At 34.7% G+C, this 72,089-nt stretch overlaps 2 protein-coding genes and 1 long non-coding RNA gene across 6 annotated transcripts; 2 read left to right on the forward strand and 1 right to left on the reverse strand.

Annotated features, from left to right (window-relative positions):
• Nucleotides 1–23,505: 23,505 nt before the first annotated feature.
• Nucleotides 23,506–28,089, forward strand: LOC127856514 (nuclear apoptosis-inducing factor 1-like). The gene is made up of 8 exons (XM_052392789.1): nucleotides 23,506–23,882; nucleotides 24,682–24,748; nucleotides 25,228–25,323; nucleotides 25,650–25,713; nucleotides 26,428–26,472; nucleotides 26,834–26,884; nucleotides 27,079–27,135; nucleotides 27,640–28,089. Exons 1-8 carry the CDS (start codon nucleotides 23,725–23,727, stop codon nucleotides 27,822–27,824), a joined length of 723 nt encoding a protein of 240 aa, XP_052248749.1. The 5' UTR covers nucleotides 23,506–23,724; the 3' UTR covers nucleotides 27,825–28,089.
• A 28-nt stretch (nucleotides 28,090–28,117) lies between these two features.
• On the reverse strand, nucleotides 28,118–31,979 carry LOC127856515 (putative nuclease HARBI1). 4 transcript variants are annotated; one of them, XM_052392791.1, is made up of 5 exons: nucleotides 31,832–31,973; nucleotides 31,495–31,689; nucleotides 31,065–31,137; nucleotides 29,806–29,987; nucleotides 28,118–29,174 (listed from the first exon to the last, which is right to left on the reverse strand). In XM_052392791.1, exons 2-5 carry the CDS (start codon nucleotides 31,665–31,667, stop codon nucleotides 28,958–28,960), a joined length of 645 nt encoding a protein of 214 aa, XP_052248751.1. In that variant the 5' UTR covers nucleotides 31,668–31,689; nucleotides 31,832–31,973; the 3' UTR covers nucleotides 28,118–28,957. The 4 variants fall into 4 exon arrangements, with proteins under 4 accessions (XP_052248751.1, XP_052248753.1, XP_052248752.1 ...); XM_052392793.1 differs by having other exon boundaries at nucleotides 31,947–31,965; XM_052392792.1 differs by having other exon boundaries at nucleotides 31,838–31,965.
• A 5,885-nt stretch (nucleotides 31,980–37,864) lies between these two features.
• On the forward strand, nucleotides 37,865–41,607 carry LOC127856524 (uncharacterized). The gene is made up of 3 exons (XR_008038091.1): nucleotides 37,865–37,999; nucleotides 40,971–41,061; nucleotides 41,330–41,607. It is a non-coding gene; the product is annotated as an uncharacterized LOC127856524 (long non-coding RNA).
• Nucleotides 41,608–72,089: the final 30,482 nt, after the last annotated feature.

Below are 72,089 nucleotides of genomic sequence, written 5' to 3' on the forward strand. Positions count from 1 at the left end.
AGCCAATCGATAAAGCTTGTTGATGCCAAAACAGGTAATAATAATAATTTATTATCAGGTACATGTACACAAGCAAATAAGTATATTTAACCCTTTCAGTGCGGGAACCGAATTTTAAAGGCCTTTGAAAACAGTTTGGATCCAGATGAGACGCCACAGAACGTGGCGTCTCATCAGGATCCAAACTGTTTGCTATTCTGATAGTATTCTTTGAAAAAAAAAATGAAGAAAATGCTGATTTTAGAAATTCAGCAGACGACATTTGAGCAGACGACAAATTTCCCAGCATGCAAAGGGTTATTAAGATGCTTAAGGTGTGGAAGACTCATAATCAGGTTTGGTGTCCCTCAAACCCTAAGCGTCTTGTAATTCCTTATGCAGTTTGTATAGATAGTGCCGCATCCTGACACGTAAAGCTTGTGCTTTGTTGGCAGCGTTAGTTGGCTGTTAACAGGTTCATTGTGGTTATCTCCAACATCAGTCTGTCCGTCTGTCCTAGCCACTATCTCCTACACCATAAGCACTAGAACCTTGAAACTTAAACACATGGTAGCTATGAGCATTATGTGCGACCCTGCACTATTTGGAATTTTGATCTGACCCCTGGGTAAAAAGTTAAAGGGGATGGGGTGAAGACGGGTCAGAGATTTTCACTTATTTTTAGCTCGACTAATATATATGAAATATATATAATGGAGCTATCCTGATCACGTCGGCGTTATTGTTAGCGTGCACATGTTAAAGTTTGTGTACTACCCCAAATATTTTCTTTGTCCTTTAACAAATTACTTTTATATTTTGCATACATGTACTTCTTTACCAACATGACCCTTATCTATAAACAAGAGCAGACAACTGTATCAAGCATTTTGACAGGATTATTGCCCCTTTTATACTAAGAATATGCATACACTGTCACTCCAATATAACGCGGATGACGGGGTCCAAGCCACTCAACAGCGTTATAAACGGAAAGCGTTATAAGTTTTGAGCTAATTTATTTAAGGGGCTATAAAAACAGGTAAAGTATAGCCTATAATATAGGTCTTGTGTATCTTCATGCTGTGTTGTCAACCGCAAATACATGCATGTAAACCGAATCAAGCGATAACAGTATAACTACCGCTTTTCTAATGTGCACATTTATCCGATAATCCAATATAATTACATCACTTACGAAAAAATAATGTTTAACATTTATGACAAGAAATATGTTTACGAACTTCGTAAACAAATTCATATGCCTACGCCATTTTTCAGAAAAATTAGTACAGTGCATTATGGGACACAGCTTTCATTGGACGAGCGAATTTAAATTTAGATTGAATGCAATACGAGGCAATACGATACATGTACAAAGAAATGTTTTATTGCGTCATACGCAGCATGTAAAAAACGTGCTTTCCGTGGGCTTTCTGATAACTGGCAAAAATTTAAGTGCATCTCTGTCAACTATTACACTGCGTTAGCATGTAAATAAATCGTCAGGATTTTTAACCAGGTTTTCCAAAGGAAAAAAATGGTTATTAGATTGGCGAATGCGGGCGGGCTGGTGGAACAAGCTTGTCCGGGCCATAACTATGTCGTTCATTGTCAGATTTTATAATCATTTGGCACATTTGTTCACCATCATTGGACGGTATGTCGCGCGAAATAATTACGTCGATATCTCCAAGGTCAAGGTCACACTTTGAGTTCAAAGGTCAAAAATGGCCATAAATGAGCTTGTCCTGGCCATAACTATGTCATTCATTGTGAGATTTTAAAATCATTTGGCACATTTGTTCACCATCATGGGACGGTGTGTCGCACGAAAGAATCACGTCAATATCTCCAATGTCAAGGTCGCCACGACTAAAAATAGATTAAAAAAAAAAAACTTATAAAGGGGGTTAATTTTGTTTGTTCATTTCAAAAGTTCAGTTTGACTTTTCTCCCTTTATCAGATTTTTTTTTTCACAATGAAAACCTGGTTTTGTGACAATTTTGTCCCTTGTTAAATGTATTTTTCGTATACGTACTGAAACATTAAACACACACAAAGATAACTTTATTTATCAAGCATGTGTAGCATATAATAAACAATAACAAACTTACACAGCCATATTTTATACCAACGAAATACAGTACACGATAAATACGGAACATAAACAGGTAATAGTTTTAAATAACTTTAATTTGATAATTATTCCGCTTGCACTTGCCTTATTGAAATTAGCGCATCGAACCGCTCTGATAGGGAATACATGTAATAAACACCGACTCGCTTGTTTTCACACCTTTATTGACATTACACAACAGATTAACACCAATTAGCTGTCGAGTGTCGTTTAACCTCTAATCGATTAAAATCAGTTAAACGGGCGGATAAAGCAATCAAGCTGTGATCGCCAGCTTCTTTGAATTTATGAAAATACATGAAGATGCATAACATGGATTTGAATCAGAAATGGAAGGTTGGAGAAAAAAAGGGATCCAAGGATCCCCCGCGTTATATTGGACACAGCGTTATAACGGACCGCACTATATTGGAGTTAAAGTGTATTATTGATAAATCTATGTTAAAGTTTGCATACCACCTCAAATATTTTCTATGTCCTTTGACATATTGCTTTCATATTTAGCATACTTCATAACCAACATGATCCCAATCTATAAACAAGAGCAGACAACTGTATCAAGCATTTTGACAGAATTATTGCTCTTTTATACTTAGAATATGCATATTTTTGATAAATCTATGTTAAAGTTTGCATACCACCTCCAATATTTTCTATGTCCTTTGACATATTGCTTTCATATTTTGCATTCTTCTTTACCAACATATTCCCAATCTATAAACAAGAGCAGAAAACTGTATCAAGCATTTGACAGAATTATTGCCCCTTTTATACTTAGATAATTGAACATTTTGCTTAAATTGCCATAACTTCTTTATATATGATCACATTTGAATTATACTTTGACAAAACAACACCTACCTGACATACCACAATGCACTGCACACCCAAACTATCCCCCATGCCCCACCCAAGAATTCCCCCCCCCCCAAATTTTATTTTTATAATTATTTTTAAAACTTCATCTTTTAAATTACCACCAACCCACATAAACCACCCCTCTCCATGATGGCTTACATTAACCTGTCAAGCACTCGAAATCTCTTAAGACAATAGTTACGGTCAATCTCAACCATGCATGGCCGCATTACCAAACCTGGGGCGCCCCCTGGGTCAAACATGCGGCGTGGGAATACGCGACGGCCTCTGCCGCACCATTCTTCACCAATTGACTTCAAATTAATACTAAAGATTTCTTATGACAACACAGTGTCTCGACCATCCATGTTCACATTACCCACCCCAGGGCCCCGCCCACTTTGGTGGTAAAGATCCCAAGCTATTTCAGCATAATTAAAATCCAAGCCATTTTTGTGGTCAAGACCCGAGCTTTCTCAACATAATTAAAATCCAAGCCAGTTTGGTGGCAGAGACCCCGAGCTATTTCAGCATAATTAAAATCCAAGTCAGGTTAGTGGTCAAAATCCTGAACTATTTCGGTATAATTAAAATCCAAGCCAGTTTGGTGGTCAATTTTTGTGGTAAAGACCCCGAGCTTTCTAACCATAATTAAAATCCAAGCCAGTTTGGTGGCGGATACCCCGAGCTATTTCAGCATAATAAAAATCCAAGTCAGTTTGGTGGTCAAGATCCTGAACTATTTCGGTATAATTAAAATCCAGGCCAGTTTGGTGGTCAAGACCCCAAGCTCTTTCAGCATAATTAAAATCCTAGCCAGTTTCGTGGGGGAGACCTTGAGCTATTTCAGCATATTTAAAATCCAAGTCAGTTTAGTGGTCAAGATCCGGAACTATTTCAGTATAATTAAAATCAAGGCCAGTTTGGTGGTCAAGAACCCGAGCTTTTTCACCATAATTAAAATCCTAGCCAGTTTCATGGCCGAGACCTCGAGCTATTTCCGCATATTTAAAATCCAAGCCAGTTTGGTGGTGAAGATCCTGAACTATTTTGGCATAATTAAAATCAAAGCCAGTTTGATGGTCAAGATCCTTAGCTATTTCAGCATAATTAAAATGCAAGCCAGTTTGGTGGTCAAGAACCCGAACTATGAGCATAATTCAAATCCAAGCCAGTTTGGTGGTAAAGATCCCGAGCTTTTTCAGCATAATAAAAATCCCAGCCAGTTTGGTGGTCAAGATCAGTGTTCTCCATAAAATCTAAAGTAGCCAAAAATATTTTTAAAGTAGCCAGTGAATAAGCACGCGGCATGTCGCGTGCACGAGCCGCGAAGTGGCGAGTGGGGTAGGTGCGGGAGGGGTATCCCCTCCTGCCAGGGGGGTATGGGGGGTCTCCCCCAGGATTTTTTTAAAAGTACATGAATGAAATGGTGCAATCTGGTGCAGTCTAGGGAGTTTTTCTTAGATTGAAGTAACCTAGCATTTTTCAGAGAAAATAAAATATTTATTTGAAATTTATTGAATAACTTTCTCACAAACTTTGAAAAAAGAAACATGAAATTGCAACAACTGTTTTTTAATAATCTGAATCTGAATCTGAAGATCCATAGTCAGAATCTAGCCCAGATCCTTGGTCATCCATGCCAACGGCGTGGAGGGCATCTTGGTATTCTGCTTCTCCAAACTGTAGGGCTGGCTCAGGTGGCATCTCTGTGAACAAAAGAAGTCAATTATACTATAAATTATGAAATATTGACATTGGTTGGTTTAACCCTTTACCTGTTCAGTTTACATTATAATTGCCACTAGATATTGTTCATAAAATTATGTAAATTTAGCAGTGATCTTTCAGATAGTAGTAGGCTGTTTAATGCAGTGAAAAAGTTATGCAGAAAGCTCTTGTATGAGCTTTATGCATCTGTTTTGAGCTGCATCAAGAATAAGCTTCCACTGCTTTAAATATTCTTTGATAAAAAACTTATTGTTCAAAGATGTTACATTTTGCATTGAATAATTAGAATTGACAGTAATAAAAAAACACTAGAGACATTGGAATCACATTTTTTACTTTTGAACAGTTTACCAACTTCTTATAAAGAAGAAATAGGAACCAGTTATAAATACAAACTGCTTATGATGACTTCCAAACTTGCTGATAATATAGCAATCTTAAAGGTTATGTAGGTACTGCAGTACATGTGGAATCAAATAATAGATCAGGTAATTGTTTTTATCAAATTGGCAAAGCAAACAAGGCTCAATAGCAAAATCATATAGAATTTAATTATTTGGGGACAGGTGTATGATGAGGTAAATCATCTCGGATTTAAGATGGAAAAAATCATACTTTCTAAATCTGTCTGACTTCCACACTCCACTGTAACTGTTGGGTAAAAGTTGTCCGTGTGAGCTGATCCACCAACACTTGGCAGTTGTTTCATAGGAGAAAGGTTCCTTACATGTGTCTTTCTCCAGATCAGAGCTGCACCAGAAAGCAGTTGGCTGCACTCCTCAGATCTGATGGCGGGTCCCTCCGCGGGTTTTTTTTCTGCTAGCGAGTGTTCACGCGGCGTTGGAAAGCGAGGTGAACTCGATAAAACGCTCGGCGTTACGCCGCGTTCGCTAATTCCCGCGGCGTGTATTACTTTAGCCAAGTCGGTAAATGCAGACGATTTCCGTTCTTATCAGTGACCGCCGCGCAACACCGCGTTAGCAGTGTGCTACTGGGCATACCAAAAAATAAAATAAAAAAATAAAATCCAGTAATTATCCAACAAGACATCGTTATTTAAGATGAATGTGTTTCGAATTTCGTAAACACGCGGACGCCATTATTAGTAACTGTACAAAAAGTTGGGAAAATGGCCTTTGTCGGAAAATCCGAGATAGATTTATTTGTTGTGTCAAAGCTTAGACCAAGTAATTACGGCCATTCAGGACTCAACTTTTCGTAAAACACGTGTTCAATTAACTGTTAAACTCCACCCTTTGTTCCCTGTAAAAGATTCGAAAGGCGGAGCTAAGCACGTGCAGTAACATATTTCGACAGTTGCTATTGAGTTATAAACACCCCATTGGTTTAGCGTGTTGATTGCCAAACAAAGGAAGCCAATTTTGTAGGCGAGAACAGTGTGTTTTTCATGCCTTCAGACAGGAAGCGTTTTTTTTTCCATGACGTCAAACTGTCAATTCACACATATTGCGAATTTTTGCGAGACTTTTAATAGGGTCCTCGGTCATTTGTCTACATGTTCAGTATAGAAAAAACACCTGCTAACATGAAAACTTTGGATTAAATTATCAAAATAAAAACAATGTTGCAAACTGTGATTATATTAATTGGTAAGTATTAGTTAAAAGACGACGCTTTGTTTGTCGTAAATCAACGAGTTTTCTATACAACAACAACTACTTCTACAACCACGTCGGGATAGATCTATCTTGGTTGTTTTTTTTAATTGTATATATTATACTACATGTATGTACTTGTAATAAATGTAATTTTATTTGAAAATCAGGAAGTCAAACAACGTTAAATTGATCGTTATCTCGTTAAACGCGGAGTTTCCCCCGCGTTGCCAACGCCGAGGGCCGCCGCGTCGGCTTATCAATTTTGCCGATCGTTAACCGCCGCGTCCAAAATCATGCAAACGCCGCGTATCGCGGGATTTTCTTAATCTCCCTCCAGGTCACTGCCCGCGGAGAAGCGAGAGAAATTGGGGAAAACGCGTGGAGTGTACTGTATCGATCGGTTTATCCGTGCTTCTTCCTGTTCGGCGCAAAATTAACGCGCATTAGAATAGAAACATCCGGTTAGTTAATAGAAAGACGAAATTGAAAAATCGCGTCACAACTGGAATTAAAACGGGCGTTTTTTGCGCCGTTTCCAATTGATATTTTTTGGGAAAGTAGCCGGCGCCTAGACTGTCAGTAGCCGGCGAAATCGCCGGCCGCCGGTGCTTCCGGAGAACACTGCAAGATCCTGAGCTTTTTCAGCATAATTGAATTCTAAGCCAGTTTGGTGGTCATGACCCCGAGTTATTTCAGCATAATTAAAATCCAAGCCGTTTTGGTGGTCAAGACCCCAAGCTATTTTAGCATATATTTTTTCGGCATAATTTTTTCTTACCCAATTGTTTTCGTACACACATTTTTTTGTACCCATTTTTTTCTGTTTTTTGACTGAATAATGCCCCCTTTTATAGTTAGAAAATTGAAAATTTGGTTTAGTTTTGTGTTCAGGTCTACTCTTATCCTATTTGTGTTAAGGTCTACTCTTATCCTAAAGTATCAAAGCTATATCGTCTACTTAATGTTATAAGTCATGTAACTGACATTTTTAAACATTTTATTTCTTTCCCATTTTTGTTTCTTTAGGCGACATACATCAACTGTTTAATAATAATTATTAAGTCTACCTTTTTGGTAAAAATAATGTTTTTTTAACCAAATTTTCAAAATGGACATTACGGACACATGTCATTTGCTGAATGTAAAAAGTAGCATAACTGATATTTAGTTAAATTTTCAGAAGAAGGAAAAAAACTGCTTATTGAAATAAAATAGGGATACTAACAGAGTAAAACAAACACATGGGATATTTTCAGATTTGAATACTGGTATTTTACGCATCTTTAGGCAGTTCTGTGTACCAAGGATAAATACAATACTTAAACATTCATGTACAATGCACAATACTAAAAACCTGAATTGTAACTGTAATGTATTTCAGATTCGGAGATGTCTGTGTTGTTTCTAAGGTCATGTGAAAAATTAAGTTTATATGTTTATAGGTTTAAAATTGCAAATTGTCCTCTTACTTGCCCTTGTATTTCAAGATAGAATACTTTCCTTCCCAGAGGAAAGAGATCTGGGTTTGAATCCCAGTGGGGGCTTCAGAGGATGATTCATTTTAAGAAAAATAAATATATTTGCTTTACTTTGTCTCTAACTTAACCAAATAACTCTGACAATGCCTTTACAAGTATGCAGTTTTTGATAATTCAATTATGCAAGAAACATGTATATATTTAGGGTAGACTAAGACAGCAAAATAAGAATGGGCATCCATTTTAGTTTTTTAAGTCAAAACAACAATAAATGCATATAGGAACACATATTTAAATTAAAAATGCAACAATCAGAGGACATAATCAATTAAATAGTAAATGACTACTTTAAATATTTTTGAGCACCGTTTGTTTTTCAGAGATGTGAATATGCCGTTTAATGTTCTTCCCATTGAACTAATGCAATATGTGATATGGAACTGGAATCATATAGTGTTGGAAAGCTGATGTTTCACGTCCAGAGGGTCCTTGCTACCTGAAAGCTGAAAATTGTATATGATCTCCCCACTCATTCCATGCCGCGAAACCCTTAAGGTGTCGCAAGTCTAGTAACTAAAGCATTGGCACTTTTTTTAAAACTCTGGATCAGTTTTGAAGAAAACATGTCAAGGAATCGGGTCATTTTCAAGAATGACCCGAAAGGCATATACAATTTCTCCGACGACTATTAGTTTGGATCTATGATGTTCAAAGTCTTATTTATGGAATGAGTGATGTATTGGACGTCATCATTGATGACGTTCATTCGAACGAATGATAAAGGGGGCTAAGTTTCATTAAGTTGGTGCATATAGTCGCGATTTGGGAGTCTTGAAAACTGGTCCAGCACGTTTGCTGAAATTTGACATGCATATGGACAAGAATGCGATCTACCTGTTGGCGTAGGCGTTATACCTGGGAAAAATCTAGTTTTTGATGAAATCACGAAAAAATTTCGCAAGTTTTACATAACCGGAATTACAAAATGCGTTATGTGGATATACCGATACCCTACCGAAATATCCGAAATCAAACTTTCATAAAAACAATGTTTCATTAGTTATTTCAGTGTATTTCGCAACAATCTATATTAAAATACGCAGTTTTTCGATAAATAATCAATATTAATGGGTATTTCGTGGGATCTCGGGGATTCCTGGGGATTTTGGTAATTAGGGGAACTTCGGTATTTCTTCACAGCCGTCAAAATGGTCGACTTCGTCAGAATGAACGCTTAGAAAGTATTTACAAAAAAACATCTTCTCAAACGATGTAAAGTGAACGCTACTTATCTGTTTTGTAGATAAGCATACGATCCATTGGAAAACACTAACATTTGACATAAAAAAACGCCAGTGGATATGGAAATCTTCATCGTTTGAAATAGCAGACGGCGTCGACCAAAGGCGAAAAGAACGCAAGAAAGTATTAACAAAATAACATAATTAAAAATGATGTCAAGTGAACGCTAATTCGCTGTTTTGTAGATAAGTATACGATCTATTGAAAAACCATAACATTTGACATAAAACACCCGTGGATATGCAAATCTTCTGCGTACCAAATAGCAGACATCATGCGGCGTCTAATCTGAGTCTACGCTGTTTGCCAAGGCCGATAGTATAATGAATGGAAATGCACAAACTCAGCAACTGGCAAGCATATATGCATTAGAAGATTGTTTCGTGATTATTTAGAAACGACTACATAATTCTTTTGGTTCAGCCAGTGCAACTTAACAGAAATAAGTATAATAGTTTCTACACCTGACAACAATGTGCCAACTTTATACAAGGTAAGTTGTTTACATTATTTAAAATATTTCAAGCTTACAGTATACAACAATAAACAGCTGGTACAATGTAATGTCATCGTTTTAATTTTAATAAGCCCGTGGTTAATTACCCTTTTTAATCTTATGGTTAAATGCATCTCTAACACCTTCAATTGACATTCTCGGCTCGGGTACTACTTACCGGTACATGTACCCCGGGTACTCTTAACTTTACTTACATGTAGCCCGGGTACGGTAAAGAAACTTAAACATACCCGCAAATATTAGATTGTATCCGAGTTGTATATCTGCCAAAAATCCGATGTCGTTAAACATGCTAGCGATTAAAGTAAAACAATATTGTTTACCTTAAAGAAACTTCTCTTTAAAAAAAATCTGCATCAACATGCTTTTTAGTATGAGTGTTGAGAGGACGCCGTAGGAATAATCAAGTAATCAAGAATACATCTCTGTTTCTGCTTTTATTTCCTTCATGTATAATGACGATAAGGATTGACGACTAACATTGACGGCAATGATAACAAGCATTGAAAACTAACACTAACGACAAGGATTGGCGACTAGATGTAACATTGACGATTTTCTACAATGAATGAAATTAACAATAAAGAATGAATAATACGATTATAGTACAACAGATCTGCTATTCGAAGTATAATATGATAGCATACACTCATTAGAATAAAAGGTTTCATAAATAACAATTTGAAACATTTTCAATAAATATCGAAATATCTTATACAATATTTATTACACAGCATGAATTATTTGTTAAAACATAATATAAATACCAAATATGGTGTTCCCCATTTAACGGACCTCGCAAACCAAAAAATGTTTCTTTAAAAAAATCTATGACGGTAAAAAGTGAACGTGCGACATCGCGGAAAATATACTTGACAACGTCATACAATGACGCGACTTTAAACAATTTAAGATTTTAAATTGAATCACATTAATGATTGTAAAAATGAGTTTTGATAATACATTGTATAAATGCCATTTAACAGAAAATTGACATAAATGTAAACATAATTAATTTTTACAAAATAGCCGACAACAACCGATTTAGTGTTAAAATTCCTGGGTATGTTTTAGTATATTTACCGTACCCAGGGTACGAGCCTTACTAACTGTATTATTATTATATCTCACCGACTACCTTTACCTTGTTGTGTTTCAACCTGAAATTTATGTAAAATCCGGCTTTCTTTACTTTTATTTTTCATTCATTTGATTACGCAATTGTTGACGTATCTCGTGGAAAATTATTTGAATCTTTGGATTTTAGTGACGACAAGCTGGAAGTGTCAATTTATTTTTTACAATGAATCTAAGATGTATTTAATTTTTGTGTGTTTGTCATGCATAGTTCAGTGTTTTCCAGAAAAATTTGAGTAGCCAGTTATATGGCCGGCAACTATGCAGTAAAACCAAAGCATTTGTGACATTTACTTGATATATTTGGGAAAAGTAGCCGGCATCAAGAGTTAATGTAACCGGCAAGATCGCTAGCAGCCGGTATTTAAAGAGAACACTGATAATAGTAAACTAAATCTCTACGACGGGATTACAGCTTTGTAAAATTGTTTTTTGGGTGATAATGGTTAGTAATTCATACTAATGTTATTAAAAAATATCGGCTTTAAATTTAATTTTGAGAATGGGATGGAAGAACAGAAAATGAAGAGCATACAGGGATGGAAATAAGTGGTTTACCGTGAACCCGGGGCAAGTAGATTTTGGCCTGGGCAACTCAATTTCAAAAGTTGGTAAACTTCTTTTTTTTAAAGCTTAAAACAATTCACTGCAATAAAAATTGAAAAACAATTGATCACCATGGATCAATACTAGTTAAATAACATTCATTATTAAGGAATAGGACATGATTCAATTCAGGCTCATAATAAAACATCATGCATTGAACATGTGTTGTCAGCAAATGTATTTAATTATCTATTATTTTATTAAAAGAATGTATAATATTCACATGTTCATATTTCTGGGCTCGTTATTCTTTATCTGGGCAACCAAAATACTAAAGATGGTTGCCCACAATAGTAAACAGTTAGTTTCAATCCCTGGCATATCATTGTATCTCTATTGTTATAAGCATTGCATTAAAGTTGTGATTGAGGTTAGCCTGTTGTTTATGGTATATTTACATTTTAGCTTGACTGTTATATATGAAATATATATAGTCGAGCTATCCTACTCAACCCGGCGTCGGCGTGCGCATTGGAATGTTTGCGTACCACCTCAAATATATTTCCTATGTCCATTGACATATTGCTTTTATATTTTGCATACTTCATTACCGACATAACCCCAATCTATAAACAAGAGCAGACAACTCATTTACTGTATCAAGCATTTTAACAGAATTAGGCCCTTTTTCACTTAGAATAATATGCATATTATTGATAAATCTATGTTAAAGTTTGCATATGACCTCAAATATTTTTTATGTCACTTGACATATTGCGTTCATACACCATGTATTTTGCTTATTAACCAACATGACCCCAATGTATAAACAAGAGCAGATAACTGTATCAAGCATTTTGTAACAATTATGGCCTTTTTTTCACTTAGAATAAGCATATAATTGATAAATCTATTATTAAAATTGCGTACCACCTTTAAATTGCCATAACTTGTTTATTATGCTCCCCCCCAAATTTTTTAGGGGGAGCATATAGTCGCCGCTTCGTCTGTCCGTCGGTGCACAAATTTGTTTCGTACCCAATTTTTTTTGTACCCAAATTTATATATGTACCCTTTTTTTTCGTACCCAAATAGTTTTTTGTACCCTAATTTTTTCGTTCCCTATAGGTTTTCATAACCAAATTTTTTTTCGTACCCAATTTTTTTTTTACACAAATTTGTTCGAACCCAAATTTCTTTGAACCCATTTGTTCGTACTCAAATTTTTTTCGTACCCAAATTCGTTTTGTTCCCAATTTTTTTTGTACCCAAATTTTTATTTGAACCTTTTTTTTCGTACCCAAATAGTTTTTCGTACCCTAATTTTTTTTCATAACCAATTTTTTTTTCGAACCCACATTTTTTTGTACCCAATTTTTTCGTACACAAATTTGTTCGTACCCAAATTTCTTCGTACCCATTTGTTCGTACTTTTTTTTTTTACACAAATTTTTTCGTACCTTATTTTTTATTTGTACCCATTTTTTTCGTACCAAAATAGTTTTTTCGTTCCCTTATTTTGTTTGTACCCTTTTTATCGTACTCAAATTTGTTTTCGTACCCAAATTATATTTTTTTTTCCTACCCACATATTTTTTCGTACCATTTTTTTTTAGAAATAATCGATTTTCAATTTGATTTGATCTCTCCACTCATTCCATCACGCGAAACCCTTAAGGTGTCGCAACTCTAGTATGGAATGAGTGATGTATTGGACGTCATCATTGATGACGTTCATTCGAACGAATGATAAAGGGGGCTAAGTTTCGTTAAGCTGAGGCAAATCACTGCGATTTGAGCGCCTTGAAAACTGGTCAGTTACTTTTGCTGAAATTTTGCATGTATATGGAGAAGAATGCGATATACCTGTTGGCGTAGGCGTTATACCTGGGAAAAATCTAGTTTTTTGATTAAATCACGAAAAAGTTTCGCAAGTTTGACAAAACCGGATTTACAAAATGCGGTATGTGGATATACCGAAGTCCTACCGAAATCCCCGAAATCAAACTTTGATAAAACAATGTTTCATTAGTGATTTCAGTGTATTTCGCAACGATCTATATTAAAATACGCAGTTTTTCAATACACAATCAATATTAATGGGGATTTCGTCGGATCTCGTGGTTTTCTGCGGATTTTGGTAATTACGGGAAATTCGGTATTTCTTCACACCCGTCAAAATGGTCGACTTCGTCAGAATGAACGCTTAGAAAGTATTTACAAAAAAAAATCATCTCAAACGATGTAAAGTGAACGCTACTTATCTGTTTTGTAGATAAGTATACGATCCATTGGAAAACACTAACATTTGACATAAAAAAAAGCCAGTGGATATGGAAATCTTCATCGTTTGAAATAGCAGACGGCGTCGACCAAAGGCGAAAAGAACGCGAGAAAGTATTAACAAAATAACATAATTAAAAATGATGTCAAGTGAACGCTAATTCGCTGTTTTGTAGATAAGTATACGATCTATTGAAAAACCATAACATTTGACATAAAACACCCGTGGATATGCAAATCTTCTGCGTACCAAATAGCAGACATCATGCGGCGTCTAATCTGAGTCTACGCTGTTTGCCAAGGCCGATAGTATAATGAATGGAAATGCACAAACTCAGCAACTGGCAAGCATATATGCATTAGTAGGTTGTTTCGTGATTATTTAGAAACGACTACATAATTCTTTTGTTTCAGCCAGTGCAACTAAACAGAAATAAGTATAAACAGTTTCTACAACTGACAACATTTTCTTGATCCATTGGAAAACACTAACATTTGACATAAAAAAACGCCAGTGGATATGGAAATCTTCAGCGTTGGAAATAGCAGACGGCGTCGAATGGCTGCCAATACAGGTTTGAAAAAAAAACAACCGAGAAAGTATTAACAAAAAAGCATAATTAAAAATGATGTAAAGTGAACGATAATTCGCTGTTTTGTAGATAAGTATACGATCTATTGAAACACGATAACATTTGACATAAAAACACCCGTGGATATGGAAATCTTTAGCGTAACGAAATAGCAGACATCACACAGCGTCTCATCTGAGTCTACGCTGTTTGCCAAGGCCGATAATATAATGAATGGAAGTGCACAAACTCAGTAACTGGCAAACATATGCATTAGTAGGTTGTTTCGTGATTATTTAGAAACAACTACATAATTCTTTTGGTTCAGCCAGTGCAACTCAACAGAAATCAGTATTAAAAGTTTCTCCACCAGACCACAAATTGCCAACTTAATACAAGGTAAGTGGTTAATATTATTTAACATAATGCAAGCTAAGGGTTCTGCATATTATGCAGATTGAGCTGTCTTTGCGTGTATATTGAAATCTCTTTACTAGTGATAAGGAGAGATAACATTCTAGCATTCTATGTTAAATAAATCTGTATATGAATGTATTTTACGCAAGTATTACCCTTTTTTTGTTTGCTGGTTTTCATGATGGCGTCTCGTACACTTAAGTAACGAATAAACGTACGATCTTAATAGCCGAGTTTCCATTTGCGGGTACTCTTTAAATACGTTAATTGTGTAGTAGTGAAATTGCAACATATCTTTTATTTATAGTTATTAGACACTGTATCATTATGAATAAACTGGCTACTATATATACACTAGCTCCTGTTTATCCATTTTTTTTAAAGACAAGTATGTTAAAATATTCTATTGAAGCAACTGTTACGTATTTTGGCTTTACAATTTGGCTTAGATGATTGCTCAATATGCCAAGAGATGACATGAATCGAGGTATCATAAATCGTGTTTATTGACTAGACACTGGTATGCCACATGTGCTTTATGCAGGCACCCCAGAATGGGTCCTTTGATTTATGACACCATGTTTTCTTTGTTATTGTTTGGACAGTATCCAATCATAAAGAGATAATCTTTTTGTGATGAACAAAGGTGCAAAAATATGGTATAATTTAAGATAAAACATATAAAACTATATATTAAAGAATTAAATTGAATTAAGTAGGGTTGGTGTCGTAATCGAATCGACGCATTCAATTCTAGTTATAACTCGTATTAGCTGCTCAGTGGCAGGGGTATTAACGCAGGGCCCTCAATCTTTCAAATCTGTGGCCGAATTTCAGCCCCAGTCCCCCAACTGAAAAGTATACTTTTTTCCCCTTTTGGGGGAAAAATTCCCCCTAAAATGTAATAATGAGAGTAAGTAAAAAAAAACAACCTAAAAGCGAAACGCTGCAAAAATTTCCCCTCATGAGGGTAGCGACACGCTTCCCCTAAAATGGATTCAGGGCCCTGCAACGGGCGCCACTCGATTCATTGTTGCTAGGTTCGGCTTATATCGCCTTATCGGGCTTTTCCTCCCATTTGTAGTTTAAAAATCCGAGTGTCACTTGTGTTCGGAGGCACAGCACTTAAAAAAAATCAGAGTTTCACGTGTGTTCGGAGGCACAGCACTTAAAAAAAATTCCTAGTGTCACATGTGTTCGGAGGCACAGCACTGCAAAAAATCCGAGTGTCACTTGTGTTAGGAGGCACAGCACTACAAAAAATCCGAGTGTCACTTGTGTTCGGAGGCACAGCACTTAAAAAAATTCCGAGTGTCACATGTGTTCGGAGGCACAGCACTACAAAAAAATCCGAGTGTCACTTGTGTTCGGAGGCACAGCACTACAAAAAATCCGAGTGTCAATGTGTTCGGAGTCACAGCACTTAAAAAAAATTCCGAGTATCACTTGTGTTCAGAGGCACACACATGCATTCTTTTTATGCCCCCTTTCGAAGAAGAGGGGGTATATTCCTTTGCACATGTCGGTCTGTCAATCGGTCGGTTCGTCCACCAGGTTGTTTCCGGATGATAACTCAAGAACGCTTGTGGCTAGGATCATGAAACTTCATAGGTACATTGATCATGACTCGCAGATGAACCCTATTGATTTTGAGGTCACTAGGTCAAAGGTAAAGGTCATGGTGACCCGAAATAGTAAAATGGTTTCCGGATGATAACTCAAGAACACTTAGGCCTAGGATCATGAAACTTGATAGGTACATTGATCATGACTCGCAGATGACCCCTATTGATTTTCAGGTTAATAGGTCAAAGGTCAAGGTCACAGTGACCCAAAATAGTAAAATGGTTTCCGGATTATAACTCAAGAACGCTTATGCCTAGGATCATGAATCTTCTTAGGTAGATTGATTATGGCTGGCAGATGACCCCTATTGATTTTCAAGTCACTAGGTCAAAGGTCAAGGTCACAGTGACCCGAAATAGTAAAATGGTTTCCGGATGTTAACTCAAGAACGCTTAGGCCTAGGATCATGAAACTTGATAGGTAGATTAATCATGACTCGCAGATGACCCCTATTGATTTTCAGGTCACAAGGTCAAAGGTCAAGGTAATGATGACCCAAAATAGTAAAATGGTTTCCGGATGATAACTCAAGAACGCTTATGCCTAGGATCATGAAACTTGATAGGTAGATTGATCATGACTCGGAGTTGACCCCTATTGATTTTCAGGTCACTATATCAAAGGTCAAGGTCACGGTGACCTGAAATAGTAAGATGGTTTCCCGATGATAACTCAAGAACGCTTATGGCTAGGATCCTGAAACTTCATAGGTACAGTGATCATGACTGGCAGATGACCCCTATTGATTTTCAGGTCACTAGGTCAAAGGTCAAGGTCACAGTGACAAAAAACATATTCACACAATGGCTGTCACTACAACGGAGAGCCCATATGGGGGGCATGCATGTTTTACAAACAGCCCTTGTTTACAATACTAAGTCCTTAGGTTTAAAAATCTTGGCCAACTTCAGCCTTAGACTCTCCATATATTCTGCCATTCCTTCCTCACTAAGATGTACGCCGTCTGAAAGCCAGTGGACATCCTCCCGCACGTGAACCATGGATGATACCGGAAAATATCTCCTGACATAACGATCGATAGCGCTGCCTATGGCCGTGAAGCGGTCCGATGTAAGGGCGTTATCGCAAAATGCCCACCTCTGGCAAATGCCGGCCACCACCACGGTGGCAACACCTCGGGCCTTCACCAGCCGACACAACTTAAGGATGTCCAGACTTATATCACGTGGCTGGCACCTTGAAGTGATATCGTTTCCCCCAAGGACGACGATAACTACATCTGGTGCCCATCTTAACATCCTTTCGAGCAATTGTTGATGAGGCCGCTGGGCCCTCATCCCCCCTGCCCGAAAAACCGGAAACGACCAGGCACCTAATAAACAAAAGAAAACAATATTGATATAAATGGATATACAAGGCTACAGCGATTGTGAGTGCTGAGAGGGTGTACACACGACAACAACTTAACATACTAAGTTAATAGTCCCTGGCAATGTACTCTCCCCCTTTAGCTACATACGCCAGTAAACTTCAAGGAAAAATAGACCATTAATGCTCATTACCATTCAACACTGGTAGCAACTCCTCAAGTATACACATATCAGTGATCCCGCCACAGTGTCTTATCCGAGGGACATAGCTGTCACCACAAATGGCACAGAAGGCTATCTTAGTAGTGGATGATGTCATTTTGAATAATACATTAAAAACATGACTCGCGTTTAACTTAGTTATACCCTGAACGATAAACACTACGCGAAAAACAAAACCAAGTTTTATGATTGGCTGAGATATTCAGCTCTTTTGATGTCAGCTCCAGGCGCACTATAGATCTCTGTTCCTCGCATAAGTGATGGGCTCTACATCCAGATTGATAGTTTGAAATTTTGTTATGTTTTTCGAGGTAAGCGCAGAGTCGCGGTTTAATAATTTTTTGCATTAATTTTGTGAATGAAGAGGTTTAACAGATCAGTCGATATGAGGCTGGGGCGTCTTAAGTTTATTGGCTTTGAGGATTGGTATAATTGTGGCCTCATACCATTCGTCAGGTAGGGTACCTTCAGCCCATCGGAAATTTGCATGTTTATTAATGCACATAGAATTGAAAGTAATAGTATCAAAATGGGTATGATTTTTAAATGTCAAAGTTGTATGATACATATATGACATTTACAAATATGCAAATATTAGCAAATTCAACTAGAAATGGCTCGGCAGAGGCCCACGCGTATACCAACGCCGCATGTTTGACGCAGGGGCGTCCCAGGGTTGGTAATAGGGGGCCATGCATAGTTGAGATTAACCGTATTGTCATAAGAAAAGTTCAGTATCAATTAGAAGTGAATTGGTGTAGAAATGAAGAAATTATAGTAAAAGGCAATGTTGAGTGCGTGTGGCCTATGTGGGTGGAGTGCCCCAGGGGGGAGGGGGATGGGGCCATGCATAGTTGAGATTGACAGTATTGTCATAATAGATGTTCAGTATCAATTTGAAGTAAATCGGAGTAGAAATAAAGAAGTTAATGTAAAAAACATACAAAAATGAGTGAAAATCTCTGACCCGGCCAAAAAACCCTATAACTTTTGACTCAGGGGTCAGTTTAAAATTCCAAATAGTGCAGGGTCGCACAATAATGCATAATTGTCATTTAATCTATAGCCTAGTTAGCAAGTAATTTATTACTTTTCAAACGGTACCACTTTAAAAACCGAAAGTAGGATTTCTAGCAGTATATGTCTATTTCGACAAACGCGCTTATTTTTAACCAGGTTTTCCGAAGGAAAAAACTGGTTATTAGATTGGCGAATGCGGGCGGGCTGGCTGGCTGGCTGGCGGGCGGGCGGGCGGAACAAGCTTGTCCGGGCCATAACTTTGTCGTTCATTGTGAGATTTTAAAATCATTTGGCACATTTGTTAACCATCATTAGACGGTGTGTCGCGCGAAAAAATTACGTCAATATCGCCAAGGTTAAGGTCACACTTTGAGTTCAAATGTAAAAAATAGCCATAAATGAGCTTGTCTGGGCTATAACTATGTCATTCATTATGAGATTTTAAAATCATTTGGCACATTTGTTCACCATCATGGGACGGTGTGTCGCACGAAAGAATCACGTCAATATCTCCAATGTCAAGGTCGCCACGACTAAAATAGATTTATTTTAAAACAAACTTACAAAGGGGGTTAATTTTGTTTGTTCATTTCAAAAGTTCAGTTTGAGTTGTCTGCCTTTATCAGATTTTTTTTCACAATGAAAACCTGGTTTTGTGACAATTTTGTCCCTTGTTAACTTTTAAAGTGCTAAAAAAATACGGATTTATACCTTGTATATATTATAATTGGCATAGATAAAATATGTTTCTTATTTATTCTTAAATTTACTTTGCCAAATAAGGTGTGTGGCTTTAACAGCTTTAATAGTTAAATTTATATTTATAGTTTTTAATTCGCACTATATAAGTTAAGATAAGTAAGCAGAGGTTTAAGTACAACAATAATGTGCGTATGAAAATTTTGGGTAAGAAAAAAATGTGGGTATGAAAAAAAATTGGGTACGAACATTTTTGTTTCCTTTTTTTATTAGGAAAGATGGGGAACCTGTTATTATACCGGGGTACCCAAAATATCATTTGAAAATCGTTGTACCGTGAAGTATACTTCAAAGTACACTGGGTACTGGGAAGTAGTAACCGTGGGGACCTTGACCCATTTACCATGACTTTGGATTTGACATTTCCTCTGAATTAATTTCACATAAAACACGCTATATCTTTATTGTTACGGTCTTCATAGTTGATTCATTATTAAAACATACTATACAGTCAAACCTGAATTCAGCGGTCAGTCAAGGGAAATGACCAAAGTGACCGTTGTCCACAGGTGACCGTTGAATTCGGATCACCATTTTAAGATGGTTTGTTAGTTGGTAGTATTGCTACGTCGTTAACCCACCCAGTCGTTTGCATACGGTGTTAAACAAATGCTCATTGCCGTTAACTAAGCATAATAACAGAATTTACGTACATTGAAAAATACAGAATAATATCTTATAGATTCATTTAATTTCATATTGTTATTAAACTAAAGAAATGATTTTATCAACGCTAGTATAATTGTTTACTCATGCATCTTGATCATTCAATAAATAAAACTTGTCACGTGCCGTTGACGTTACGTCCGTATAAGTCTAAAAAGCGGATTCGCTTGCATAAACCGATAGTACGGTTATATTGTACCGTTCTAATAAGAAAAAGACGCAAAAAGTTTGTTAAAATTTATTCGTACGCAAACATCACACAAAACGCATTTTAATTCAACAACCTCATACAAAATACAACGCTTCAAACTCACATTTGCATTTGATTCATACTCCTACATAATTTCTCGCTTATGCTTAAGCACACTCTGCACTTGCGTTCGTCCAACACAGAGCTCACTTGCTATTACACGCGAACTTTTTCCAGATTCAAACAGTTTCAAACACTTGACTCGCTCCTCTAATGTGTGGAACTTACGTTCACCACTCATTGTAATTCCGTGATTTATTATTCCGATTGCTTTTAAAAGTGTTTTGAACGCTAGAAAGCTCTTTTAAAGAATAATCCGAAAATGTTATTTTAAAATCGATACTCAATATTGTAAGTTCAATGTACTAATTAGCGGTCATTTAATTAGCGATTATTACTTTAAACGTGTCAAAAACTCGGACATATTTTCTGTTGAAGAAACCCCCACAATTATCCCGGGAAAACAAACCTTCTTAACACCTTATTATTTGTTTACTCGCAGCGGGCCGCTTTTATAATATCAAAGGCAATTACCGCTATCAAACGCTTTAACCGCAAAATAGACGGACAAATGATGTGCAGTGTTTTAAATTTTCGCGACTCGAGACGATTGACGCGTGACCGTTGATTTCAGTTCTAATATGAATTTCGGAATTGAATATAGTGACCGTTGGCCGTTATGGACAGGTGGCCGTTTAATTCAGGTGTAATATAGAGTGTTTTTCGTCGGGGGGATTACAGGCTGACCGTTGTCTGCAGGTGACCGGTAAATTCAGGTGGCCGTTAGGTCAGTTTCGACTGTATATTGATTTAAGAGAACATCTGGACAAAATGGATGCAATTATTTTAGCTCAGCTGAGCACAAGGTGCTCATGGTGAGCTTTTGTAATCCCTTTTTGATTGTCGTGTGCTTTGCGCCGTCAACATTTGCCTTGTTAACTCTTTATAGAGGCCACATTTATTGTCCAATCTTCATGAAATTTGGTCAGAAGATTGGTCTTGATATCTTGGATGAGTTGGTAAATGGTTACGTTTGCTTGAAAAACATGGCTGCAAAGATGCGGGGCATTTTTCCTTATATGGCTATACTAAAACCTTGTTAACACTCTATAGAGGCCATATTTATTTCCAATCTTCATAAAATATGGTCAGAAGATTTGTCTTAATTGAAAAACATGGCTTCCAAGGGGCGGGGCATTTTTCCTTATATAGCTGTAGTAAAATCTTGTTAACACTCTAGAGGCCACATTAACTGTCTGATCTTCATGAAACTTGGTCATAAGATTCATCCCAATAATATCTTGAAAGACTTGAAAAATATGTAGGTTGGTTGAAAAACATGGCTGCCAGGGGGGGGAGGCATTTTTCCTTATATGGCTATACTAAAACCTTGTTAACACTCTAGGGGCCACATTTATTTTCCATTCTTCATGAAACTTGGTCAGAAGATTTGTCCCCATAAATATCTTGTTATTTCAGGTGAGCGTCTTTGGGCCTTTCAGGCCCTCTTGTTTAATCAATACATTCTTATAAATATAATGGAGAAAATAAGAAGATGTCTTTTGAAGTAGCATGAAAAATACTTTAAACTTACTTAAATGGTATGTAATGGCTAAATTTCTGGAACCATTCCCCAACTCCCATGCCCAGTACCCTGACCAGGAACTGGGTGGTCCCTTGACCCCCAGGAACATCGTCCGGTTTTCAGACATTTTCATCGTTCACCCATGCTATTGAAATTGAGATCATTAGTTGAAAGGCATGTTTGGGGGGAATAATGTCTCTGACTGCGAAACTTTTGTAAAGTTTGTGTATTGATAGTTATTACATAGTTAAAACACCACACATATGGTAAAGTAAGTATGTGTATGAACATGTCTTTGTAATTTAATTGTATCCTTTATTACGACATGAATACAAAATTTGAAATAGTAAAAAAAAGGACTGATGGATAATAATAACTTTTGGGCAAGTAGTTCAGATTTTGGGGCGAGTTGGCTTTGGGGCGAGTTGTCTGGGTAGCCATATAATAGATCAGAAATGTGGAATTGTCAGTCTGGCTAAATTTTCTCCGGACCGGCACATTTTTTTAACCGCTGTCCGGACGACCGGCAGATTTTGTCCAATTTCGCCAAGCCTGTAATGTTATAAGTCGGGGGACTAGGTGCCTGAGCTACTTTCGCTGAGGTAATTTATTTACCCACATTTTTTTCGTAACCAACATTTTTCCTACCCACTTTTTTTTCGTACCAAAAATGTTTGTATCGTCATTTTTCGTACCAAAACTTTTCGTATGGAATGAGTGATGTATTGGACGTCATCATTGATGACGTTCATTCGAACGAATGATAAAGGGGGCTAAGTTTCATTAAGTTGGTGCATATAGTCGCGATTTGGGCGCCTTGAAAACTGGTCGGTTAATTTTGCTGAAATTTGACATGTATATGGACAAGAATGCGATCTACCTGTTGGCGTAGGCGTTATACCTGGCAAAAATCTAGTTTTTGATTAAATCACGAAAAAGTGGTGTGTTTTTATGGCGCACGCGCTATAAAATGAGTTCTCGCCGGAAGCCGATTCACCCCAGGAGATAATTCACGCGCTAGGCTATTCAAATTTGATTTTAAATAATACATATTGCGATTGTATTCTCAAATTAATTAATAATTTCATCTTGCGTTTAACATACGTTTTAGAAAATATTAACAAAACAAACAAAAACAAACAACCGTTAAATTTTATTGTTGTAAATATGGTAACCTGATTACATATCCACTAGCGTCTATGCATATTTACACATAAAAAATAGTTCGCAAGTAAGCAACAAACAATCAAATTTAAACGCAAATTATTTAACAAAATATATAAATTTGAGCTAGAAATCGAAACTTAAATACAATTTCTGCACTAAAAACACAATACCAATAGTTTTTACAATAACACATTCGACATGTACATGTACTTCCAACAACACGCCAACCGCTATTTTGAAAGCGAATGTGTAGAGTAACATTTCAAACAATAAAGACAAAATGGAACTGGAGCCCGTCTTATCATCGATCGTACGATTTATAAAATCGCAGCGAAACAAAAGAGCGTACGACCACCTTAAGATTTACCGTACGACTGTATTATCAAACACGTCGTACGAACTTGACAAGTTACGAATCGTAAGGAAATAACGCATGCGCACTAAGTCATCGCTTAACTCTTCACGATGAAGGTATTACGCGAGTAACTGTCATAACAACCAGACGAACATAGTTGACAATGGCAGAAAAGAAAAGGAAAATCAACTGGACAGAAGAAGAAAGAGAGATTTTAATAGAACAGTGCACCAGCGAAACTGGCCGGAAGATCAACCTAAAATTTAGCAACGAAATATCGGCAAAAGATAAAGCCATTTTCTGGGAAAAGACAGCAGAAAGGTATCGTATAGATACGATTTGAATACTGTCATGAACACTCCAATTCCTTTTTAATCACATAATTCCTATTACAATTTAAAAACAAAACGTGTTTTGCAATTGATAGTGGTTTCATCGTTTATAGTCTCATTACCATTTAAAAAGGGACCATAGTCAATATTACATTTACAGGTTACTTGCTAGCCTAAAGTTACTTGCAGGCATCGACACAAACAGTGTCCGGGGAAACCGAGACCCCCAAATTTTGGTGAGGGACACCAGTTTTTCCCAGGATTTTGCTCCAATTTTAATAGGCAGGGTTCCCTCTGGAGACCAAACTGTAGAATTTAGTGTCAAGCCCACATATGGCTATTATTATTTTTTTTAGAATTATAAGGAATGATAATTCTAATCAAATGGTAAACATTTTATATTAGATATATCTTGTGATTAGTTTCCTCCTCACTATGCGATAAAATGCTACATCAGGCTCGATAATTTACTGTAGTTGTACATGATGAACGAATGACAAAGGCGCTTCAATGATTTGTATCTGTGAATCAAAGACCTAGAATAAATTCTAGGTCATTGTGTGAAAATAGTGGATTAATTATCAGTGAATTATGTGGTAGGTTTTACTAATTTGAAAAGATAGTTTATGATGCATCATATATCATCTTGTATGATATTTTTCATTTAACTTTTTGTCAGATACCAAAATTTTTATTATGTTTGTTGAATTTTGTCACTTAAATTTTATGAAAAAGTATCAAATGTGTAATTCCTGTGTTTTTATTTTCTTTGTTTGCTCTTTTGATAGGATTAACAGCATATCAATGTGTCAGCGCACTGCTGATGAAGTGAAAAAGAAATGGATTGACACAAAGGTATACATCTTAGTTTTTACTTCATGCTTAATTTCAATAAAATATGTTACATATTTATATATATATAATATATATACACAAACACACATTTTTTAGTCATTTTTTACTGGCAAGAACAAATGGACAAACACAATACAAGATATAAGTTTTTTGGTGAATTTGCTTAAAATTGTCATACTCCTAGAGTTACAACATGCAAAAACAATGTTATGTAATCTTAAAAACCTAGAATGTTTAAAAAAAGAATTTCTGAGATGTTACTTTTGCAATACATAGTATAGAATTATTATTGGCAATGTCATTGATTAACCCTTAGGCTTTAATTCAAAAGATTCTTTATTTAATAAAACAATAGTTTATGGTATATAAATGACCCATAATAATTCATATTGGTTCAATATATAATGAATGTGATATAACATGGGGTCATTATTTTTTTCAGTTAGAACATCACTCTGATAATTATTTTGTTATTTCAGTCTAGTGCAAAGAAGAAGGCACAATCTATGAAAAAAGAGCTGGGCAGAACAGGCGGTGGGCCCTATCCAGGTGGTCTGACAAACCTGGAAGAGAAGGTATTTATGCATGTTCTTTCTTTCTTAATTATTTCAGGAATGATGACATTAAACATTATATAGTTTTTATCTATCGAAATGATAACATTTATTATGTTAGCTGAAGTGATTATTTAATAAGAATTTCTATTTAAAACCTTTTTTAATCATTCCATTGACATTGTGTTACCATTACTTAAATACTTAAGTTAACATTTCTTTAAATTGAATTTTTGTCATATGACATATTTTTATACATTTAATACTTTAATGTATCCGTTAAATCTAACACTCTATATCAAAAGAAAATTAGAAATTAAGTTATTGATTTATAATTATAATTTTAGGTTGTAACAGTTATCCCGAAGTGTTCAATAGATGGAATAGTGAATGCTATTGATATATTTGCTGGTAAATATGCTATTTACTATACTTAGCAAATTTCTTAATAATATATGAATCTTGAGTACTTTGCCTATGATATAGGGTCTATTGTACACAAATTTAATTGCAATTGTAAATTATGTTTTGGATTATTGTATTAGTTCAAGAATTGTATATCATATTGTGTCTCAAACTGGCGATAAATGTTTCATTTTTAGCTAGACTATTATATATGAAATATATATAGTGGAGCTATCCTACTCACCCCGGGTTCGGCGTTCCCGTGAGCGTTTGAATGTTTAAGTTTGCGTACCAACTAAAATATTTCCTATGTCACATGATATATGGCTTTAATATTTTGCATACTTCTTTACCAACATGACCTCAACCAATAAACAAGAGCAGACAATTGTATCAAGTATTTTGTAAGACAAATGGCCCTTTTTCACTTAGAATATGCATCTTATTGATAAATCCATGTTAAAGTTTGCGTTATACCACCTCAAATATTTCTTATGTCCCTTGACATATGGCTTTTATATTTTGCATACTTCTTTATTAACCTGACCCAAACCTATAAACAAGAGCAGACAATTGTATCAAGTATTTTGTAAGAATTATGGCCCTTTCTCCACTTAGAATATGCATATTATTGATTAATTTATGGTTTAATATTTCTATTATGTAATGGTATTTTCATACAATTGTTCATATGCATTTTAATTGAACTGTTTGTTGTAGATGCTCAAGAAGGAGATGTTCCATCAATATCTAACAGTATTAGTGGTATGTTTCTTATTTAAACAAGATACAATGAAAAATATTAATAATGGTACAGAATATCAATAACACTTTTTGAAGTTTTATAACGGGTATATGTATGCAACACTGAAAGTACATTGTTTATTCAGTTGTCATTAATGAACATATGTAAAAAAAATTGATTCATACTTATGATATTAATATTGATGATCTCTACCTTATAGTCAAAAATTCTTGTTTTATATTTTTTTCCACTTACATTTCCCCCAATGAGAGCCAAAAATATTTATGAAAATAAAAAATATATATAATGCAAATTTTAAACCATAAACTTGATTAACTTGCCTGTGCATTAAACAATTTGCAATTTCAATTTTATTTCCAGAACCAGTCCAAGGGGCATCATGCCCAGCAAGAGAAGTATCCAATGAGCCAGGTAAATTTTGTTTTCAAGTATTAGCATGTAATAGAATTGCAAGAGAATGTATGGTATATATAATTGCAAAATTAATCATGTAGTACTTTAACATGTTAATGATTAACAACTGTTTGCCTTCTAACTTGACAATTCGAACAAATCAGTTATGTTTATGTACATGTTTTTAATAAAAACATTTAATTAATTTGTAGAAACAGAAAGAAAAGCATCAGTGTCTGAAAAAATAAAGAAAAGACAGAAAATGGAAGGTAAATAGTAATTAATGTAATATTTTACATTTGAAATACAGTTCTAGATAAAAGATGTTTTTTAGGAATTGATAACCACATTTTATGCAACAAATCAAAATGGATTTTATAATTCAGCCTAAAAAAATGGATATATTTTGTTTCGACTTGATTGTCCGTCCAACATTCTGTCAGACTTGTTTTTTATCATTAAATTGAACATGTTTGTTATCTTACATGTACTTCAGTGATTCCTACACGGAGTCATGTAGATGACTTCGTCAATTTAATTTATTTAAAAGAAATATATGGGTTTTGTGCAGTGTTTATGTGTATTTTTAGCATACTCTTGTTGTGTGCCTTTATCATTTTATAGGCATGACAGTTTCCAGTAGCATTTAACATGTTTTAATGATTCTGCTGTTGATTACAAAAAAGTTTCTGTCTGTAGAAATAAAACAATTTTCAGGTGACCTTCATAGGGCCATCATTGACTATCTTGTAATGGAATTGTTGACTTTACAGATGTATCAGCAAGCAGTCAACGGGACATGATCGTCAAACTTGAAGAAGAAAAAGTTTTCCTACTCAAAGAACTGATCTGTGCACATCGTGAACAGACTGCGCACTTGCAACAGCTAACAGCATCTGTTAACAAGCTGACTGATGCCATGATCAGCAACAATGTTATGTCAAGTTTTTTTAACTGATATTTTATTATAAATTAAAGCTGCCTAAAAGATTGTTACAACAGATGCCTCTTAGCTGTTGCAAGTGCCCAAGTGCATATACACAATGTTATATGCCAAATAGTTAAGCTCTAGGCCTTGTGGCACAATGTGCACAGGTTTGATACAAAATAATTTTCATTAATAATGAGTTGTTGTTAGTAGAAAAACAAACACATACATAATTATGGTTTAAAGTTATATATTTGCTGGCATAATACTTTTAAATAAAAAAATGGCAACTCTTTTTTTATCGCAAGATCACTCATTATAAGTTAATAACTAAATGTCATATTTTGAAAGGTCATTTGAAAAATGTGTAACTATAACAATGGCTGTTTGTAAATCATGCATGCCCCCCATATGGGCTGTCAGTTGTAGTGGCAGCCATTGTTTGAATAATTTGTTTAACCTAGTGACCTGAAAATCAATAGGGGTCATCTGCCAGTCATGATCAATTCACCTATGAATATTCTTGATCCTAGACCTAATTATTGTTGAGTTATGATCAGAAAAGCATTATACTCTTTCAAGTCGCTGTGAACTTGAACTAGTGACCTGAAAATCAATAGGGGTCATCTGCCAGTCATGATCAATGTACCTATGAAGTTTCATGATCCTAGCCGTAAGCATTAATGAGTTATCATCCGGAAACCATTTTACTGTTTCGAGTCACTGTGACCTTGACCTTTGACCTAGTGACCTGACACTCAATAGGGGTCATCTGCCCAATCATATTCTATGTTCCTATGAAGTTTCATGATCCTAGGCGTTAGCATTCTATAGTTATCATCCAGAAACCATTTTGCTATTTCGAGTCACTGTAACCTTTACGTTTTGACCTAGTGACCTAAAAATCAATAGGGGTCATCTGCCAGGCATGAGTAATGTACCTATGAAGTTCCATGATCCTAGACCTAAGCGTTCTTGAGTTATCATCCGGAAACCATCTGGTGGACGGACCGACCGACATGTGTAAAACAATATACCCCCTCTTCTTCGAAGGGGGGCATAAATACAGTAAACTTTTATGTAAACAAAACAGTTCATATCAATTTGAATTGAATTGTTTAACTACAGCTATACAAAATTACAACGTGCTTATAACCAGTCATTCAAAACATGTTAATGATTGCCTGTCTAAATGAATGCGCATTGTCATCATGCTCATTTAAGACATCCTCATTTGCCAGCTCATTCACATGGACTGCATCTTGTGGTTCCTTCACGTTGAACGTTATGCACAGATTATGCAGCTTCATACAGGCCACAACAACATGAGAACTTTTTGTAGGGTTGAATGGAAGTACACCACCAGATTTGTGTAGGCATCTGTTGAAACAAGTTATGCTTACATAAAAATGAGTTTCTTAGTTAATTATGAAACATGGTAAAAACTTAAAGGGACTGTCAACCACAAATGACTACCAGGTAACTACCAGTTAACTATAAATAACGCCCGTAGATTGATCATCATGAATTGTATATATTATATATATATATATATATATATATATATATATATATATATATATATATATATATATATATATATATAATGATCAATCTACTTGCGTTATTTATAGTGTGCATATCGTTATGTAAACTATTTTCGCGATGTACTTTTGATTTCACATTGCAAAATTTTATTACAGAATATAATGACAATAACAACTTTTTCAAGTAATGTAATATACCATTCGTGATATTTTTATCAATATAAACTAATATTTGTAAACAAATACGGTATTTTTTAACTTTTCTTTTTTCGTCATTCGTGGTTGACAGTCCCTTTAATTGTTTCTGTATGAATAAATTGCGTAACTTATGTTATTTTCATAGATAATGATGTTAAATTTTGCTAACGTTATTTAAATATATTATTAATAAAGATAATGATCATTCACATAAGTTTTGCAGGTTTTCTTTAATTGTAAATTTTAATATAAATGCATGCACGTACCGAAATCTAGATTTCAGCACACCAAACGCTCTTTCAATAACCACTCTTCCCCTGGCATGGTAATTATTGTAACGCCTTTCAGACTCTGTCATGGGATTTTGTTTAGGTGTGAGAAGATATCTTCTCAGGCCATATCCGCTATCCCCAAGCAAAATTCCTGCATGTGTTCTTTCCAGGTGTTCCTAAATGCATAAAAAATCATTTTGGTAGGTTAATTGGCTTAATTTATTGTGTGTATGTATGCATTTCAAAGTGTGAATTGCAACAAAAAATAACTAGAGCTTTGTCACAAACATGACGAATACCCCCACATTCTGCAATGACACAAAATATTTCGCATGTTTTCTTCACAAAAAACAACGGACACTGGTGTTTAATGTTTAAAACGCACTAAGTGACCCTGTGACTTGAATTAGAGAGAGGACACTTAATACGGACCTACCGACCGGCAGACAAGTTTACTCCTATACACCCCCCTTAACTTCGTTTGTGGGGGTATAATAAATCCATGGACAGCAAAGAAAATTTATAATTTTGTATATATCAAATGCAACCTTAGTGTTGCTGAATACATGTAGATAGGATTTTGAAGAACCATAAGTATGGTACAAAGAGTGCAAGATGAAAAAACAATTATTTCAGTACAATTTATTTTATGGTTAAAGCATATATTCTTATAAACTGAAGTCTGAAATAAAACTTCCTTTTTTATGCCCTGCAATTCGAAGAATGTGGAAGGGGCATTTAAATTCACCTTTGTCTGTTCATCAATATACACTATAAATGTAACCTGTTGTAAATACATTAACTGACAGTTAGTATTAATATGCATTAGTGTTTATTATTGTTCCTTTGTTAATGTAATTTATTTTAAATTTGGCCTACAATGTTAAATGAAATGATCTTCAGAATAAATATCTGAAGGGACACAGTAGTTATGAGCCTTTTTTGAAACTCGGATGCAGGAAAATCTCTGACGCGGTCCCATCCCAACCCCCATAACTTTTGACCCAGGGGTAAGATCATAATAACATCACTGTCACCGCCGCACATATGCTCATAGGGACCATGTGTGCAAGTTTCAAGGTTCTTGTTCTAATAGTGTAGGAGGAGATAGCGGCCAGGACTGACGTAGGGACAGACAGACAGACGGATATCACCACATAATCCCCACTTTTTCTCCTAAAAGCGTGGAGATAACAAATGAATTAACATAGTGACAAAATGAACAATTGAATTTGTGTTTTTAGAGTTTATACCTTTAGACCACAGGTGTTGAAAATGGAAGCATCATGCTGCGAACCTGGCCACTTTGCAACTACATCTATGAAACTGTAATCAATAATACTAACATATTTTCAATCCATGTACAAATGTGACTTATAGCCTATAACAAAATAACGAACATTATATAGAATTAAAACATAAAAATGTACAAATTGCTTAAATCTTTTGCAATTAGTTTTTAAAAGTTGCAAGGAAAGATTAATTTTCAGTGTTCACATGGTTACAACACGGTGCAAGAAGGACTAACAATGATCATCAAAGGTTAACCATGCATTTGATTTTCTCAACAGCACAATCATCAAAACGATAATTATTTAAAGTTCATAACAAAAAATATGTCTCAATTGCTTAAAAAATAGTAAAATATAAGTATATGATTATAGTGAAGAAAAGAAATCATACTTCATTCGAGAATCACAAACAGCTTGCACATTGATGGCGTGAAACCCCTTTCTACAAATATATGCCTCTTCATTTTCGGAAGGGCCTAGAATTGGAACCAAAGTCCCATCAACAGCACCGAGAACGTTTGGAATCCTACACCGCCTGTAGAAGTCTTGTTTTGAGAGTGCCATAGCGCCATTTTCAGTTGGGAATCTGAAATGATTCAGCTGATCAACATAGTGTGTTTCTTTATATATATTTATATACATTTATGTATATATAAGTGTACTTATATTAAACATTTTTGCCGGATCGTTTGATGATACTTAACATAACTTTATTTAGTTCTGGCTACCATAACTTTAAATGTCGCTTTTTATGATTTTTGACTGGCGCGACTTTATACAGGCCTGTCAATACTATGTAAACTGTACGCTGAAGTTTCTTTAGCTAAACTTTATTTTGTTTACAAACACAAATTGATCCATATCTACAAAACGCATGTTTATCAAAGACGATTCCCAACAGTTCAATCGGTTACAATGCAGTGAACATTTCTTTACATGCACCCGTAAAATAATTTAGTCTGTACCTGAGTAAGAGATGAGAGTGAGTTTGATCTTTTTGTCTTCGGTTCTAAATCTACCCTCAATGTTTCATTCAGGTACGTAATCGCTTCTCTGCTCAGTCTGTATCGTGCGATGATTTCTTCGTCTCTTAATTCATCCAAAATATTCACACGTTCACGGAAAACCCTTTGTCTGCGTCTGTTTTGCTCGTTTACATCAAACAACGCAACAAATTCCGCCATATTTACGAATATCGCAATATTTGCGAGTGCCAAGAGGTAGTCGTAACTTTTTAGGCAAAATCGTAAGATTTAGGTAAGATGGGAATTTTCATAAGACACTGTAAAATCTTAAGAAAATCGTACGACGATCTTAGCCGTTTCTTACGATTATCTTTGGCGTACGATCGTTGATAAGACGGGCTCCTGGAGTTTAACGTAGTGCGCAAATGGGAAGTGATTAGAGTAAATTATTTTTCAACTTGTCAATCTCCGTAGTATACGTTTAGTTGTGAGATGTTAACGGTTTCCCCCAAAAAACATGCCTTCGCTGCGAAGTCAAAGTGGGTGGGGAACGAGACTGCTTGTGGATTTCGAGTTGCTGGAAGTTTGTAACGAAGCTGCTTTTGTGCAATATTCATCGATTTTGCAAGCTGTGTGTTTGAAGTCGGAGATATATATTGCTGACATTAATGATGTTGTGTACGTTCTTGTGACCACTGATCTGCATATGAAATTATGATACCAGTGGGAGAGCATCCCGAATCCCACATACTATGTGACATAGTCTGTTTCCTGGTCGAGTGGTTGGTAAGTTTAATCGTTATACATGCATATTACACATTTTACATTATTTGTGCTATTTTTGACACCCATTTTTCATGCTGATGAACCAACGGTCAGTGCCAGTAGTCCTACTGTCATTGGTCTGTGTGCTTGTTGAAAGTACATGTAGAAAGGGTTGTTTAGCTCCAATAAGCCATGTTGCTATTTTTTGGATAAAATTTCAGTGGGCTTTTTTATCTTTGTGCAGCAACCTCTGCCGCCTCATTTTGTGAAAACATTAGGCGCACACTGTTCATATTGTGGTAAAAGGAGTCGCGCAATGTTCAAAGTGAGAAAAATTGTTGGTGACTATTCAACATTGTGAAAAATTTGTTGCACATTGTTTAAAATTCCTAAAATATCAGTAGCAAACTTTTAAAAATTGTGAAAACAAGTGTCTCGCAATGTTGAAAATTGTGAAATATGAGTCGTGCAATGTTGAAGATTAAAAAAATGAGCCTCGCAATCTTGACAATTATGGAAAAATAAGTTGCACACTTTTCAAAATTGTGAACAAATGAGTTGTGACTGTTGAACATTGTGAAAATAATTAATTGAGCATTGTTCAAATTTGTGAAAATATGAGTCTCAGTAACGACATCAGCAACCATATGCCACTTAGCGTAACAACATCAGCATTAGTCGCTAACTGTTGAGAAATGTGAAAAAATAAGTTGCACGCTTTTTAAAACATTGACCATTTGCATCGCGAATTCCTTTAATTTGTGCAAAAACAGCTATCACTATTAATAATTTAGGAAAAAAAACAAGTCTATTATAAAAAAGGTTTTCAGTTTAAAGAAATTCATAATTATATTTTATTTAAAGTTGTTAACGGCCATTTCATATGACTATCATATTTTTTTATTATGATATTGTGTGCCTGTCTAATTTGTAATTTGTTCAAGTTGTGCTATAAAAATGTTATTTTAATAATCTTTATTTGACATTTTGTCTCATGTTGGATTATTTGTTATATTTTATTATTATATAAAAATGGCATCGCATGAACCAGTAGTCATAGTATAAGCAACATTGAAGCCTAATATGCATTCATCTATTATTATTTTGGGCACAAATAATTTTACCGTGTGAAGACCCTACATAAAAATGCTGATTTTTTTCTTATTTGGTAACTGGCGACACACATTTTCAAGTCTATTTCATTAAATTTGGCATAGATATTTATAAAATTGGCATCATATGAACCAGTAGTCATAGTATAAGCAACATTGAAGCCTAATATGCATTCATCTATTATTATTTGGGAACAAATAATTTTACCGTGTGAAGACCCTACATAAAAATGCTGATTTTTTTCTTACTTGGTACCTGGCGACACACATTTTCAAGTCTATTTCATTAAATTTGGCATAGATATTTATAAAAATGGTATCCTATGAACCATTAGTCATAGTATAAGCAACATTGAAGCCTAATATGCATTCATCTATTATTATTTGGGCACAAATAATTTTACTGTGTGAAGACCCTACATAAAAATGCAGATTTTTTTCTTACTTGGTACCTGTCGACACACATTTTCAAGTCTATTTCATTAAATTTGGCATAGATATTTATAAGATTGGCATCGTATGAACCAGTAGTCATAGTATAAGCAACATTGAAGCCTAATATGCATTCATCTATTATTATTTGGGCACAAATAATTTTACTGTGTGAAGACCCTACATAAAAATGCTGATTTTTTTCTTACTTGGTACCTGGCAACACACATTTTCAAGTCTATTTCATTAAATTTGGCATAGATATTTATAAGATTGGCATCGTATGAACCAGTAGTCATAGTATAATCAACATTGAAGCCTAATATGCATTCATCTATTATTACTTGGGCACAAATAATTTTACTGTGTGAAGACCCTACATAAAAATGCTGATTTGTTTCTTACTTGGTACCTGGCGACACACATTTTCAAGTCTTTTTCATTAAATTTGGCATAGATATTTTAAAAAATGGCATCGTATGAACCAGTAGTCATAGTATAAGCAACATTGAAGCCTAATATGCATTCATCTATTATTATTTGGGCACAAACAATTTTACAGTGTGAAGATCCTACATAAAAATGCAGATTTTTTCTTACTTGGTACCTGGCGACACACATTTTCAAGTCTATTTCATTAAATTTGGCATAGATATTTATAAAATTGGCATCGTATGAACCAGTAGTCATAGTATAAGCAACATTGAAGCCTAATATGCATTCATCTATTATTACTTGGGCACAAATAATTTTACTGTGTGAAGACCCTACATAAAAATGCTGATTTTTTTCTTACTTGGTACCTGGCGACACACATTTTCAAGTCTATTTCATTAAATTTGGCATAGATATTTATAAGATTGGCATCGTATGAACCAGTAGTCATATAATAAGCAACATTGAAGCCTAATATGCATTCATCTATTATACTTTGGGCACAAATAATTTTACTGTGTGAAGACCCTACATAAAAATGCTGACTTTTTTCTTACTTGGTACCTGGCGACACACATTTTCAAGTCTATTTCATTAAATTTGGCATAGATATTTATAAAATTGGCATCGTATGAACCAGTAGTCATAGTATAAGCAACATTGAAGCCTAATATGCATTCATCTATTATTATTTGGCAACAAATAATTTTACCGTGTGAAGACCCTACATAAAAATGCTGATTTTTTTCTTACTTGGTACCTGGCGACACACATTTTCAAGTCTATTTCATTAAATTTGGCATAGATATTTATAAAAATGGTATCGTATGAACCATTAGTCATAGTATAAGCAACATTGAAGCCTAGTATGCATTCATCTATTATTATTTGGGCACAAATAATTTTACTGTGTGAAGACCCTACATAAAAATGCAGATTTTTTTCTTACTTGGTACCTGTCGACACACATTTTCAAGTCTATTTCATTAAATTTGGCATAGATATTTATAAGATTGGCATCGTATGAACCAGTAGTCATAGTATAAGCAACATTGAAGCCTAATATGCATTCATCTATTATTATTTGGGCACAAATAATTTTACTGTGTGAAGACCCTACATAAAAATGCTGATTTTTTTCTTACTTGGTACCTGGCAACACACATTTTCAAGTCTATTTCATTAAATTTGGCATAGATATTTATAAGATTGGCATCGTATGAACCAGTAGTCATAGTATAAGCAACATTGAAGCCTAATATGCATTCATCTATTATTATTTGGGCACAAATAATTTTACTGTGTGAAGACCCTACATAAAAATGCAGATTTTTTTCTTACTTGGTACCTGGCGACACACATTTTCAAGTCTTTTTCATTAAATTTGGCATAGATATTTTAAAAAATGGCATCGTATGAACCAGTAGTCATAGTATAAGCAACATTGAAGCCTAATATGCATTCATCTATTATTATTTGGGCACAAACAATTTTGCCGTGTGAAGATCCTACATAAAAATGCAGATTTTTTCTTACTTGGTACCTGGCGACACACATTTTCAAGTCTATTTCATTAAATTTGGCATAGATATTTATAAAATTGGCATCGTTTGAACCAGTAGTCATAGAATAAGCATCATTGAAGCCTAATATGCATTCATCTATTATTACTTGGGCACAAATAATTTTACTGTGTGAAGACCCTACATAAAAATGCAGATTTTTTCTTACTTGGTACCTGGCGACACACATTTTCAAGTCTATTTCATTAAATTTGGCATAGATATTTATAAAATTGGCATCGTATGAACCAGTAGTCATAGTATAAGCATCATTGAAGCCTAATATGCATTCATCTATTATTACTTGGGCAGAAATAATTTTACTGTGTGAAGACCCTACATAAAAATGCTGATTTTTTTCTTACTTGGTACCTGGCGACACACATTTTCAAGACTATTTCATTAAATTTGGCATAGATATTTATAAGATTGGCATCGTATGAACCAGTAGTCATATAATAAGCAACATTGAAGCCTAATATGCATTCATCCTGTACGAAAATTCTTTGCAGATTCTGTACTGAGTCTGTACAAAATCTGCCCAGAATCAAGACAGAATTCATTTATTCTGTACAAAGAGCACACAGACCCAGAATCTGCCTGGAAAACTGTACAGATTTTTTAAGCAGAATTACAATGAAGCAGAATTTCATCTGTACATATTACTATACCAAACAGAATTTTTATACTTTTCATTTTTATAAGACAGATTTTTAGCACTCTGCATTTTAGCAAGACAGAATTTTGGTACTTGGCAGTATTAAGCAAGGCAGAATATTGGACTTAGAAAACTATTGAAACAAAATTTCAAAATGGGACTTAGATAATTAAAAAAATAGACTCCTGATTCAAGTTTCTAAATGTTTATTATGAGAAACATTTGCCCTATACAAGAAAAACAATATTTATGTTCAGTTCAATTTATACAATAATTGCCATTCATGTATATATATTACATGTCATAATATTAAAATATGTGAGTATGTTATGATAATTTACCTTTTAATTGTACCTTTGTACATGTAGATCTACTATAATCATAAAATATCTTTGAATTAAGGTTCTTACAGTAAACTTGATTTAGGGTTGAATACATATTGAAAATTGTTTTTCAATTCCCCCTCCCCCCCCCCCCTGACTTATGAAAACTGCTTTGCTTTAATGGTATATGTATTTCCACTGGGGTTAAATGTTTAGTTTGCCTTCCTCTGACTCTATCTATGAAAAATTGTAATGTCAGTGCTTGTATACACCTCTGTAACAGTTCACTTGAAAATAATCATAAACCCCTAACAAACAAATCCTGCCTGCTTGATACTTGTAATGTGAAACTGGGGCTATCTTTACTGGCTTGCTGGAATGTGTATAATCTCTTCTGATTGGTTGGGAGCCAAATTTGAACATGTAAACATAGATCCATGCAAGACCTGAAATGTAGTTTCAAAGCAATGTTGGGACTTTTTAAAGTTGAAGTTTTAACAATATCCTGGAATACTTTGATGGACATTCATAAACAATTAACTAGAATGTGGAAATCAACATTTTGTGTATTAACAAGTCTCTAAAAGAGGAATTCAGTGAGTTATGAAGCGGCCCTTTTGGAAATGCTTTGAACTGTTAAACAGGTTTGTATTGTTTTTCTTTACATTGTTATCTTATAATGTTATGTTTAATTTAATGATATAATTTAACAGTTACAAAGATCTGTTTTGGTGGGTGATTTACATTTTAAATAAATGATGAAACCAATTATCTTTGCAGTATGTTCACATAAAAGACATAAGTCAGTCAAAGGTATCTCTATCTTACAAAACCAACATATAGTTGTAACAATCAATTGCCTAATCAGTGACCAAATGAAAGGGCAATGTAACCAATACTTAGATTTATTTATGAATAACTACTCTGCCACAAAATGTAAAGCCTTTTTTTTAATTACATATTTACGAAAGCTATGTTATCACTTAAAAGGTGTTGCATTATTTAAGTTGTAATTTTAGTAGATCCCATATGATCACTTCATTCAGATTGGCTAAACAAAGTAATTTATAACCAGGTTTTCCGAAGGAAAAAACTGGTTATTAGATTGGCGAATGCGGGCGGGCTGGCTGGCTGGCGGGCTGGCTGGCTGGCTGGCTGGCGGAATAAGCTTGTCCGGGCCATAACTATGTCGTTCATTGTCAGATTTTAAAATCATTTGGCACATTTGATCACCATCATTGGACGGTGTGTCGCGCGAAATAATTACGTCGATATCTCCAAGGTCAAGGTCACACTTTGAGTTCAAAGGTCAAAAATGGCCATAAATGAGCTTGTCCGAGCCATAACTATGTCGTTCATCGTCAGATTTTAAAATCATTTGGCACATTTGTTCACCATCATTGGACGGTGTGTCACGCGAAATAATTACGTCGATATCTCCAAGGTCAAGGTCACACTTTGAGTTCAAAGGTCAACAAGAGCACCGCCTTGCGGGTGCAGACCGCTCATCTATTTTCTTTTTAAAGGTGAAGGGACTATCATTTTCAATCACAAAGGAGGGAGGGGTGGATAGAAGAGGGGTGCATTGTGTGGGGGTGTGGACATTTATTACATTATCTTCCAAAAATGCGAAAAAAAGGAAAAAAAATCGGGGAGGGGGGGGGGGGGGTGGGGGGTGGGTGGGGGGGGGGGGGGTGGGGATTCTTGGGTGCGATGGTTGGACGGTATTTCAAACATAAAATAATAAAAATAAATATTTGTGTTTTGTAACCGTTTCAAAAAACATAAATTGGGGGGGGGTGAGGTGGGGGGGGGGGTATAGTGTGAGGGTGTGGTGGTAATTTGTGATATGATCTTAAAAAAAAAAAAAAAAAAAAAAAATTTAGGGGGGGGGGGGGGGGGATTCGGGTGGGGGGTGGGGGGAGGGGGGGTGGGGGGGGTGGGGGGGGGGGGTTTCTTGGGTGCGATGGTTGGACGGTATTTCAAACATAAAATAATCAAAATAAATAGTTGTGTTTTTTAACCGTAAAAAAAAAATGGGGGGGGGGAGGGGGGGCAAGGGCGATGGTTTGGGTGGAGTCTATTATGGTATGTCAGGTAAGAGTAGTTTTGTCAAAGTATCAATCAAATCTAATCATAAACAAAGAAGTTATGGCAATTTTAGCAAAATTTAATAATTTGACCTTAAGAGTCAAGGTCATTCGAAGGTCAAGGTAAAATTCAACTTGCCAGGTACAGTAACCTCATGATAGCATGAAAGTATTTGAAGTTTGAAAGCAATAGCCTTGATACTTAAGAAGTAAAGTGGATCGAAACACAAAATTTAACCATATATTCAAAGTTACTAAGTCAAAAAAGGGCCATAATTCCGTAAAAATGACATCCAGAGTTATGCAACTTGTCCTTTTACTGTACCCTTATGATAGTTTGCGAGTGTTCCAAGTATGAAAGCAATATCTATAATACTTTAGGGGTAAAGTGGACCAAAACACAAAACTTAACCAAACTTTCAATTTTCTAAGTATAAAGGGCCCATAATTCCGTCCAAATGCCAGTCAGAGTTACATAACTTTGCCTGCACAGTCCCCTAATGATAGTTAATAATGGTTGCAAGTATGAAAGCAATAGCTTTGATACTGAAGGAATAAAGTGGACCTAAACACAAAACATAACCAAATTTTGAATTTTCTAAGTATAAAAAGGGCACATAATTCTGTCAAAATGCCAGTCAGAGTTACATTACTTTGCCTGCACAGGCCCATTATGATAGTTAGTAAGTGTTTCAAGTATGAAAGCAATAGCTTTGATACTTAAGGAATAAAATGGACCTAAACACAAAACTTAACCAAAATTTTCAATTTTTTAAGTATAAAAAGGGCACATAATTCTGTCAAAATGCATGCCAGAGTTATCTAACTTTGCCTGCCCAGTCCCCTCATGATAGTAAGTAAGTGTACCAAGTTTGAATGCAATAGCATTGATACTTTCTGAAAAAAGTGGACCTAAACGCAAAACTTAACCAAAATTGTCAATTTTCTAAGTATAAAAAGGGCACATAATTCAGTCAAAATGCACGCCAGAGTTATCTAACTTTGCCTGTCCAGTCCCCTCATGATAGTAAGTAAGTGTACCAAGTTTGAATGCAATAGCATTGATACTTTCTGAGAAAAGTGGACCTAAACGCAAAACTTAACCGGACGCCGACGCCGACGCCGACGCAGACGCCGACGCCGACGCCAAGGTGATGACAATAGCTCATAATTTTTTTTCAAAAAATAGATGAGCTAAAAATGGCCATAAATGAGCTTGTCCTGGCCATAACTATGTCATTCATTGTGAGATTTTAAAATCATTTGGCACATTTGTTCACCATCATGGGACGGTGTGTCCCACGAAAGAATCACGTCAATATCTCCAATGTCAAGGTCGCCACGACTAAAAATAGATTTTAAAAAAAAAAAAAAAAACTTACAAAGGGGGTTAATTTTTTTTGGTCATTTCAAAAGTTCAGTTTGAGTTTTCTCCCTTTATCAGATTTTTTTTCACAATGAAAACCTGGTTTTGTGACAATTTTGTCCCTTGTTAAATAGTAAATTGTATTTTTTTTGCTTTCAGCGATTTTCAAAAAAGATTGTGTAGCAACTTACCCCTGACAACGACCTCAGAAGTGCAGTCACAGAGTAATGGTGCTGTTATCACTTAAAAGGTGTGAAGCAAAAACTTAATATAATGCGGTTTGTAACTAAATCAACATTACAAATTCTCTTTTTATAAAACACGCTATGAAATGACCTACATTTGAAAAAATGTCAAATTTATTTTATAATGTGAAAAGCAAAATATAAAGAGAAGCAAGTTGGTGAACCATGTTGCGTTATTTAAGTTGTAATTTTAGTAGATCCCATATGATCATTTCATTCAGATTGACTAAACAAAATGATTTAAAAATAGTTATGTGTATTTTTTGCTTTCAGCAACTATCAAAAAAGATTGTGTAGCAACTTTCCCCTGACAACGACCACTGGCTCAGTTAAGTGCAGTCACAGAGTGATGGTACCTCACCAGGGTCTAGTTCAGGCAAATGAAGAAAAAGGGATTTTCATCTCAATATAATAACTGTAATTTCTTAAAACATAAACTTACTTTATTTACTGTGCTTTTATGTCATATAACAGTGATACAATAATGTGTGTTGTATTTAGGGATTTATTTCTTAACGGGATGTGTAAGAGTAAATTATTTTATTTTATTGACTGTCAGTATTTGTTACTTTTCTTATATATATATAAACATGTCATAATATCATTAAATAAAAATGTTTAATATTTACAGTCTATATATTTTGCTTTACATTTTGCTACATTTTTCTGTACAGAATTTTTTGTGTGTACAGAATTTTTTGTGTGTACAGATTTTATTTTGCACAGAATCCCATTCTCACATTTTGGTTCACCCCACATTTAATTCTGCCCAGGTTTTTTTCTGCCCCTAAAAAATTCTGCTTAATTTAAATAATTCGTAAAATCTGTACAGAATTCGTTCTTTGTTTATATTGAAAAAATCTATAAATAGAAATCTGCTTCAACTCATTTTTAATGGACACCAAATATTTTCTGCACAGGTTCTATACAGATTTTGTGTATTTTATTCTGCACATAATCTGGTTACAGTCAGCCCAAACTTTTTCGTACAGGATCTATTATACTTTGGGCACAAATAATTTTACTGTGTGAAGACCCTACATAAAAATGCTGACTTTTTTCTTACTTGGTACCTGGCGACACACATTTTCAAGTCTATTTCATTAAATTTGGCATAGATATTTATAAGATTGGCATCATATGAACCAGTAGTCATAGTATAATCAACATTGAAGCCTAATATGCATTCATCTATTATTACTTGGGCACAAATAATTTTACTGTGTGAAGACCCTACATAAAAATGCTGATTTGTTTCTTACTTGGTACCTGGCGACACACATTTTCAAGTCTTTTTCATTAAATTTGGCATAGATATTTTAAAAAATGGCATCGTATGAACCAGTAGTCATAGTATAAGCAACATTGAAGCCTAATATGCATTCATCTATTATTACTTGGGCACAAATAATTTTACTGTGTGAAGACCCTACATAAAAATGCTGATTTGTTTCTTACTTGGTACCTGGCGACACACATTTTCAAGTCTTTTTCATTAAATTTGGCATAGATATTATAAAAAATGGCATCGTATGAACCAGTAGTCATAGTATAAGCAACATTGAAGCCTAATATGCATTCATCTATTATTATTTGGGCACAAACAATTTTACCGTGTGAAGATCCTACATAAAAATGCAGATTTTTTCTTACTTGGTACCTGGCGACACACATTTTCAAGTCTATTTCATTAAATTTGGCATAGATATTTATAAAATTGGCATCGTATGAACCAGTAGTCATAGTATAAGCATCATTGAAGCCTAATATGCATTCATCTATTATTATTTGGGCACAAATAATGTTACTGTGTGAAGACCCTACATAAAAATGCTGACTTTTTTCTTACTTGGTACCTGGCGACACACATTTTCAAGTCTATTTCATTAAATTTGGCATAGATATTTATAAGATTGGCATCGTATGAACCAGTAGTCATAGTATAAGCAACATTGAAGCCTAATATGCATTCATCTATTATTATTTGGCAACAAATAATTTTACCGTGTGAAGACCCTACATAAAAATGCTGATTTTTTTCTTACTTGGTACCTGGCGACACACATTTTCAAGTCTATTTCATTAAATTTGGCATAGATATTTATAAAAATGGTATCGTATGAACCATTAGTCATAGTATAAGCAACATTGAAGCCTAATATGCATTCATCTATTATTATGTGGGCACAAATAATTTTACTGTGTGAAGACCCTACATAAAAATGCAGATTTTTTTCTTACTTGGTACCTGTCGACACACATTTTCAAGTCTATTTCATTAAATTTGGCATAGATATTTATAAGATTGGCATCGTATGAACCAGTAGTCATAGTATAAGCAACATTGAAGCCTAATATGCATTCATCTATTATTATTTGGGCACAAATAATTTTACTGTGTGAAGACCCTACATAAAAATGCTGATTTTTTTCTTACTTGGTACCTGGCGACACACATTTTCAAGTCTTTTTCATTAAATTTGGCATAGATATTTAAAAAAATGGCATCGTATGAACCAGTAGTCATAGTATAAGCAACATTGAAGCCTAATATGCATTCATCTATTATTATTTGGGCACAAACAATTTTGCCGTGTGAAGATCCTACATAAAAATGCAGATTTTTTCTTACTTGGTACCTGGCGACACACATTTTCAAGTCTATTTCATTAAATTTGGCATAGATATTTATAAAATTGGCATCGTATGAACCAGTAGTCATAGTATAAGCATCATTGAAGCCTAATATGCATTCATCTATTATTACTTGGGCACAAATAATTTTACTGTGTGAAGACCCTACATAAAAATGCTGATTTTTTTCTTACTTGGTACCTGGCGACACACATTTTCAAGTCTATTTCATTAAATTTGGCATAGATATTTATAAGATTGGCATCGTATGAACCAGTAGTCATATAATAAGCAACATTGAAGCCTAATATGCATTCATCTATTATACTTTGGGCACAAATAATTTTACTGTGTGAAGACCCTACATAAAAATGCTGACTTTTTTCTTACTTGGTACCTGGCGACACACATTTTCAAGTCTATTTCATTAAATTTGGCATAGATATTTATAAGATTGGCATCATATGAACTAGTAGTCATAGTATAATCAACATTGAAGCCTAATATGCATTCATCTATTATTACTTGGGCACAAATAATTTTACTGTGTGAAGACCCTACATAAAAATGTTGATTTGTTTCTTACTTGGTACCTGGCAACACACATTTTCAAGTCTTTTTCATTAAATTTGGCATAGATATTTTAAAAAATGGCATCGTATGAACCAGTAGTCATAGTATAAGCAACATTGAAGCCTAATATGCATTCATCTATTATTACTTGGGCACAAATAATTTTACTGTGTGAAGACCCTACATAAAAATGCTGATTTGTTTCTTACTTGGTACCTGGCGACACACATTTTCAAGTCTTTTTCATTAAATTTGGCATAGATATTTTAAAAAATGGCATCGTATGAACCAGTAGTCATAGTATAAGCAACATTGAAGCCTAATATGCATTCATCTATTATTATTTGGGCACAAACAATTTTACCGTGTGAAGATCCTACATAAAAATGCAGATTTTTTCTTACTTGGTACCTGGCGACACACATTTTCAAGTCTATTTCATTAAATTTGGCATAGATATTTATAAAATTGGCATCGTATGAACCAGTAGTCATAGTATAAGCATCATTGAAGCCTAATATGCATTCATCTATTATTACTTGGGCACAAATAATTTTACTGTGTGAAGACCCTACATAAAAATGCTGATTTGTTTCTTACTTGGTACCTGGCGACACACATTTTCAAGTCTATTTCATTAAATTTGGCATAGATATTTATAAGATTGGCATCATATGAACCAGTAGTCATAGTATAAGCAACATTGAAGCCTAATATGCATTCATCTATTATACTTTGGGCACAAATAATTTTACCGTGTGAAGACCCTACATAAAAATGCTGACTTTTTTCTTACTTGGTACCGGGCGACACACATTTTCAAGTCTATTTCATTAAATTTGGCATAGATATTTATAAAAATGGCATCGTATGAACCAGTAGTCCAAGTATAAGCAACATTGAAGCCTAATATGCATTCATCTATTATTATTTGTGCACAAATAATTTAGCCGTGTGAAGACCCTAGATAAAAATGCTGATTTTTTTCTTACTTGGTACCTGGCGACACACATTTTCAAGTCTATTTCATTAAATTTGGCATAGATATTTATAAAAATGGCATCGTATGAACCAGTAGTCATAGTATAAGCAACATTGAAGCCTAATATGCATTCATCTATTATTATTTTGGGCACAAATAATTTTACCGTGTGAAGACCCTACATAAAAATGCTGATTTATTTCTTACTTGGTATCTTGCGACACACATTTTCAAGTCTTTTTCATTAAATTTGGCATATACATGTATATTAATAAAAATGGCATTGTATGAACATGTCGTCATAGTATAAGCAGAGAAGCATAATACGCATTCATCTATTATAATTTGGGCTCATACAATTTTACCGTGTTAGCACCATATATCAAGTTGATTTTTTAAAATATTCGCCACATACCCACAGGCATTTTCATTAATATCTCAGAAAAATAGACCTATATATTAATACACATGGCATCTAAAGAACATTTTATCATAGTTAAACATGGTTCCCAGCCAACCTGGAAATCAGGGAAAACCTGGAAAAAGACTTTCAATTTTTCCAGTCAGGGAAAAGTCAGGGAATTTGGGAAAAGTTCCTGAAATCAGGGAAAAATCAGGGAATTTTGTTTGGGCAGACTTTCCCAACTTGTCTCGAGAAGTCCATACACTTAAAACAGAAAATTATTTCCTCTGCATGGCTATGGTGACTTTATAGTATACATGTAGCTTTAAAAATAAGTTATGTTTGCAACTGCTTTTTATTCAGGGTGTCTAAAACAAGAAAAAGGTCGAAATTATGATCCTGGACGTTTTATTTTCCATCAGGGAAAAATCAGGGAATTTTGTTCATACAAAAAGCTGGGAACCCTGTAATAAAGCAATCTAGAGGCATGAAATGCATTTTTCTATTATGATATGTCCACAAATTATTTCACTTAGTGATGACCCAGCTTGAATATGAGGATTTGTTGAATATTTCATGCTAACCAACATACATTTCATTTTTAGTCGTATATCAGGATTCAATACCTATACCTTAGTGAAAATGGCATCAAAAGAACATTTGTTCATTGTACTAGATGGAATGAAACATTATATCTATCCATCTTATAGTTTATTGCAGTTTCAGTAATATTCTGTCTATAAATGATTTCAACATGATATAAATATAAATCATTGCTAGCAAATGTGTATATATGAAACAAAAATTAAAAAATAGACGGTTTATTTTTTACCCATTTATGTATATATATCTATGTATACATCTTTTGTTGTAAACAGTTATGCGACATGTGTCAGAAACGCCCAGTATGATTTTTTCACTTACCGGTATGTGGGTGTATGTTGGCTCCACTTCACAAGATACAGTCATTGTAGTTTAATTGAAAAACGCATCTTACAATGTGAGATGAGTTCTGGGTTCAAGCCCCAGCAGTGGCCTATCAAGTGTGATATACAGAGCCATTATGATTAAATATACACAGTTATCTTTTTAAACAATACAATTAAATATAAGGAATAATGTTAAAGGGGCATTGCTGCTTAGCCATTTTTGGGATTGTATTGTGATTTTTGGCCAAATTTGACACTGAATAACAGGGTTTATATACATCCCAAGCATACATGCTTCTAAATTTGTAAAAAAAAAACAAGTCGAAGTGTGCAGAATATTAAAAATTTGCAACTTTCTGATGTCTAAAGGTCATTAAATGCCACTTAAAGTTTACATTTTTTGTACAAAATGACCCATTCTGTGCTGTCCATTTTTGTTTAATGTTTTACGCTGTCAGGTCCAAAAACGCTCATTCTGTAGCTTGTTTGGACTGTAATCTATAATGTGGCCATGTTTCAGCAGATTCGGCCCAGTGGTTCTGATTTTATACGCCGTGCCTAGCTTTTATTAGTACACTACCGGATTCACCGGAGGGGACTTATGGTTTGCGCTCTGTGTGTCCGTCAGTTAGTCAGTCAGTCAGTCTGTCACACTTTTCTGAATCCTGCGATAACTTTAAAAGTTCTTAATATTTTTTCATGAAACTTGAAACAAAGATAGATGGCAATAAGGACATTATGCACGTGATTGCATTTTGTTCCTACGTCAAAAATTCTGGTTTCTATGGCAATAAATAAAAACATAAAATAAATTCTGACAATGGTGGAGCCGCTAGGGGACAAATTTGCTTGACAATAGTCTTGTTGAGTATTACTCACTGACTTATGCATATGCCCTCGGCTGTTTTCGGAGAATACCTGAGGTATTGTCATAGCCAGCTCATCGTGTCGTGTCGTGTCTTTTCGCCGTCCGGCGTCCGCCATGCTAAAACCTTAACATTGACCCATTGTACCCACAATTTTCGTACCCACATTTTTTTTCGTAACCAAAATTTTCGTACCCACATTTGTTTATTACCCAAAATTTGTGTTCCCACATTTTCTTACCCAAAATTTTCGAACCCACATTTTTTTAGTTCCCACTCATTCCATCCCGCGAAACCCTTAAGGTGTCGCAACTCTAGTATGGAATGAGTCATCTATTGATGACGTCTAATTGAACGAATGATAATGGCAACTAAAATTCGTTAAGCTCCAGGGTATTGCAGCGATTTGGGTCTCTTGAAAACTGGCCCAACACCTTTTCTGAAATTTGACATGTTTATGTACCAGAACGCGATCTACCTGTTGGCGTATTCGTTATAACTGGGAAAAATCCAGTTTTTGATAAAATGACGAAAAAGTGTTAGTATAAACACGTGGCTTGGCCGGAAGTACATGTAGCGTTAATAGCAACCCCAAGACAATTTACCCCCACGAGAAAATTCACGCGCTAGACAATTTAAAATTGTTTTTCAATATAAAAAATTTGTACCCAAAATAATTCGTACCCATATTTGGTTCGTACCCATTTTTTTTCGTACCCATTTTGTTTGTTCCCAAATGTTTTTTTAAACCAAATTTGTTCGTACCCATTTTATTTTTTCATTGTACTCATTTTTTTCCTACCAAATGTTTCCCGTTCCCTATTTTTGTTGTACCCAATTATTTTTTTCGTACCCATTTTTTTCGTACCCAAATGTTTTTTGTACCCAAATTTGTTCATACCCAAAAAAATTGTGTACCCATCTTTTTCGTACCCAAAGTTTTTTTCGCACCCATTTTGTTCCTACCCAAATTTGTTTCGTACACATATTTTTATTCATACCCATTTTTTCATACCCAAATAGTTTTTCGTACCCTAATTTTTCAGTTCCCTATATTTTTTCGTACTCTTATTTGTTTTCGTAACAAAATTTGTTTTTTTTCCAACCCACATTTTTTTCGTACCCATTTTTTTGTTCGTACACAAATTTGTTCATACCCACATTTTGTTTGTACCCATTTGTTTGTACTCAAATTTTTTTGGTACCCAATTTTTCTTCGTACCTAATTTTTTATTCGTAGCCATTTTTTTCGTAACCAAATAGTTTATCGTACCCTTATTTTGTTCGTACCCTTTTTTTCTTACTCAAATTTGTTTTCGTACCCAAATGTGTTTGTTTTCGTACCTCCATATTTTTTCATACGAATTTTTTTTTAAATAACTGTTTTAAATTTGATTGATCTCTCCACTCATTCCATCCCGCGAAACCCTTAAGGTGTCGCAACTCTAGTATGGAATGAGTGATGTATTGGACGTCATCATTGATGACGTTCATTCGAACGAATGATAAAGGGGGCTAAGTTTCATTAAGTTGAGGCATATAGTCGCGATTTGTGGCGCTTGAAAACTAGTCGGTTACTTTTGCTGAAATTTGACATGTATATGGACAAGAATGCGATCTACCTGTTGGCGTAGGCGTTATACCTGGCAAAAATCAAGTTTTCGAGTATTTTGTGTTTAAACTTTTTGTGTGGGAACGGGCACGCGCTCAAATAAACATTGTGACGTCACTTCACAAACAGCGCTAGAGATCCGCCATCTTGTAACGCAACAAAGAAACTCAGTGTCATTAATTCAATAAACACAGAAAAATATGATTGTGTTTAATAATAATTAATACAAATGTCTATATTTTGTGCAGCGGATGTTTATTCAGACAGATACGGCAGAATTATGTAAGTATCTTTGTGTACTTTACAGTAGATTTGATAGTGGTAAACAACTGCGTACCGGTAAAGTTCAATCTAGCCGATTTTACTACGCAAGAAATTTAAGTATCTCACTGGCAAAATGAGCTTGACACATAAACAACAACCGGATCCGATTTACATCCACATAATATTGTGGGAATCCGATGCAATGCAAATTACTCATGTTTGATAACGTTTGATGAATTCGTTATATCAATATGCATTAACTTTCAAGGGGAATAATTTTAAATTGAAATGTGCGATTCAATGACAGTGTTATATTGGGATAATAAGTCGTTTAGCCGTTATCATGATAAGTATATTGTTTGTTGTGTTTTATTTTCATTAAAAACATACTTTTACTGTTTTTTTCCTTAAAGTAAAACAGTTCAGTAGTCATTATATCTTGAATTTTAAATATTGAAATAGATGTCGGATATTTCATATTTTCGGACGTTGCTACGTAAGTAAGTTGTCAACATAATTATTAATATACTGATTTACCTTTTACGCATACAGTTGTGCAACTGTTGTCTACGTAATGATACGCTGTTTAATGTCTATAATGTCTTCCTGCCCCTGATGATAATAAGTATTTATCTCAACAAATCCCAGCAATGTCAATGGTCTGTCAACATAAGAAAAATATTAGCTAAAGAAACTTCAGCGTACAACTTATATACTATAGTATTGACATACCTGTATGATGAAGCCAACCCCGTATCGAAAGTCAACCAGAGTCGTAACATATTTATGTCACGCTATAAATCAAAGAATGCTCATTTTCTTGGATACATTTCTACATATATTGGTGAATGAATATAAATTACTGCACCGAGGAATATTTTAAGGTTCAAATGTTTCAAATGCATCTTACAATAGATGAAAATAACTCTCATCAGTCTGAAATTCACAATTTTGACGCCATTGTCGCTTTGTCCAAGACTAGTTTTAATTTGGATACTTTCGAACGACCTTGACATTTTTTGCTGAAATTGTAAACATTACTTTCGTTTTCTGAAATCTATTATTTGTGATTAACAACAAGTCTGGTGGATTATAAAAATGATTTCAGTGTGAATCGGGTAGTTTTAAATATTTACTTTGAGTTTGTATTTACAGTACAATTTGTTCACAAAACAAGCCAGACTATTCTAAAATACCGGGAAATGTCATTCTGAATTTGAAAACACTTGAGCACATGGTATGTTACTAAAAGTAGAAATACCATCATATGACCGTGAAATCTCGGGAGATTAGCCTTTCAAGAAAGTCTGTCACATCGCTGTTTTTCTCGATATGTAAGAGCAGAATAGATAAATTTTAAATGTTTAAGATAGTATTTTGTGAAAGAATGTATCAGTTAAATGTGAAAAATGTCAATCTTTCCAATCAAGTGATTGATATGGGCCAATAACTGCATTTAAAAGCTGTTTTGGACCGGTCTTTGTTAACTGTCGACTTTCGGCATTTTCTGGTTGACTTTCCTAATGGGGTTGGTCCATAACTATAAAGTCGCGCCAGTCAAAAATCATAAAAAGCGACATTTAAAGTTATGGTAGCCAGAATTAGAAAAATATGTACAACTGAGCAATCAATCATGACACTCTGATGCCTCAGGTTAGTGCAGTGATTTTTCCACCAGATTCTCACCAAGGTGATCCCGGTTGATTTCACCACAATTGAATATATGTCAGTACACAAATAAATTATACAGCAGGTAATGACAATCGATAAATGTCTTAGTTTTAATTTAATTGTTTGCACAAATTTGGACACTCTTTGTGTCTGAGATATGTTGGGTTAAATGACCTTTACAACAAAACATACATCTCTGAATCTGCGATACATTACAGTTAAAGTTTAACACATGTAAAATACCAGTATTCAGATCTGAAAATATCCTAAAAAACTCGTATGGTATGAAGTACATATATCTTACACGTATTTTCATTTTAAATCTTGAATTTAATGACGACTTGAATTTAATGACGACAAGTCGGACATGCAGTTAAATATTTTTATACGTATATCGTGTGACATAATTTCATTTAAACTCTAGATTTTAACGACATGAGTCTGACTCGTGCGGCGTTATTTTATTTAACAGTAAAACAAAAATTAAGTAGACTATCAAAAAAATACAAAAAGTGTACTTGTAAATAAAAACTCCTTCATTCCGTATAAAGATTGTACGTTACAGCAGAGCTCCAGATAACTTTTCTGAGTAATTGGGTTAATACCCACTACTTTTGAGTTCAATTGGATATTTTCATATTCAATTGGGTACAAAAAAGTCGGTACCCACTACCGGATACTTTAATTGACAATTGGGTACCTTTGTTTTAAAATTGGGTATGTTCATTGTCTTAAATTCTCACCTGCTTACCTGAATAAGCTGGTTGTAGTTCCACTCTTAATTGATTAGTTTCAGAGATTTTGTGTCATTATGTAGATGTATCCATAATATACAGTCTTGATTTTAAAAAAAAGTTCAACGATTTTTTCCACCAGTTTTCTTACAATGTAAGCACTGACAGCGATTGCCTCCGACATAATATCGTCAAGAATTAGTTTCACTATATTTTCCGCTTCTGATTTTGTGTTGCCTGCGGTTAAATATCTTAAAATTGAGTTTCTTTGTGCCTAGGATACGATGTTTCCATTTTTAAGGCCTCACGATTTCGACATTTTCACAACAATAACACGTAGTCACAAAGACACTTTTTTCCGTACATATTATTGTGCTGAAGGTTATACTGAAAGCGCTTGGACAAAGCGGAAAGAATCCGGGTATTTCGGACCAGGGTATTTCCGGGACAAATTTACTCGTTATGCAAAGGAAAAATATGATATGCGTAATCGGCAATTTCAATGGGGTTTCGGAACGCATGGTTTTATTTTTCTATGCGTAATCGGCAATTTTACATTGGGTATTTGCACAAATGCTCACCTTATCTGTAGCTCTGTTACAGTAATCTGTGAAACAATGTCATTAATAAAACAAAAAAATATGTTTGACCACAACGGTGGCTAATAATGTTTACGAAAAAATACAAACAATATAGATTTATCTATTACATAACATTTTAGAATTTTATCATGCATTTATAATCACTCATAAAGAGATTTCAATATACAGTTACATGCATAGACATTTTTTTTTAAGCCAGTGCCTTTTGAATTCAGAAAATAATCAAGATAAACCATAAAATTGGGAAAAATAGATAGTAAACCATAAACTTGAGAAAAATGAGACATTATTAATATGATTATAAATAACAGAATTACAATAATATTGTTTGGAAGTGCATGATTGAGTGCATTTTAAAATTTATATTATAAAATGCTGCTTGAATTTCTTTTTACCTTTCATATGTAAAAAAAGAAATATCATCTGCTTGTGCAAAATATGACTTGGAAAGCTGGTTTATGGTCATTTCGTAGCAAAAGAGAAGAAAATAAGTGCATTAAATAAATGAATTCATATTTTTGTATCTGGAATAGTTGTATTTTAAATAGATCCTCCACCCTATTATGGCCGAATAAGGGCTAAATTGCTTTCCGACTTGAAATGAAAAGGCATATTGGTTGATCGTGAAGCGTTTATGTGCAAACTTTGAGGGCCAATTGATAAAGCTTGTTGATGCCAAAACAGGTAATAATAATAATTTATTATCAGGTACATGTACACAAGCAAATAAGTATATTTAACCCTTTCAGTGCGGGAACCGAATTTTAAAGGCCTTTGAAAACAGTTTGGATCCAGATGAGACGCCACAGAACGTGGCGTCTCATCAGGATCCAAACTGTTTGCTATTCTGATAGTATTCTTTGAATTTTTTTTTGAAGAAAATGCTTATTTTAGAAATTCAGCAGACGACATTTTAGCAGACGACAAATTTCCCAGCATGCAAAGGGTTATTAAGATGCTTAAGGTGTGGAAGACTCATAATCAGGTTTGGTGTCCCTCAAACCCTAAGCGTCTTGTAATTCCTTATGCAGTTTGTATAGATAGTGCCGCATCCTGACACATAAAGCTTGTGCTTTGTTGGCAGCGTTAGTTGGCTGTTAACAGGTTCATTGTGGTTATCTCCACCATCAGTCTGTCCGTCTGTCCTAGCCACTATCTCCTACACCATAAGCACTAGAACCTTGAAACTTAAACACATGGTAGCTATGAGCATTATGTGCGACCCTGCACTATTTGGAATTTTGATCTGACCACTGGGTCAAAAGTTAAAGGGGATGGGGTGGAGACGGGTCAGAGATTTTCACTCATTTTAAGCTTGACTAATATATATGAAATATATATAATGGAGCTATCCTGATCACGTCAGCGTTACCGTTAGCGTGCACATGTTAAAGTTTGTGTACTACCCCATATATTTTCTTTGTCCTTTAACAAATTACTTTTATACTTTGCATACATGTACTTCTTTACCAACATGACCCTTATCTATAAACAAGAGCAGACAACTGTATCAAGCATTTTGACAGAATTATTGCCCCTTTTATACTTAGAATATGCATATTATTGATGAATCTATGTTAAAGTTTGCATACCACCTCAAATATTTTCTATGTCCTTTGCCATATTGCTTTGACTTATTGTTTTCATATTTTGCATACTTCATTACCAACATGATCCCAATCTATAAACAAGAGCAGACAACTGTATCAAGCATTTTGACAGAATTATTAACCTTTTATACTAAGAATATGCATATTATTGATAAATCTATGTTAAAGTTTGCATACCACCTCAAATATTTTCTATGTCCTTTGCCATATTGCTTTCATATTTTGCATACTTCTTTACCAACATGATCCCAATCTATAAACAAGAGCAGAAAACTGTATCAAGCATTTGACAGAATTATTGCCCCTTTTATACTTAGATAATTGAACATTTTGCTTAAATTGCCATAACTTCTTTATTTATGATCACATTTGATTCATACTTTGACAAAACAACACTAACCTGACATACCACAATGCACTGCACCCAAACTATCCCCCATGCCCCACCCCAGAATCCCCCCCCCAAAAAAATTTATTTTTATATTTATTTTTGAAACTTCATCTTTTAAATTACCACCAACCCACATAAACCACCCGTCTCCATGATGGCTTACATTAACCAGTCAAGCACTCGAAATCTCTTAAGACAATAGTTACGGTCAATCTTAACCATGCATGGCCGCATTACCAACCCTGGGGCGCCCTCTGGGTCAAACATGCGGCATGGGAATACGCGTCGGTCTCTGCCGCACCATTTTTCACCAAATGACTTCAAATTAATACTAAAGATTTCTTATGACAACACAGTGTCTCGACCATCCATGTTCACATTACCCACCCCAGGGCCCCGCCCACTTTGGTGGTAAAGATCCCAAGCTATTTCAGCATAATTAAAATCCAAGCCATTTTTGTGGTCAAGACCCGAGCTTTCTCACCATAATTAAAATCCAAGCCAGTTTGGTGGCAGAGACCCCGAGCTATTTCATCGTAATTAAAATCCAAGTCAGGTTAGTGGTCAAGATCCTGAACTATTTCGGTATAATTAAATTCCAAGCCAGTTTGGTGGTCAATTTTTGTGGTAAAGACCCCGAGCTTTCTAACCATAATTAAAATCCAAGCCAGTTTGGTGGCGGAGACCCCGAGCTATTTTAGCATAATAAAAATCCAAGTCAGTTTAGTGGTCAAGATCCTGAACTTATTCGGTATAATTAAAATCCAGGCCAGTTTGGTGATCAAGACCCCAAGCTTTTTCAGCATAATTAAAATCCTAGCCAGTTTCGTGGGGGAGACCCTGAGCTGTTTCAGCATATTTAAAATCCAAGTCAGTTTAGTGGTCAAGATCCTGAACTATTTCGGTATTATTAAAATCAAGGCCAGTTTGGTGGTCAAGAACCCGAGCTTTTTCAGCATAATTAAAATCCTAGCCAGTTTCATGGCCGAGACCTCGAGCTATTTCCGCATATTTAAAATCCAAGCCAGTTTGGTGGTGAAGATCCTGAACTATTTCGGCATAATTAAAATCAAAGCCAGTTTGATGGTCAAGATCCTGAGCTATTTCAGCATAATTAAAATGCAAGCCAGTTTGGTGGTCAAGAACCCGAACTATGAGCATAATTCAAATCCAAGCCAGTTTGGTGGTAAAGATCCCGAGCTTTTTCAGCATAATAAAAATCCAAGCCAGGTTGGTGGTCAAGATCCTGAGCTATTTCAGCATAATTTAATTCTAAGCCAGTTTGGTGGTCATGACCCCGAGTTATTTCAGCATAATTAAAATCCAAGCCGTTTTGGTGGTCAAGACCCCAAGCTATTTTAGCATATATATTTTTTGGCATATTTTTTTCTTACCCAATTGTTGTCGTACACACATTTTTTTCGTACCCATTTTATTCTGTTTTTTGACAGAATAATGCCCCCTTTTATAGTTAGAAAATTGAAAATTTGGGTAAATTTTGTGTTCAGGTCTACTCTTATCCTATTTGTGTTAAGGTCTACTCGTATCCTAAAGTATCAAAGCTATATCGTCTACTTAATGTTATAAGTCATGTAACTGACATTTTTAAATATTTTATTTCTTTCCCATTTTTGTTTTTTTATTAAGGTGACATACATCAACTGTTTAATAATATTAAGTCTACCTTTTTGGTAAAAATAATGTTTTTACCAAATTTTCAAAATTGACATTACGGACACATGTCATTTGCTGAATGAAAAAGTAGCATAACTGACATTTAGTTAAATTTTCAGGAGAAGGAAAAACTTCTTTATTGAAATAAAATAGGGATACTTACAGAGTGAAACAAACACATGGGATATTTTCAGATTTGAATACTGGTATTTTACGCATCTTTAGGCAGTTCTGTGTACCAAGGATAAATACAATATTTAAACATTCATGTACAATGCACAATACTAAAAACCTGAATTGTAACTGTAATGTATTTCAGATTCAGAGATGTCTGTGTTGTTTCTAAGGTCATGTGAAAAATTAAGTTTATATGTTTATAGGTTTAAAATTGCAAATTGTCCTCTTACTTGCCCTTGTATTTCAAGATAGAATACTTTCCTTCCCAGAGGAAAGAGATCTGGGTTTGAATCCCAGTGGGGGCTTCAGAGGATGATTCATTTTAAGGAAAATGAATATATTTGCTTTACTTTGTCTCTAACTTAACCAAATAACTCTGACAATGCCTTTACAAGTATGCAGTTTTTGATAATTCAATTATGCAAGAAACATGTATAATTTTAGGGTAGACTTAGACAGCAAACTAAGAATTGGCATCCATTTTAGTTGTTTAAGTCAATACAACAATAAATGCATATAGGAACACATATTTAAATAAAAAAGGCAACAATCAGAGGACATAATCAATTAAATAGTAAATGACTACTTTAAATATTTTTTAGCACTGTTTGTTTTTCAGAGATTTGTGAATATGACGTTTTATGTTCTTCCCATTGAACTAATGCAATATGTGCTTTGGAACTGGAATCATATAGTGTTGGAAAGCTGATGTTTCACGTCCAGAGGGTCCTTGCTTCCGGAAAGCTGAAAATTGTATATGATCTCCCCACTCATTCCATCCCGCGAAACCCTTAAGGTGTCGCAAGTCTAGTATATGGAATGAGTGATGTATTGGACGTCATCATTGATGACGTTCATTCGAACGAATGATAAAGGGGGCTAAGTTTCGTTAAGCTGAGGCATATAGTCGCGATTTGGGGCGCTTGAAAACTGGTCGGTAACTTTTGCTGAAATTTGACATGTAAATGGACCAGAATGCGATCTACCTGTTGGCGTAGGCGTAATACCTGGAAAAAATCTAGTTTTTGATAAAATCACGATAAATTTCGCAAGTTTGACAAAACCGGATTTACAAAATGCGGTATGTGGATATACCGAATTCCCTACCGAAATCCCCGAAATCAAACTTTGATAAAAACAATGTTTCATAAGCGATTTCAGTGTATTTCGCATCAATCTATATTAAAATACGCAGTTTTTCGATAAATAATCAATATTATTGGGGATTTCGTGGGATCTCGGGGATTCCTGAGGATTTTGGTAATTGCGGGAATGTCGGTATTTTTTCACACACGTCAAAATGGCCGACTTCGACAGAAAGAACGCTTAAAAATATTTACAAAATAACATCATCACACAAACGATGTAAAGTGAACGCTACTTATCCGTTTTGTAGATAAGTATACGATCAATTGGAAAACACTAACATTTGACATAAAAAAACGCCAGTGGATATGGAAATCTTCATCGTTGGAAATAGCAGACGGCGTCGACCAATGGGCGGCTGGCTGCCAATACAGGTTCGAAAACAACGCGAGAAAGTATTAACAAAATAACATAATTAAAAATGATGTAAAGTGAACGCTAATTCGCTGTTTTGTAGATAAGTATACGATCTATTGAAACACCATAACATTTGACATAAAAACACCCGTGGATATGGAAATCTTTAGCGTAACGAAATAGCAGACATCACACGGCGTCTCATCTGAGTCTACGCTGTTTGCCAAGGCCGATAGTATAATGAATGGAAATGCACAAACTCAGTAACTGGCAAGCATATATGCATTAGTAGCTTGTTTCGTGATTATTTAGAAACGACTACATAATTATTTTGGTTCAGCCAGTGCAACTTAACAGAAATAAGTATAAAAAGTTTCTACACCTGACAACAATGTGCCAACTTAATACAAGGTAAGTTGTTTACATTATTAAAAATATTGCAAGCTTACAGTATACAACAATAAACAGCTGGTACAATGTAATGTCATCGTTTTAATTTTAATAAGCCCGTGGTTAATTACCCATTTTAATCTTATGGATCAATGCATCTCTAACACCTTCAATTGACTTGTTCATGAAAAATATACACCCTCAGTGCATGTTATCCCATACATCACTCACTTACTAAGGCTCGATTGATCATTCTCGGCTCAGGTACTACTTACCGGTACATGTACCCCGGGTACTCGTAACTTTACTTACATGTACCCCGGGTACGGTAAATAAACTTAAACATACCCGCAAATATTAGATTGTATCCGAGTTGTATATCCGCCAAAAATCCGATGTCGTTAAACATGCTACCGATAACGTAAAACAATATTGTTAACCTTAAACAACCTTCTCTTTTAAAAAATATGCATCAACATGCTTTTTAGTTTGAGTGTTGAGAGGACGCCGTAGGAATAAGCAAGTAATCAAGAATACATCTCTGTTTCTGCTTTTATTTCCTTCATGTATAATGACGATAAGGATTGACGACTAACATTGACGACAATGATCACAAGCATTTACGACTAACACTGACGACAAGCATTGGCGACTAGATGTAACATTGACTATTCTCTACAATAAATGAAATTAACAATAAAAAATGAATAATAAGATTATAGTACAACAGATATGCTTTTCAAAGTATAATATAATAGCATACACTCATCAGAATAAGAGGTTTCATTAATAACAATTTGAAACATTTTCAATCAATATCGAAATATCTTATACAATATTTATTACACAGCATGAATTAATTGTTAAAACATAATATAAATACCGAATATGGTGTTCCCCATTTAACGGACCTTGCAAACCAAATAATGTTTCTTTAAAAAAATCTATGGCGGTTAAAAGTGAATGTGCAACGTCGCGGAAAATATGATACTTGAAGACGTCAAACAATGATGCGACTTTTAACAATTTAAGATTTAAAATTAAATCACATTAATGATTTAACAATGAGTTTTGATAATATAAATGCCATTGAACAGAAAATTGACATAAATGTGACCATATATTAATATTTGTACAAAATAGCCGACAACAACCGATTTAGTGTAAAATTCCCGGGTACATTTTAGTATATTTACCGTACCGAGGGTACGAGCCTTACTAACTGTATTATTATTATATCTCACCGGCTACTAGGTACCTTTACCTTGTTGTGTTTATCAACCTGGAATTTATGTAAAATCCGGCTTTCTTTACTTTTATTTTTCATTCATTTGATTAAGCAATTGTTGACGTATCTCGTGGAAAATTTTTTGAATCTTTGGATTTTAATGGGGACAAGCTGGAAGTGTCAATTTATTTTAAAAACAAATCTAAGATTTTAAGTTTTGTGTGTTTGTCATGCATAATTCAGTGTTTTCCAAAAAAATTTGAGTAGCCAGTTATATGGCCAGCAACAATGCAGTAAAACTAAAGCATTTGTGACATTTTACTTGATATTCTTGGGGAAAGTAGTTGGCGTCTAGAGTAAATGTAACCGGCGAAATGGCCCGCTGCCGGTCTTACAGAGAACACTGATAATGGTAAACTAAATAAAAAAAACTCGCTGCGACTGGATTACGGGTTTGTAAAATTGTTTTTTGGGTCATAATATGGTTAGCATTCAATACAAATGTTATTATAAAGTATTATGGTTTAAAATTCGTTTTGAGAATAGGATGGAAGAACAGAAAATGAAAGGGTATACAGGGATGAAAATTAGTGGTTTCCCGTGAGCCCAGGACAAGTAGTTTTGGCCTGGGCAACTCAACTTCCAAAGTTGATAGTCCGGCCGGGCAACTTGTTTTTTTTTAAAGCTTAAAACAATTCAGTGCAATAAAAATTGAATAACAATTGACCACCATGGATCAATACTAGTTAAATAACATTCATTATTTAGGAACAGGAAATAATTAAATTCAGGCTCATAATAAAACATCAAACATTGAGTAGTGCAATGTCAGCAAATTTATTTAATTATCTATTATTTTATTAAAAGAAAGTATAATATACACATGTACATATTTCTGGGCTCGTTATTCTTTATCTGGGCAACCAAAATACTAAAGATGGTTGCCAGTGCGGGCAACCAATAGTAATAAGTTAGTTTTAATCAATGAAATATCATTGTAACTTTATTGTTATAAGCATTGCATTCAAGTTGTGATTGAGGTAAGCTTGTTGTTAATAATATAGTATATTTACTTTTAAGCTCGACTATTATATATGAAATATATAAAGTGGAGCTATCCTACTCACCCCGGCATTGGCGTTAGCGTGCAAATGTTATAGTTTGCGTACCACCCCAAATATTTCCTATGTCCCTTGACATATTGCTTCCATATTTTGCATATTTCTTAACCAACATGACCCCAACCTAAATACAAGAGCAGACAACTGTATCACTTGCATTTTATAAGATTTATGACACTTTTTCCATGTAGAATATGCATATTATTGATAACTCTACCTTGTTCGAAATTTGCACTAGCCCGGGGCTAGTTGATCTTGTTTCGGGCTACTGAATTTCAATGGGTACTAGCCCGATTGGGCTATTGATTTTTCGAACTTTTGAAAATTAAAAATGCTCAAAAATATTATTTTCATCCATCGTTTGAACCATACCTTAGAGGGTTTATTTAGCTTCGTATCGCGTTTCCTCACCCTTCGATTATGTTGACATGACGAGAGTTTGAATGACAATTTTTTTTTGATACCGTGCAAATAAAATGCGGATCTACCCAGGTTGTTCAATTTGCTGTACTTTCAGAAAACCATACAAGTCTACAAATGTTTTAAATGTCCGCCATCTGGGATTTGTAATGATCTATTGACGAATTAACGCATTGCAATATCATATTTTAATAGAATATGTCAACCAAATTATATATTGATAGCGTAGTTGCTTGGTTACTTTTTACTGGTTTTCAGTTTTGGCAGTCAAACGTTATGCATATTTTATTTCACGTGCAAAGACTTACATTGATTGTTTTTGGACAGTTGTTTCCGGATACGGTATTATCTGTCGATTTTAATTTATTTTCGACATTCTTGATAAAAAAATATCTAGAATGATGAATACACATGCGATGTTACAGATGGTCTGGTTGATAATTTTTCACATTGTACTCACCAGAATTGGACCTAGAAGGACTATAAAAAAAAACAGTAAGCTAGGGGGAGGAGACACTGCCCTCTATTTGCTTTATCATATTGCCTCAGACTTTCGGCTAAATGTTTCGGATTTCAAATTTGGGACAATTGACATCTAAAATTATTTACAGACTGGATATAAACCTTTGCATCTTGACTGCATGTAAGGTATTGATGGACGAATATCGTCATACATAAATATTATAATCGTATTGTGTCATTGAAATATTATAATAACATTTCCAGTTAATTGGGATCAACTGTTAGTTGCAATCCTCATCAATTACACCCTACCTGCAATAAAATCTATCCAGAACCGCAAAAATATAAACTTATTTTAAAAACTTGTGATAAACAGTTCGGGCTAGTAAACTTTGGTTCGGACTAGTGAAAAATTCCATCTGGTAGCCCGAACGGGCCAGTGGTTTCAAAAGTGAAATTCGCACACTGACTCTTTGTTAAAGTGTGCGTACCACCCCAAATATTTCCTATATCCCTTGATATATTGCTTTCATATCTTGAATAATGTTAACGTGCGTATTTTGTATTAACGTCTTGTTATTGTAGTGTACATATTTTTCGGATTTCGGACAGCCCATTCATTGAGGATTATTGTTGTGGTTTTGTGAGTACTCTTCATGTAAAATACTGCTGTTTAGATGTTCATTTTTAGTCGTATATATATCAGGATTCAATACCTATACCTTAGTGAAAATGTCATCGGAAGAACATTTGTTCATTGTACTAGATAAAAGTAAACATTATATCTATCCATCTTATTGTTTATTGCAGTTTCAGTAATATTCTGTCTAAAAATGATTTCAACATGATATAATTATAAATCATGGCTAGGAAATGTGTATATATGAAGCAAAAATTAAAAATAGATGGTTCATTTTTTCCCCATTTACATGTATGTATATTTATCTATGTATACATCTTTTGTTGTAAACAGTTATGCGACATGTCGGGAAACGCCCAGGACAAATATATTGACGTAATGATTTTTAACCAGGTTTTCCGAAGGAAAAAACTGGTTATTAGATTGGCGAATGCGGGCGGGCTGGCTGGCTGGCTGGCTGGCGGGCTGGCTGGCGGGCTGGCGGAATAAGCTTGTCCGGGCCATAACTATGTCGTTCATTGTCAGATTTTAAAATCGTTTGGCACATTTGTTCACCATCATTGGACGGTGTGTCGCGCGAAATAATTACGTCGATATCTCCAAGGTCAAGGTCACACTTTGAGTTCAAAGGTCAAAAATGGCCATAAATGAGCTTGTCCGAGCCATAACTATGTCGTTCATCGTCAGATTTTAAAATCATTTGGCACATTTGTTCACCATCATTGGACGGTGTGTCGCGCGAAATAATTACGTCGATATCTCCAAGGTCAAGGTCACACTTTGAGTTCAAAGGTCAAAAATGGCCATAAATGAGCTTGTCCTGGCCATAACTATGTCATTCATTGTGAGATTTTAAAATCATTTGGCACATTTGTTCACCATCATGGGACGGTGTGTCCCACGAAAGAATCACGTCAATATCTCCAATGTCAAGGTCGCCACGACTAAAAATAGATTAAAAAAAAAAACTTACAAAGGGGGTTAATTTTTTTTGGTCATTTCAAAAGTTCAGTTTGAGTTTTCTCCCTTTATCAGATTTTTTTTTTCACAATGAAAACCTGGTTTTGTGACAATTTTGTCCCTTGTTTCACTTATGTGGGTGTATGTTGGCTCCACTTCACACTATACAGTCATTGTAGTTTAATTGAAAAATGCATCTTACAATGTGAGATGAGTTCTGGGTTCAAGCCCCAGCAGTGGCCTATCAAGTGTGAAATACGGAGCCATTATGATTAAATATACACAGTTATCTTTTTAAACAATACAATTAAATAATAGGAATAATGTTAAAGGGGAATTGCTGCTTAGCTATTTTTGACATTGAATAACAGGGTTTATATACACCCCAAGGATAAATGCTTCTAAATTTGTAAAAAAAACAAACAAGTCGAAGTGTGCAGAATATTAAACATTTGCAACTTTCTGATGTCTAAAAGTCATCAAATGCCACTTAAAGTTTACTTTTTTTTGTACAAAATAACCCATTTTGTGCTGTCCATTATCGGTTAATGTTTTACGCTGTCAGGTCCAGAGTCGCTCATTCTGTAGCATGTTTGGACCATAATCTATAATGCGACCAAGTTTCAGCAGATTCAGCCCAGTGGTTCTGATTTTATACGCTGTGCCTAGCTTTTATTGAGTATAATTACTATTACTCACTGATTTATGCATATGAGCTCGGCTGTTTTCGAACAAAACCTGAGGTTTTGTCATAGCAAGCGCATTGTGTCATGAAGTGTCTTTTCGCCATCCGGCGTCCGCCATGCTAAAACCTTAACATGAACCCATTGTACCCACACATTTTTTTCGTACCCATTTTTTTCATACCCAAATATTTTTCGTAATCAAATGTTTTTCGTACCCAAATTTTTTTTGTACCCATTTTTTTCCTACCAAATTTTTTTTGTACCCAATTTTTTTTTTCGTACCCATTTTTTTCGTACCCAAATTTTTTTCGTACCCAATTTTTTTTCGTACCCACATGTTTTCGTACCCAAATTTTTTTTCGTACCCTTTTTTTTCGTACCCTTTTTTTGTACCCAAACTTTTTCGTACCCACTCTTGTTTTTTACCCAAAATTTTTCGTACCCAATTTTTTTTCGTAACCAAATTTTTTTCGTTCCCATTTTTTTACTACCCAAATTTTTCGTACTCAAATTTTTTCATACCCAATTATTTTTTGGTTCTCATTTTTTAATTACCCAATTTTTTTTCGTATCCAAACGTTTTCATACCCACATTTTTATATTCTTACCCATTTATTTTTTTCGTACCCAAATGTTTTTCGTACCCAATTTTTTGGTCGAAATAATCCGTTTTCAATTTGATTTGATCTCCCCACTCATTCCATCCCGCGAAACCCTTAAGGTGTCGCAACTCTGTAAAAAAATTATATGGTTGATCAGATATTCTTGTTTACGCTTTGAGGGTTCACCGGGCATTGTCTAATGTGTAGATACTGAAATACCCATCCCACTTTTTTAACTATTGTTTTGTCAATAACTAATATTTTGACAATTTTAAGTTTGCTTAATAAACTTAAAAATGCATAATTATTGTTAAGTTTATTAATTCAAAACATAGGACACCTACAATTGCAGATTTAAAAAAACAACAACAGACCAAGCACAATCATCAACTATGTGATTGAGTATATATTGCGTTTTCTCCCGTTCAGACACCAACTACAACTGATTTTTTTTTATTTTTCCCCTCATTAGATTCTTGAGACTTTTGATATGTTTAAGAGTGAGGGTTGAAGTATCCAAATCAGCCATCATACTTTCTGTTGCAATTTGTTTGATGTTCAGCCTATTTTTGGGCTAGATTGACTGGACTAAAGTGTTTCAAACGTGGCAAATGTATAAACAAAAGTCATTAACACCAGCGAAAGTTTCTGAAAAGAAAATTGCCAATGACTTGTTTCCTTTACCGAAACCAACCAATGCTTTTCCTTTTAAGCGAAAATCACATTCTTCGAATAGAATTTTTGCTATTACAGCTGACGAATTGTACAATGAAAAGATAGCACAAAGTGAAGAAAAGAAACAAATATTGAGAAAGAACAAACAAAGATAGCAAGAGAAGAAAAGAAAAGCTTAAAACAGAATATTCCAAAAAAAAGCTCAAAAGGCAAAGATTCCAAAAGAGCTCGATGCTAATCTATAATGTAAAAAGATAGGGAAAACAAATACAAGTTAACCATACTCTCAGTAACGCTTAGTTTTGAGTACAGTTTATTTTTTCAAAAGTGAATGAATCATGTTAGTTTTAGGTATTCATTTTATAGGCCTACAGCTATTTCCCGGCCCAATGACAATGTGTGTCAAAACAGTGTTAGACGTATGCATTCGGGTGTCAGTCGATCATTGAAGATTGATCCGCTAAGTTATAAAGAAATGAAGGCTGTGCATAGAAAGAAAAAAGTGTCCGACTCACGATCAGTTTACCATAAAACCCAGTTAAAACATACCCTGCTTCTCTAGGTGTGTAGGTACAAGTAACCGAGAGGTAACTTACACAAAATGACCGAGTCGCGCGACATTATAAAAGCTAACCATCGACAACCTTGACAATTTTGACGAGTAAACAGAAAATTGCAGCGACTGACACCTTATTTGACTTAATTTACAGGGCAATACGTTTTCCGAATTCGGACGACGAACTTTTGTGTTTTTTATATTCATTAATGGGTATGCCTTGTGTGATCCGATGCGTCAATGGCGCATATGTTAAAATCATTTCTCCGAGAACAGCTAGGGAACTACACAAGTACAAACAAAAACACGTTCGAACTAGTATCTTACTTTTAATAATCCTTTAAAATCCATAAATTAATAATCCATTAAACTCAATAATTGACGATTTTGCATATAGGGTCTTTAATAATTATGTTAGCATAGTTAAATAAAGACCCTTATGCCATCCTATCACTATATTCAAATGAGTTTATGACCTCGATAAACTTTCTTTATCGTCACACGCTACGTCATGTACTCTACATTTCTACTGCTGTTCAAATGAATCGGAGCAGTTTATCAAATAATAGCCGTTGGTAAACTCGGTTACATTTGCAGATTTCTGCATACAAACATATGTTTAAACTTGCGCAATGTTTTATTTGACTGTGGTAAATGCCCTTATTGTACAAGAAATAATTTAATCTATAAATAAACAAAGAATGGAAAACATTCCATTACAAAACATATAAATGAGTGGATAATACCCGTTTACACAATGGGACATTCCGAATTCCAGTGTGGTGCTATTTTTACCGTCTTATACTTAACACATCTCTATGTCTAACGTGAATTAAATTGGAAAGCAAATATTGCAGATTATTTATGAATTGTGCGATATTTGTATTGCATTTTGTACATTCTAAAGTGTCAAAAGTATAGACTATGCACGGATTATAAACAATGACTTTGTAAATTGAACGAAATAAGGACAATGTGATACATTGACAATTCAAATAAGTCGCGTTTATAATAAATTGGAAAAAGAGTCTCGCACTTTTTTCAGTTGCAATATGCAGTATTGGACTATAGACAGAGTGATTTTCGGATGTAATTTTAAGTTAATGATATACATGTACTCAGCGTTTTGCTTTGAATGTGTAAAAATCGTTGTTTGGCGAAAGATATTATTTTATAACGCAGTCATGAAAACGAGCTATGAGCCGAATTAGAAGAAAAGGCTAGCATGTTACGACGACCATGTATATGTTACATCACTCAAACCAACAAGAACATATGAGTTTAAATTTTGCAAGCACACTCTCGCAGTTGGAAGCAACAGGGATTCCGCTAAATGATGCAAATCCCGACATTATTATATAGAGAATACTATGTTAGTGTGATTGTGTACTTAAATTTATCCCACGAGTGAAGAAAGGTTTACATGGCGAGGCTTTTGCCGAGCCTTGTAAGCCTTTCTGAGACGAGTATTCTGTTTATCCTACATTATTTTTTGTATTTTATATATTCCTGATGAAATCAAAATAGTAGTCTTTTACTGATCAAATTAAAGCAAAAACACATTAAATTAACTGAATATAACATTGCGTAGAATTATTAATTGTGATCTTTCCCGTTTACAGAATTCGATATAGTCCTTAATAATTCCACGCAAAAAAGAGAAAAAAAGTTACGAGACAAAATATCGCTATACGCATTGATTCAAATCTAATCAGCTTTCCTAATGTTACACACTCAAGTAGAACACAGACGGTTGTGTTCAAAATACAATTCTCGTTTCACCACTGTAAAATACCTAAAACACAAATGGCTGCCATTTTGAAATTTACAAAATGTGTAGACACTACGTGAAGCATGATTCAGCATTTATTCCCGCCGATATTGTTAATTTAGTATAGAAACAACTCTTCTTTTTACACACTTTTTTACTTACTGACATAAAAAAGTAAAATATCTACTGGTTACTGTTCAAATCACCGAAGTTGTGTTATAACCATGTTTATTTTCGTAAAGTTTAATTTGCTTCCATGACGAGTTAAAATTCTGGACACATTTCTTCATCGCCATCCATCGTTTCTATTTTAATGCACTTGATGTAAGCAGGCAATTCTTTGTGGATGGACATTCTTTGATCGACTGACAAATGAAAGACTTATTCATCAAAGAAATTACCCTTTTAATTCAACATTGATTTCCTTCGAAAAGTTAAAAGAACAATTCTGACACTTTTCTTAAATTTAATCCATCAATTGTTGAACAAAACATCACGTTATTCGAGTACATTCGACATTTTAACGAAATCAAAAATGCAGTCTCACCAGTTTCATTCCAGTTTTATATCCCAACACTGTTATTCATATTCATCAAATATATAATAATCCATCGTAAACACACACACTCGTGAACTCGTTAAAAGACTGCGTACCCAATGACCTGAATGACGCAATCAGGGGTGAAAGGCCAAAAAAATAGCCCCTTTGTACATTTTCTAAAGATATCTGTGGGATAAATCTTATCTAAAAATATCCGTGGAGAAAACCTTATATTTTCTTTACAAGTCGTATTTGTTCTTTAAAATCATTAAGCTGTAGGATAAAAAAAAATTCCCTGGTCATATGTTCGTAAACACTTTAAATAATTTGATGAACTCATAGTTACAATGTACACTTTATTTAATTGTGAAATCATTTGTAAATGAATTTGTTAAAAAAAAAAACATGTCGCTGTTTATTTTGTTGGTTTACGAACTTCGCGCAAAAATTACGTCACTAGAAAATGCATTGTGAGAATGTTTTGGTTAAATTTACCGGTGGTTAAATTCCGCTATGCGCGGTTAGGTTACTTTGCGGTTTATCGTGTTTATACAATCGAGTTACCTTGAAGGTTACTTAACCTGAATAACCGAAAACTAACCAAGGTTTGAAAGTTACCAAGCGGTAATTTTAGCCATCGTTTATACAATCGGGTGCAGTTGTTTATAAATATATATATTAATTTCGATATTTTACATGTCTCACCCAGTCCTCTAAGCCGAAATGATCCGTAAAACACAATTGCGTCTTTGTGTCGTATGAACGAATCTGCATGAAAACTACATTTAGACTCACATCGTACATCGAATCAATTCTGTCGTCAGTTGTCAAAACGAAAGTACGGTTGATATTCAAATGGATTTTTTTTCTCTTTCCTGGATATTGTTTTAGTATGTTGATGCTGCATTGACAAATATGAGTGTACATGAAGTGAAAACACCAAAAATAAACAACGGCTGCGTTAGAAACCTATATACTGTAAGATGCCCATAATATCACTTTAAATAGATTTAAGAAATTATTTATAGACGTGAACACTATTTATTTAAACGGGAATGTGTGCTATAGTTTAAAGTTAATGCGCATTTGCAATCAAATGTACGGTGTGCAATACAATTAAATAACAAACCGCCGATGGTTACCTATAGAAAATACGGCTGAACTATAACGCGTTGAATTAACATTTATGCTAAAAAGATCATGGTCATATTAAACCTGGCAAGTTGGTAACCTAAATGTAGTTTAAGTGCATTTTCGTTCATACGACACAAAGACACAATTTTGTTTTTCGGATCTTTTCGGCTTAGAGGACTGGGTGAGTCACGTAAAATATCGAATGTAAAATATATTTTAATAAACAACTGGTTGCAAGATGAGCTGCAGATAATTGGTCAGTTACCACATTTTAACTAACTCTATTGACCTGTTAATTCTTTTCAACAGTGAAAAATGCCCATAATATCACTTTAAAGGCGATTTCACATTTTAATATACCATTTGCCTTAAAAGCAAAAAGCAAAAATAACCATAGATGACTGTTAAGAAAATGATCAACGACAAAAGTTCGGGCGCTTTGCTTTTTTACAACAACCATGCCAATTAACGCAAGAGAATCATCTTAGTAATGAGGTCCGTGGAACTGTATTGATTCAAGAAAAACAAAAAGTTATGGTCGTGAATGAAAAAATAGGGGTTATGACGGTGTATGCTCGTTTATATATATATCTAAGCTCGATTACATTAGCTCGATTACATCGAAAGCCTAAGGCTTATTGAAACGCTTTCGATTCCGTTTCCTGGGACAAAAAACCAGTACTTGGTGTCTTTGAGGCAGATCGAAAGGACGCTCCCACCGTGCGGATCGAACCCATGACCTCCCGGTCGCTAAGCAGACACCATGGCCACTTCGCCACGGCGATGCCATTTTTTTCTGGTCGAGCAGCAAAAACGTCACGAGTTCACTGTTAAGGTCGCGACCGCTGATGACGAACGCCAAGCAAAGACGGAGTTATTTTCGATTTCTTTACAATATTGGCCATTTTGACCTTATTTCTGAAAGATCCATTAAAGAAGCATCTACATCAACATTAGCAAACCACACCTTATTGCTATAATGATACTTTGTAGTCGTTTTGGAATAAAGCGGTTTTGACAAAGCTTCTTCATTCTATTATTTGTCAACAGTGCCCTGCTTGTTAAGAATTTAGTGCAGCCTTGCTTACAGATGAAATACTAGTATTGTGTTAAACAGGGAAATAAGTATAAATCGCAGAATAATGGCAATAAAAGGTCGCCATAAACATCTCGTTAATAGCCACTGTTACAACAATACCAATTGTGTGTTATAAAAACACAAATAAAACGATTATTTGTATTGACTCTTCATTAAATATACTTGGGGAAAGTCAACTCTATGATTACGTTATACCACCGGCATATATAGTGATATCTTCGGGCGTTATCTTACAAAGGTGCGGTTGTTGGTCGATTAGCTGATAAGGTTATAAGAACGATGAAAACGGTAACGTTGCTTAACCAACCGATTGCAGCTCTGTGAAGGCGACTCGCCTTTAAAATCTATCATGTTCAGTACCACAACAATTAGCAAAAAACGCACTAGGCTAATAATGCATTAAAATGATATTCACGTCAAGGAAATGCTGAATCAAATATGTTGCGTAAATGCAAAAGCCACTTTTAGAATGCAAAACCACTCAATTGTCATGAGATACATAGTACAGTGTTGACAAAAAAGTAAAGATATATTGTCTTTAGTCCAGTGGCGAAACCAGAACGGCACCGTTTTCATTCGATTCCCGATTATAACTCATAAGTCAGTGACCGCGTCGTCAAACCAATTCAACAAAACATTATTGTTCGAATTATCCTTCATGACGCATTATAAATAGCAACACAGGTTTGGATGGGGTCGGTGTAGCGTAAAAGACCTGCAAGACCCGTAAAAATGCAAGTGCATGTGCAAAGCGATCACACCATCCGGCGTAAAAAGTGCAAGTTGTGTACGTAAATATATCAATAAATGTACGATAAGTGATGATCATTAACTTTCTTATCATGATATAATGTCAGCCTCTAAAGCCATGCTGTTGATTGCATAGATTTAATAATAATTAGCGGTTAAATGTAAGTTTTTACGGTGATATAAGGGTGACATATAATGTTCTTCACTATGCAAGTAGCAGGCTTTTTCGGCACCAAGCTCTTTCGGTCCAGTCCGAAAATTCATGTCTATTCGGCACCAAGCTTTTTCGGCAACAAATTGACCAAGCCTATTCGGTCCTATATGCAATAACACCTTTTCCTTTAGAACTTAATTACTTACAGCGGTGTTACATTAGTTAGCGGTTCGTTTGTTGAAAATGATCTTTTGATTTTTTATTATAATTAAATAAAGGTGTTTAAGATAAGTACTTATTTGATATGTTTCATTTGTTGTCGGTTCGTTTGTTTGTATTGGTTTTGATAATGCAAGATTAAATGAAATCAATTGAAAACCATTATCGTTTTACAAACTGATTCCAATGTATGTAATTGTTTATATTGTTAAATGTGTTGGCTTTTTATTGAATCGATTGTCGGTTCGTTTGTTAACTATTGCGTTTGATTAAAGGTGAAAATGATTGGTAGTTTGTTTGATATGTTCAATTGTTGTTTTTTGTCGGTTATTAATGCCATTCAGTATAAATGATTTTGTGTGTGCGAGAATATATATGGGTCCTGCTCTGTGGAAATAGGGTTTAATGCATGTGTGTAAGTGTCGTCTCCGATTAGCCTGTGCAGTTCGTACAGGCTAATCAGGGTTCACACTTTCCGCTTTTATGATACTTTTCGTTTACAGAAAGTCTCTTGTTAGCAAAAATCAAGTTTAGGCGGATTTCGTCGTCCCTGATTTACGTGTTAACTTTCAGGTTTAAATAAACTTTCGCTAATTCCCGCATGTTCGGGAATACCCGACCTCTCTCATATTTTCATATTCTGTTTTGTCCATTGGCTATACCTTTCGCTCAGATATTTGGGAAGCCATCTGCACTCAACTCGATAATAAATTGGAAACAGTGCGCTATTGGTCCGTGCTTCCTAAAAGATACGTCATGTTTCCAGCGAAGGAAGCTTTGGTTATTGGCGTATTGGCACTGTAAAAACAGGCCACATTTGCCAATAGAAGGCGCTTATAGCACGTGCTATGATTAGTTTGTAACTCCATTCGTTTATATTTCGATATAGGGAAACGAAAGTAGACCGGAATGTTCGCCGGGAATTTCGATACGTTATCTGCAAACCTGAAGGTTACATTAAACGCGTTAAACGCGCACGATTTCAGCCTGGCGTATATAT

The sequence above is a fragment of the Dreissena polymorpha genome, chromosome 13, assembly GCF_020536995.1.
Source record: "Dreissena polymorpha isolate Duluth1 chromosome 13, UMN_Dpol_1.0, whole genome shotgun sequence".
NCBI classification, from domain to species: Eukaryota; Metazoa; Mollusca; class Bivalvia; order Myida; family Dreissenidae; genus Dreissena; species Dreissena polymorpha.

What these genes read in the sequence shown, in the direction of transcription:
- LOC127856514 (XM_052392789.1), top strand. Translation starts at nt 23,725, where the DNA reads ATGGCAGAAAAGAAAAGGAAAATCAACTGGACAGAAGAAGAAAGAGAG. An exon ending in AATATCTAACAGTATTAGTG is followed by an intron (nt 26,473 to 26,833) that starts GTATGTTTCTTA and finishes TTTTATTTCCAG; the next exon opens with AACCAGTCCAAGGGGCATCA. An exon ending in AGAAGTATCCAATGAGCCAG is followed by an intron (nt 26,885 to 27,078) that starts GTAAATTTTGTT and finishes ATTAATTTGTAG; the next exon opens with AAACAGAAAGAAAAGCATCA.
- LOC127856515 (XM_052392790.1), bottom strand. Translation starts at nt 31,745, where the DNA reads ATGTATATAAATATATATAAAGAAACACACTATGTTGATCAGCTGAAT. An exon ending in GTTTGTGATTCTCGAATGAA is followed by an intron (nt 31,138 to 31,494) that starts GTATGATTTCTT and finishes TATTGATTACAG; the next exon opens with TTTCATAGATGTAGTTGCAA. An exon ending in GTGCTGAAATCTAGATTTCG is followed by an intron (nt 29,175 to 29,805) that starts GTACGTGCATGC and finishes TTGTTTCAACAG; the next exon opens with ATGCCTACACAAATCTGGTG.